Raw genomic sequence first — 72,089 nt, forward strand, 5'->3', positions numbered from 1 at the left:
ATATATATCCGATTAAAATTTTCAAATATATATATATTCTCATCATAATTTATTGAAATTATCAAAATCAATATATATTCCTAATATTATGTTTGAAATTATAAAAAACAATATATTTAATCTGAAAACATGAAATTATCTATAAATTCATGCATATATATATATATATTTATGATTCCTCTGAGAATCTAAATATCCCTAAATCGATGAGAAATCTTATTAGATCATTCAAATATCTCTTCGCATCAATCTTCATTCATGATAACATCATACAATCTTAATTAATATATAACTGTTCCTTTTTACAGAAACTTACCAAGAGAAACTTAAATATCCATATATAGGAACTTAACCGATAGAATCTAAATATCCATATATACATATATAAGAACTTAACCGATGAGAGAATCTTAATATTCATAAATTTATGATAAATCTTTATATCTTTATACCAAATTTATTTGAAATTATCACAAATTAATATATAATTATATATTCCTAAACATGTTTTTAATATGAATTGCATGCATATAAATTGCATGCATATATATCTACACCGATATAATTTTCTCACATAATTAAATTAGGATGACTCTGATACCAATTGTTAGAATTATCCTAATTAGATACTAATTTAATGTGTGAGAAATTAAAATATGAATGCGGCGGAAGGCGTACCTTAATTAATCGCATGAATCATTAAATGGATGGAATAATCTTCTCTTTCCTTATACTTTCTTTATGTGGAATGGTTCTTCCATTTGATGAGTAAGTCAATAGGTTTCTCTCTATGTTGATGGGGACGCAAAGGAGAAATTGACATTACTTCAAATGGGGACCATTACCGTTACATATAACCAACATTAAGTTAGTTATTATAGTTAGGTAATTTCTAATTTAGCCCCTTCATAAAATTAGAAATCACACTTAGGTATCCTCACTTTATATTCATGACAAATACAACCATAAGTCATAAACTTAATTTCACATTAGATCACGTTATTTTGGCTTATATTAAATATGACATATGCACAAATATTTATTATACAAGTGACCCTAAAAATTCCAACATATGACTAGTATTCAGTGAGTTATGCCAAAATTTATTGTTAGTTGTTGGGAAGTTTGGATAGAGACGGTGAGTTCGGTTGGGCTGACTCGTTGGACCACTATTCCACTTATCTTTTGGTGGACCATTTGGCTTGAAAGGAACTAGAGAACGTTTAGTAATCGTAGTAGACCAATGCGTCTAATTCGTAATTCTATTATTATGACAATCGGGGAGGTTTCTTTGGGAAAACCAGTTGATGCGGTCGGGGAACTCATTGATCTTATTGAAGATCTCTGTGCTCGTTAAAGTTTGTTCTTTTGTCATACCCTTTGGTCATTTGTGAACATATTTATGTCACATTGTTTGTTTGTTTTAATTTTTATTTTTTATCTTTCTTTCTTTTCTTGTTATGCTTTTGTCGTTGTGCTTAAACGACTCTCGTTTATATAATTTGTATGGACCTTTTTCAAAAAAAAAAAAAATTAAACCTGAGGGACAGCAAATCTAACAGAATTGTATGACTCGGGGGTATGTCTTGCTTTTGCTATGATCAACCTCAATTTCTTGAGAGTAGGAGACATGATACTTTAAACAAAAAAAATACATTAATTTGAGCAGGAATGACCCTAGAAAAATTTAATACCGGGTGCAAGGTTTCCAACACAGAAAAGTTATTCGGACAAAGAGATTGGTTTAAAGTATTGTGAGGAATTTGCAGCAAGGGAATTGGAATGTCTTCGGGTATATAAGGAGAAATGACATAAAAAGTCGAAGAATATGAAGTTTGTTGTTGACAATGATGGACCAAATCTTGAGACTAAACATGTCGGTTATGCCTTCGATTCAATACTGGGTTAGGTCACTAGTACTCGATGTTTTTAGTTTGAAAAAAATAATGACTTTCATCAACTTCCAATCTTAACAAACTGTGAGATTACTTATTAGTTATTACCTTTTAAACTATCAACTTCCGACTGATATTTTTGTTTAGCTATTATTATTATTATTATTATTATTATTATTATTATTATTATTATTATTATTATTAATCACAATAATAATAAATAAATAAGTACAAGAGAGAAATCCTCAATTATTCATGTTCAGTTGGGCTCCTTCATTTCTTTTATATATAGATATTGATTTATATTTTCTTATCACCTTTTTTTAATTGTTATTTGTGTCCATTATAAAATAAGTGAATAAACAATTTCAAGCAAAAACAAAACCACATTAATAACGAGACAAAATTCTAATTCAAATTGTATCATATATATATATATATATAATGATGCTTAATTTTTAAAGTGTTTGGATTGCCGGGTCGAGAGCTATAGTTAATTTGGATATATATGTGAGAGTAAAATGGATATATGGGTCAGATTTTTGGTTGACCGTCCATAAACTTAAAACGGTTAAAAATAAAATTAAAAATGATATAAGTATGTTTCGAACTCGCAACTTAACAAAAAAAGTACAACTTTTTAACCAACCAGGCTAATAACACTTTATATTTTAAATTTAACAACGCGGGATATTTTAACAATATATTTTTATCTGTGTGCATCACACGGGGATCTTCCTAGTTAAAAGTAAAAATAATAACAAAATGTACACTTTAAAATAAGTCCGTACTCTTTTGATTTGTTCTTTAAGTTTTATAAAAATATTCTTTAAAAAGATTTAACTTCAGTGTTTGGTTACACCTAGAAAATGACATTTATGTTATACCCCAAATGACCGTCTAAAAATACAGTTTATACTCTACTATCGGTGTTTTATTTAAGACATGACATGAAAATTTGTAAATTCAAATGATAATTTATAACATATGTATACTTTTTTTTGATAAAGCATAATTCTAGTCAATGACTAAAGGAATGTTCAATCTAATCACATTCATTCATCTAGATCAATCATAGTACATAGTGCATAGCTAGAATATGTAAAACAAAATATCAAGTTATACATGTTGTGAGGGAAGGGTAAAAACTGACTGAAATTTGAAATCATTCAAAAAAAAAATAATATTAGCACATAAAATAGTCAAGTAAAATATAAGAATGGTATAGCATTTTTTTATCATTTTCTTTTGAAGTTATTGAACTACTCATTAAATATATAAAAATAGAAAAATATTCAAAACAACTCTAGAAAAAATTTCAAGCTTCTTAGAAAAATATTTTCTATTTTTCATAATTTAGAAAATCATTTGAAGTATTTAAAATAGAAAATAGATTGGAAAATTAAATGGCACAAACAAACAAGACCTAGGATTTGGTTTGGGGTTATGATTGGTCGAGATCAACGGTTCTGGAGGTTCGAATGAGGATTGAGGTAAGATAGCAGATTCGGGTGGTCTCAAAGAGAATCGGGAGGCGTGGCTCGGTGACCTCGGTCTGAAACTGGGAAGGGGAGAATTATGCAAGAAAGAGATCAAGTGTTCAAATCATCGATCTTTCCACTTTATTCTCCTTTATGTTCTTCAGCCGCGCAAGACCCTCTCCCAGGTCACCATCTTAAGACCCCGTCCCGTGCGTTCACTTTCTTCATTTATTTTCGGGCTCAAATCTGCTGTTACAGATTTGGTGCTCCACCCTACATCACCTTCACAAAAATTAGTTAGTTTATAGAATAAGTCAAAACTAATGAAGAGAGAGAATGAAAAGTCAACATATTTTGTGAAGGTGATGCAGGATGGAACATCAAACTTGGAACAGCAGATCTGAGGTGTTTATTTTCTCCATGCCCATGGTCTTTCTTCTCTATGTCGGTCTTTTAGCCACTAACTTCCTTTTTTCGGTCATCTTCATCAAATTCTCTATCAAGCCATATCATTAACTGATCCTTCCTTTGCATTCGTCCAGTAGCGGAAACCAACACAAACCAAATGTTGTGTATTTTGAAACGAAAAATATTTTTATATTGTAATCAATCGATGTGAGAGGGGTAAATGCACAGGTTATCCAAATCTAAAATAAGAGATCTCAACTTTAAACTCAAAGTTGATGTATACAAACGGAGAAAGCTAACTTTATTCCGACCCAAGTAAGTCTATATATAAGACAACAAGAAATTAGAATGATAAATGTAAAGAGATCACTAATGCCTCTTTCTCTTCTTTTTCCTCTATTTCTTTTCTTCTTAGGAGAATGTCCTCTCTCCTCTCTCTAACAATGATAGAATGAATAACATCATAGGATTTGCTTGTTTAATTAAGTGCCTAATTGAGCTGGACCACAAGGCCAACATCAAATTCCCCAAGTTCATTTTACAACATTAACTTAAAAATATATACATTATTCAATTCTTGATATCATGTAGAGCTTGTTCGATTCGTTCTAGGCCCGTCAATGGACGTGGGGGACCATCGTCGGGATATGACCGAAAAACCCAAGAACTCGTCGGAAAAAGGATAATTAGTGTTTCAAAACGTAAAATGACATTTTGAAAGCGCTTGACTCTTCCCTAACACACATAGAACTCAAAAAATCAACGTGTACTAATTGTAGACCCCTCTTAACCCTTTAATTTTTCTGAAATCTAATATTCCCATTTTTATCCAAATTTTTATAAAATATATGTATATCGATTACAGTTGAATATGATTACTCCTAATCGATTACAAATTGAGTATGAATCATTTTTAAATCATTACTCTATGGAAAGAGTCCGATAACGATGATCTAGATTTTAGAGCTTTAGATTTTTATATCAAAGTCAAGTAAATTTTTTTTAGGCTTAATTATCCGATTTCAATTAAGTAGTTAGTTCTATTTTGACGTTAAGAATCTACTCACGCAAGAGATAAGTCGATAGGAACTTGTATGTACAAAAATCAATATGGGTCCAGAAATTGTATTACAATCATAATTGAGGACTTACAAATGAAATTAAAAGATTTCCTAAGATTCTTGGATACTTTTGGATACACACGAAATGGATTTAGAATTCTTTCCAAAAAAAATCAAAAAATCTGAAACATGGAGTTTGGCCTTCAATGGCAAAAATTGTTATAGGTTGTTTTTCTCTTTATTCTTCTCATAACTCTCTCCTCGAGGTCTCTAATCGTTTCTAAAATGACCCAAGACAAATCTACACCCAAATATTTGAAATTTGTAATTCTCCAAAATTTACTCGTTTCTTTCTTGTTCTTTGAAATTAAACATTCTCTGGGTTTAATCACCCTTTTAGACCATCGAGAGACTGTCAAATTCCAAGATCTTGTTTTCTTGTAGAGTTTGAGAAGAGCAAGAAAATCTTGAAAAAAGAAAGATAGATGGTAGAAACTTGGTAAATCCTAGTGGTTCACCTCCCGTATATTTAAAATAAAATGATTGTATACATATTACATTTTAGTCCTTTATTTGTCTTTATTTAACTAAATAGAAGACTTAACTTATAAACTTAAAATTAATAATATTAAACTGTATTTAGACTTACAAATCCTAAACTCTATAGAAACTCTATCATTAATGGGCATACCCATTTATACATAATATATATATATATATATATATATATATATATATATATATATATATATATATATATATATATATATATATATATATATATATATATATATATATATATATATATATATATACCCTTGCAAGACGAAGATTTTGTAAATTCATCTTGAAAAGTAAAAACTAAAATCTTACTGGATCAAGAGTTTTAGTAAAGAAATCAGCAGTCTGATATTGTGTGTATATATGTTTAGGGATTACAGAACATTTCTTGAATTAATCTCGCACAAGATGAAAATCGATTTTCATGTGCTTTGTTCTTTCATGAAACATTGGATTTTGGTGATGTGTATAGCAGATTGATTATTACACCACAAATGTATTGGAAAGGAAATATTTTCTCCAAGGTCTTTAACAATGTAATGTATCCATTTCAATTCACAAATTGAAGTACCCAAACTCTTGTATTCAGCTTCTGCACTTGATCTTGAAATAGTAGTCTATTTTTTTGTTTTCCAAGATATCAAAGAATCTCCCAACTTAACACAAAAATCAGTTAATGGTTTTCTGCTGTTTGAACAGTTTCCCAATCAACACCTGTAAAACACTCAATGTTTTTATTATTTCTAAAAGCATAAAATAATCCCAATGAATGAGTTATTTTTAAGTACTTCACTACTCTTAGTGCAACTTTCTATTGATGTAAATTTGGTTATTCATATATTGGGAAAATTGTTGTATAACAAATGATATGATATGTCTGACCTAATAAAATTTAGATATATCAACCTTCCAACTAGCCTTTTATATCATTCAGGATCATTCATTGTTTTGTATCATTCTTCTAATAATTTTATATCTTTAGCATAGGTGTTTTTTCTAGTTTTGCTACTATCATTCCAGTTCCTCTTAGAATATCTAGGATATATTTTCTTTGATTAATGAATAAACATTTATCAATTTTGCCTATTTCTAAACCCAGAAAATATTTAGCTTCATCTAAATCTTTTATTGAAAACTTTGATCTATAAAAGATTTTACCTTTTGAATTTCATTAATGTTATTTCCACGAATAAGAATATCATCAACATAGATCAATATTATTATAATAAATGTGCATGTTCTAAACATAAAAATACAATAATCATTTGTAGATTGTTTGAATCCATATTCAATCAATTTATGTGTAAATTCATCATTCCATCGTCTTGAGCCTTGTTTAAGTCCATATAGACTTTTCACTAATTTGCAAACTTTTCCTGGTTTAATAGAATCAAGTCTTTTAGGTACATTCATATAGACATCTTCTTCTATAAATCCATGTAAAAATATATTATTGACATCTACTTGATGTAGATGCCAACAATTTGCACTAGCAAGACTTAAAACTATTCTTATAGTTACTAGTTTAGCTACAGGTGCAAAATTTTCTATAAAATCTAAACCTTCTTTTTGATGATAGCCTTTAACAACTAACCTGACCTTAAGTTTATCAATACTTTCATCTTGTTTTAATTTTGTTTTCAATATCCATTTGCATCCAATTGTTTTTGCATTTTAGGAAGATCAACAATTATCCATGTACCATTTTTATTTAAGGAATTTAATTCAGAAATCATTGCTTCTCTCTAGCCAAGATTTGAATTATCCACTTTTAAATATTTTGGTTCATAATTTCAGTAATATTCATAAGGAATTCTTTATCTTTTATATTACAGATATTAGATATAAAAGGATAAGTTTTTGGTACATAATGAGATTTTGAAATGTTCATTATGTAATCTTTGCTCCAATAGGGTTTTTTTATTCAATCACATTTCCTCGTATGATTTTGATTGTCAACTTCCATTTTTGGTTCAGTTAGATCAGATGTATGAATATCTATTTTAATTTCTGATTCATCAATAATATCCTAATCATTTTCTGAATTTTCATTATTTTTCTCATTCCTAGATTTTTCAGGATTGAGTTTTTCTGTTTGATTTTTGTTTTGAGACAAACTTATTTGAGTTTCTAAAAACTTTGAATTATTTCCCATATTAAAAAAATCCAGATAAGATGAAGTTTTTCAATCTTATTATCTTCTTTTCAAATTTGATAAGGAAATATATTTTTATAGAAAATGACATCTCTAAATATGATAGTTTTATCATTTTCAATATCATAAACTTTGAAGGCTTTTTGTTCATTTGGATGACCTAAATACATTTTATACCTCTAGGGTCAAATTTGGTTTTGTTAAGGTGATTGTTTGAAACATAACGTAAACACCCAAAAGTTTTAATTTCATCAAGAATTGGTTTATTTTTCTTCAAAATCTCATATGGACATTTTCAATTGAAATTTTGGGTTGGCAACCTATTAATTAAATAAGTTGCCATTAAAATAGAAAAACTTCATAATTTCAGTGACAAACAAGCTTGAAACATCAAAGTACCACTTCTAATAAGTGTCTATGTGTTAGATAAAATCAGACCGGTTCAAATAAACCTAACTTAAATAAACTTTCCATGCAGGAACAAGGAACCGGACCGGATAAACAAAAGAATCGGCTAAGAAAACTAGCCGGTCAAGCTACTAAACCGACCAAGAATACTCGGAACATGACCGCACAAAGAAAGGATCGGCCAAAGCTTAAAACCGGAATCATCAAACAGCCGATCAGCCACAAGGCAAAGGAATAACCGGAAGAAGTTCGGTTATATCACTCATACCGGAAGCGATCAGGCTAAGTCAAGCGGCCGACCAGTACAAGAAGACAATTCGGGTATCTCTTGAGAATGATACCAAAGGAACAGACTGAACACTTCCATATCCATGCAAGTCTGAGGAAAGACTGTAGGCTGCAGAACACAGTACTACCGGATCTTTCCACTTCGGGATAAGTCAGAAAGAAGATCTTCCAAGTACAGACAATTGTTCAACAGACAGTGCCTACATCAAGTAAAAGACAAACTCGGCAGGTTTGTCTTACATACCGGAAGAACAGACCGCCAGGTCTGAGACAGAATGCCAGGTCTGAGGTTGACCATCAGGTCTGAGGAAACGACCGCAGGTCTGAATCTCTGAAACACTGAATCACTGCACCTCTGCTCAGCCAATCAGATTCAAGGCAGTGAAATATGACCGTTGGCATATTTCACCTATAAAAAGGGGGCAGTTGAAGAAGAGTAAATGCGGGACACACAGTGGGACAAGTGAAACGCTAAGAGCATTTACTACAAGTGATAAGATTGTGTTATTCTAAGAAATCCTAAGTGCTAAAGTGTGTTTTACAATTTCGGTGTAAATTGTAAGAGTGTTATCGAGCAGGAAATAAGTCTCGATCAGTTTGTACTTGTATTCCTTAGTGAATATCCTTCTCGCGGTTTCGAGAGGAAGGGGTGACGTAGGAGCTTTATCTCCGAACATCCATAAAATCAGTCTTGTTATTTACTGTCTGCCGGTTTCATTACCTAACCTATACGTACCGCGATAACCGACTTAACCTTATCCAAGCCGAGTTTCCAGATTACCGAAGCCGACCCACCATTTTCAAACCTCCATCATCCGAAACCGGCCTTGTCCATCAAACAAGTGTGCTGCTTCAACCTGAAAGCAAACCTCTTCTGCGCTTGAACCTAGTTCAAGGGTTTGTGACAGGTTGTGTAGTATTGAAACCCCGGTGTTAATCTCTAACCGGATTAACCACCACCCTTCGAGTGAGAACCGCTAACCGGTCCATCCCCCGGTCCTCCAGCGACTACCTAGATCCTAACAATTGGTATCAGAGTAGTTAGTTTCAATACTCAAGTAAGCATGTATCAAGATAGGCCTCTAATGCTAGAAGGTGATGACTTTGCCAACTGGAAGGCACGAATGCACCTGCACTTAGTCACCTTGGATGATGAAATGGAGTCCATTCTGACCGAAGGACCGATATTCATTGATAAGGACAGAAAGGAATGGACGGCTGAAGATAGGAGAAGAAACAACCTGGATAATCATGCTAGAAACCGGATCTCCAACAGTGTGGACAAAAACACATATTGCAAGATCAGAGACTGCAAAACCGCGAAGGAGACATGGAACACGGTTATCCAGATCTTTGAGGGAAATAAAAGAACAAGGGAGAACAAAATAATGGTGGCCACACAGAAGTTTGAAAGCATCAAAATGAAACCAGGAGAAACTATGAAGGAATACAGTGACCGGTTCACTGGTGTGTTGGATGAATTAGCAACTCTGGGCAAAAGTATGAGAATAAAGAGGTCAATATGAAAGCTTTGAGATCTCTTCCAAGTACTTGGGACATAAAAACAATGGTAATGAGGGAATCAAAGAGCCTACGTAAGATGAAACTACACGATGTATTCGAAGATCTTAAGGCATATGAGTTCGAAATGAGATCTAGGACTGAAGAAGAAGTCTCGGCCTCAACATCAACCAGAGCACTAATCACATCTACAGAACCAGTTGCACCGGCACCTGTTCCTGCACCTGTACCGATCAGAACCGCCGAACAGTTCACTGAGGATGCCATGGCAATGCTTGCACAGAAGTTCGGAAGGTTCATGAAAAGAAGCCAACCGACAAACAACTACTATGGTGATAAATCCAATGTAAGATGCTATAACTGTAACTGTTTGGGACATTTTAAGTGGGAATGCAGGAAACTGAGGAGGGATACCCAGAAACCGGACTATCAAAATGACAGAAACAATTATCAAACCGGTGAAGGAAGTGAGGTACCGAAAGCACTGATAGCCGACGATGGAGGAAGTCTATGGGCTCACAGTGATAGTGAGGATGAACTCACATGTCTCATGGCAAATGAAGAACAGGTATTTGACTCTCCTTGTGAGGAATTTACTAAAGATGAATTATACAATGCATTGAATGACATGGTAGAAGAATATAGGAACCTACTAGCCATGCTACCTAAGCACCTCAACATTAGAACCGATCCCATAATACCCATTCCGACAGAACCAGAGGTACTCATTATAACCGAACCGGAGGTCGTACAACCTGATGATACCCATACTTTAGAAACCGAGTTAGATTCTAAGACCGAACAATCTAGTGAACCGGCTAGAGAATTAACCGAGGAAGAAAATGCCCGACTTCAATACAAGATGGCCGCATATAAGAAATCCAGTGATATAGTAAAGAAAATGTGTAGTCATTATAGGCATCCTCGTTGCAAGCGTGGCCTAGGATACACAGAGGATAGCCCCAAAGACCGAAAACCCATAGAGAAAGCGAGGCTTACAAGAGGAAACCTTCCCTTTATAAAATTTCTTAAAAACTCCTGGACCGCTGAAGAAGAGGAGACCGCATACTATAGGGAAGAAAAGCTAAAATACGACTATGTTGGTCCAACCGAATCATGGCTTGACCCTGTGAAAAGAAAAGCTGAAATCCTCAAATATATGAAAGCCTTTCCTGAACCACGTAGGTCAAACCATAGATCACCGAACCGAAGACCATCACCATTTAAGACATTTGTAGAAAAATCGAGATACACGAGACCGAGTGCCAAAAGGACAGTTAAAACCCTAGCAAAGAAAACCGTTCGGTTCATTAAGGTTTGGATACCTAAGGGACTAATCGCATGTGGACCCAAGTAAATGTGGGTACCAAATAGTTGTAAATATGTACATTTTGTAGGATCCAAAGAAACGGCCAGGAAACTCTGAATGGTTCTTGGACAGCGGCTGCTCCAGGCACATGACCGGAAACAGCAATATTCTAACCGACATCAGAGCAGTAACCAGTGCTTTAATCACTTTCGGTGACAACTCAAAAGGTAAAACTGTGGGCAAGGGTAAGATTGTCTATGGTAACCTAACTATTGATAATGTACTTTTAGTTGAAAACCTACGTTTTAACCTACTTAGCATTAGTCAGATGTGTGATGCTGGATACACGGTAGAATTTCTTAAACACGCATGTTTAGTTAAAAACTCTCAAGGTATTGTACTGCTAACCGGAAATAGGATAGGTAACATTTACAAAGTAGACTGGAAAACTAGAGTAGAATATCCTATATGCATGATAGCTAAGACTGATCAAACCTGGCTATGGCATAAGAGACTAAACCATCTAAACATGAAAACTTTAAACTACATTCGTGGTAAAAAGCTAGTTGAAGGTATTCCTGATATAGTATTTAACCAGGATAAGGTTTGCTCAGCATGTCAAATGGGTAAACAGACTAGGTCATCCTTTAAGAGTAAAGGAAATATCCAATCTAGCCGATGTTTAGATCTTCTTCACATGGATTTATTTGGACCGATTCAGGTCATTAGCCTAGGAGGTATGCTCTACACCATGGTAGTTATTGATGATTACTCTAGATTTACATGGGTAATATTCTTACCATCTAAACGTGAAACCGTATCAAACCTGATTACACTTCTTAAGCGCCTGCAAAATGAAAAATCAACTCGCATTAATAACATTCGAAGTGATCGAGGTACCGAATTTACCAATAGTACATTAACTGCATATCTTGATGAATCCGGCATTAAACACGAGTTGTCTAGTGCTAGGACTCCTCAACAAAATGGTCTGGCCGAGAGAAGAAACCGGACTCTCAAGGAAGCCGCACGGTCCAAGATAGCCGATTCCGGCATTGCTCAGAAATTTTGGGCTGAGGCTATCAACATTGCATGTTATACACAAAACCGGTCTTTAATAAACAAGTTTCACAACAAAACACCGTATGAGGTTTATTTTAACAGGGTTCCCAAACTCAAGTACCTTAGGATTTTCGGTTGTAAGTGTTATATACACATAAATGGTAAAACCCAACTCACTGTTTTTGATGCAAAAACCGATACCGGCATCATGCTAGGATACTCAGCAGTAAGTAAAGCATATAGAGTATATAACAATAGAACTGCAACCATGGAGGAAACAATTCACGTTGTTTTCGATGAATCGGTTGAAAGCAATACTGCTTCATGCTTTGATCTACACAACAGATTGGAAAATAACGATATTCACTCTAACAGTGAAGATGAGACTCCAGTCTTCAAGCAGTTTGTCCATGACCAAATGGGTAACATTGAAATCCAGCCGGATCAAGCTGTTCCACAACAGGAAGCTGACACTTCGGTCCAATCCGAGGAAGTCGGTCGGTCTGACAATCCTGCTCAGCCTACCGACATGTCTGGCCCTGATCAGATAAACGGTAATTTGGTAGACATCCCTGAACTGAATCTCAGAAGAAACAGTAAACATCCTCCTGAGCAAATTATAGGTGACCCTTCAGAACCTGTTCGAACTAGGGGTCAACTTCTGGAAGGATACTTTAATTCCGCTTTCATATCCCAGATTGAACCGAAAAGAATAGATGAAGCATTGTCAAATCCGGATTGGATCTTGGGAATGCAAGAAGAGCTAAACCAGTTCGAGAGTAGTAAAGTCTGGTACCTAGTCCCTAGACCGAAAGATCAATCGGTCATAGGAACAAGATGGGTATTTAGAAACAAACTCAATGAGGACGGTTTGGTCACGAGGAACAAAGCCAGATTAGTGGCTCAAGGTTACAAACAGGAAGAAGGCATTGATTTTGAAGAATCATTTGCTCCTGTAGCTAGGATGGAAGCTATTAGAATTTTTCTAGCCTTTTCCGCTTTCAAAAACTTTAAGGTTTTTCAAATGGATGTTAAAAGTGCATTTCTGAACGGTGACCTACGTGAAGAGGTGTATGTTGAACAACCACCCGGTTTCAAAAACGCTGCATTTCCAAATCATGTATATATCGGCTAAATAAAGCTTTATACGGTCTAAAGCAAGCACCTAGAGTCTGGTATGACACACTAACCGCATTTCTATTACAACATGATTTCACCATCGGTTCGGTGGATAAAACATTGTTTAAATTTGAAAAGAAGGAACATATCCTACTTGTTCAAATCTATGTAGATGATATCATTTTTGGCTCAACCGATCCTAAGTTATGTGATAAGTTTTCAAAAATGATGACTGACAAGTTTGAAATGAGTATGATGGGAGAATTAAGTTTCTTCCTAGGTCTTCAGGTTAAACAACTCAAAGAAGGAACATTCATTAGCCAACCTAAATACACCAAGGAGCTACTGAAGAAATTCGGGATGGACACCTGCTCCTCGGCGGCTACTCCAATGAGCTCATCGATTAAATTAGACAGGGATGATGAGGGCCAATCGGTAGACCAGATTGTATACCGGGGAATGATCGGTTCCCTTCTATACTTAACAGCGAGTAGACCGGACATCCTGTTTGCAGTTGGTGTTTGTGGGAGATTCCAAGCAAATCCAAAACAATCTCACTACACAGCCGCAAAAAGGATACTGAAATATCTAAAGGGCACACCTGATGTTGGTTTGTGGTACCCAAAGGACTCGTCCTTTAATCTAACGAGTTACTCAGACGCAGATTATGCAGGATGTAAGATTGACAGAAAGAGTACCAGTGGAACATGTCAGTTCCTAGGTGACCGGCTTGTGTCATGGCATAGCAAGAAGCAGACATCGGTGGCCACATCAACCGCGGAGGCTGAATACTTGGCGGCCGGAAGTTGCTGTTCACAACTCCTCTGGATACAACAACAGCTAAAGGACTTTAGTATCATAGCCGAAGAGTCCCCGATCTTCTGTGACAATACAAGTGCCATTGCGATCACCTACAACCCGATTCTCCACTCCAGGACCAAGCATATCGACATAAGGCACCACTTCATCAGGGAACATGTCACGTTGAAGCATATCCGGCTGGAATACGTATCGACCGATCAACAAGTAGCCGATATCTTCACTAAGCCTCTACAGGAAGCTAAGTTCTCTCAATTCAGACTTACTCTCGGCTTAACCGACATTAGCCAGATCCTTCCTAAGGATGCTTAAAGGGAAACCGGTTCGATCAGATAAAACCGGTAGTTCCTCCTAAACTGTCGGACTTCAAATTTTCGAGTTACCTATGGAAGAACCGCCCAGTTCATCAGACAGAGTAAATCGACCGGCTACTTGGTGCATGCATCAAATAACCGCATCGGGATGAACAACTGATGACTGACCGGTTCGGAAGCAGGTCATCTTAGATTATTTGAAATTCAAATAGAAGTGGAATAATTATCAGTGTTTATAGATGTCTGTTCTGAAACATTACCTTTTCAAAGTAAAATGGTCGCGCCTAAAAAGACGTGAAGATCTTTTGATATCTTTCACAGTCCAGGCCTATGACCAACATCCTAAACTGCAAACCTGCCTATTTCATGCAATACTTCTTATCCTACAGTTAATAGATATCGTCTCATTTAATGCCTGGACAATAGGATAATCCCTAAACTAGTATTTAAGTGAAGTAACCATTCACCACAACACTCACAAGACAAAAGATTATCCTCTCACTAAGACAAAAATGTCTCAGTTTCCCAACATCCTTCAGGTTGATTTTCAATCCCGTTCAAACACAGAGCACTATGAGATTTACAAGATAATCAAATCTCTAGAGGAAACCGGTCTTCAGAACTTCCTAGACGACAAACACACCATCTATCCTGAATCCATTCTGGAGTTCTTCTATTACGCCAGGGTGTTTAGAGGCACCCCCCACTTTGAAACCCACATTCAATCTAAAGTGGGAGGTATTGTCTTTGATTTCACCGAAAGGGACTTTGCGTGGTGCTTTAGCCTGCCAAAGCACGGGATAACGGATCTAGAAGTTCCAGCCGACATAAAAGCCGAGATCTCCATCGCCTTTGCACGATCTGACGAACCGGTTGAAGACCACGGAACAAAATCACGCATGAGAGCTGAATATCAGCTCCTAAATGATGTGATCGGTAAGAGCGTCTTCGGAAAGGATGTCACAAATACCTACTGTACCTCGAACTTCAACATGATGGCGGCTATAATCACCGGCACACCAGTAAACTGGTCCAGGGTGCTGTTTGATATCCTCATCTGGATGGTTGGTATTCGATCAGTCGGTTTCATCCCCCAACTAAGTTGTCTTCTTGTGGAGCTTGGTGTTCCAACCTGTCCCGGAGAAGGTTTGAACCAAGCCCATGTGCTGACTAAAGAAGTAACCGACTCCTTTTATGAGCGGTTCGAGAGAGCTTGGAAGAGGAGAAACCGCCGAAATGGTGTCGTCAACTCTTATGCACATTGAGTCACTCCTTCCTGCACCTGGTCATTTTGCTGCACGTACCAGGTGTACTCTTATCCAACATCATCATATTCACTTCGGCTTTTATCATGTTTTCCTTCGATGTTATCTTTGTTCCCTATTCGGCACTATATGTGCCTTTCGGTATTATCTATGTTATTTTCGGTCTCCTTTGATTAATCTCGGTTATGTGCTTGCAATTAATGAAAAAGGGAACCTTAATTAATGAGTTAACCCCCAACCACTTGAACATTTAATATCCAACTAACCTGGTTACCTCTCAACTAACACCTACCTCGGGCTCCGTAATCTGCCTCTTCCCCATGCTCCTTGGAAACATAAAGATTCTTTTGCTTAATAAAACAAAACTAACAATCAAAGCTTATGTTTTCCCTCCAAAACCGATCCTATATAAGGAGCCATCCTCTAATCAACCTACCACATACGAAGGCATAAGAACACTTCTAAAATACTTTGAATTTCATCTATCCTAATACCGTAATCATGCCGAGCCGAACTTTGGGAAACTTTTTAAGCATTGACTTCAACTCTTGCATGGGAGAGAGGGACGGAAATCCTGAACAGGAGCTCATGTTTCACTCTCTTACTGAAACCGGTCTTCAACCTTTTCTTGAAGAAGCCGGTCCAATTCTCCTAGAGGATGTCAAGGCCTTCTTTCGAAGCGCCTGCATCAGGGGAAAGTATATCGTCTCTACCGTCAGAGACCACACATTCTGGATCGATGAAGCTGAATTTGCTTCACTATTCGACCTACCCACTGAAGGATTCTCTGACTTTCCAACCATAGAGGATCTAGCGGGATTTGAACTCGCCCAATACCTGTCGGCCACCCTGTCTCCGGTGGAACACTATGGGCCAAAAACCCAGCTTGCTAGTCACGGTCAACTACTTCTCCAAATCGTGACCCGTTCGATCCTGTGTCAATCGCCGAATCAACGGTATTCTAGAAATACCTACAACATTATGACCCACATCCTTTACGAATCGGCCATCAACTGGTCCACGGTCATATTCGAGAACCTCAAGAATATGGTGCTGACCAAGAGAAGTCTCGGTTATGCACCGCATATCAGCAAGCTGATTCTTGGGTACCGGCCAGAGTTTGGACCAGGGACACCGGCCTCCTCCTCGAACATCCTCGACAAGGATTCGGCAATAGACCGAATTTCTAGAATGTCTTTTCCATAGGCTGTACTTTCCATTATTTATGTATGCCTATCTCAATACCGAATTTTCTGTCGGTTTTCTTTCTGCAATATTTCTTGAATTCAATCTCATTTCAGTATAAATGACCGTGTCCTTCTTAATTCTTTGAACATTTATCTAAGTAACCGGTTAACATCTTCAAACTATAACCGCGTTCTTATCCGGTCATATAAATTTGCTTAAAATTGCAAACACTCTAATCACTCAAAATAACCGGTTAGACTTAGAAACCGCACCATCAATCTCGGTTTCAAAAAGGGGAGTACGTCATCAATGGCATAAGCACAAGTTTTGGAGGGAAATCTCCCGCCCAAAACTGCCGCCCACCCTTTGGTTTACCGCCCATGGTTTGGCGCCCACGGTTTGCCGCTTCTTTTAATTTGGAGGGAAAATTCCCGCCCAATATTGATGGGACGGTTGGGCTTCCAAACCGCATCTATAAAAGGGACTCTCAGTCATTTTATTTCATTCTCACGTGAATCTGCTTTCTCTCTCTAAGCTATCTAACTCTCTGAAACGGTTATCTCTCAAACTCTTTCAAATTCTAAGATGGGGCGTGCTTCGGCTTTGTTTAGACACCTATCTCAGGTGGATTTCGAGGAAATCCGGCTGAAAGGTACGTCCGAGGCAAAGGAGGTTCTTGACCGGGTAGTCAAAACCGGTCTGGAATATTTCCTTGGCAGTCCTCATGTTATATACAAAGATGCGGTCGAAGAATTCTTCAAAACCGCAACCATCTCCAACGACAAAATCACCGCGACTGTATGCGGTTCTGAAATAGAGCTCACCGAGGCATCAGTGGCAGAGAGCCTACGCCTTCCGACAACCGGCCAGGATGCAACGGCAGACATAGAGCAGAAAACCTTTGAGCCGGCTTGCCAGATTCTATCGGCAACTAAAGAGCCAATCAAAGTATCCGGCAGCAAACAAATGTTGAAGCCGGAGTATATCCCAATATGTGACATCTTCGCAAGGGCAATTCTGGCGAGGGGAGGAAACTACAGCAACCTCACAAAGGACAAAATCAGGATGCTGATCGGCTTGATAGAGGGAAGAAAGGTCAACTGGGCAAAAGCGGTGTTCAGCAACCTAATGGATATGGTGAAACCGGATTCAAACCGGTCGTGGGGATACGCCGTTCCTCTCGGTAAGATCTTCCTTCACTACAATCTCGACATCGGTCCCGGCGTCGTTGTCGCAGATCGATGCCTCATCAGATCGAAGCAATTCCTAGAAAGGAAACAGCCGGCCCCCGGTTCCACAGGTGGCCGAAAGAAGAAAGCCGACAAGAAAGCGGCCCCAGCCAAAGCAAAGGCTGAAAGTAAAGGAAAGGAGAAAGTAACTTTCTCGGAACCGCCGCAGCAAACCGAGGATGAGGAGTCGGCTTCCTTCTCTGAGAGAACCGACACAGAGAAGACCGAGGACGAAAGATCGGTCAATGAAGACGAGTATTCGGCCCAGAGCCCCAATGATGCCGGACCTAATACCAACCCTGAGACCACCGAAGGTGGTGAAGAGGGTGATGAAGAGGACGGTGATGAGGGCGGTGACAAAAAGAAGGAGGAGGCCGAAGAAGCAGAGGCCGATAGGATATCTCGGAAACTCCTTCAGGGCGTCAAAAAGCGAGCCAAGTCAATTGAAGAATTATACCTGGAATAGCACGAGCACCGGTACGGCACACCGTATAGGGAAATCCTACCGGGCCACACAGACGTGGAGTGCATCCAAAGATTGGAGGAGGTGGAAGACTTGATCATGAACCTTACAAACTCCAACACACTTCAAGAGGTACAACACCGAACCTGCTTCTTAAAACCGAAGGTCCAACTACGGAAGCTAACAACACGCATCTGGAAAATTACGGAGGAGCTCAAAACGATGGGACCGGAAGACACCTTAGCACCGCGGGTGTTAGAAAGGCTTGAAAAAGCCAAAGGGGAACTCACTCAAGAAATTGAACGGCTAGAGGCAATATGCAGCCGAATGAAAATACCGGTCTATACTGCTCCCCAGATCGAAACGACTCCGGAACACTGCCCAACACCTCCAAAGGAGAATGCGGCATCAAAGGAATCCAATGAAAGAGCCGATCCCAATCTCACCGGGCAATCCCCTCCTCCACAACCGGAAGTCACCGCATCGGACTTCACAAAGGAATGGGTTGAGGGCCGTATCCAAAGGCTTGAAGGCTCAACCACAGAACGGATTGATAACCGCATTCAAGAATTTGAAGACTCCGCGGTTCAGCCATTCAAGGACATAGTCCAAAGAATCGTTGGCTCGGCACTCAAGTTCGCCGACAACACAGTGTATCTCTTGAATTCCAATCGGGACCGAATCTCAGAAGTCGACGAAGATCTACAGGAAGAGGTGACTCTACGCGGTAAATATGTTAAGCGAACCGCAATTCTGGAGGATTCGACCTCCGAGTTAAAGAAAGACTTCGACCGGCTTGAAAGAGAGACCGATCAACGATTGACATCGATGGGTGATGACCTGGTTGGCACAACACTCGACCGGGTCTCCGAACTCGAGAAGAAAAATGTGGGTCTCGAGGCCGAACTGAAGGCGCTTTCCGAACAGGTTGCCGAACTGCTGAGGGTTAAGGTGAACGCGGATGCCGCGGCTGTAGCGGCTGATGCTCAAGTGGCTAAGAGGGTCCAGGATGCGCTGGATGCCGAAGCAGGCAAAGAGAAAGAGGCACCGCGTTCTTCTCAACTTACCGAAGAGGAAGAGGAAGCCGCGCGGATTAAAAGAGCAGAGGCCATATTCCCAGGATTTGCTAAGAAAGCAGCCACTCAAGCTGCGGAGGATGCTGCGCGGTTGGAAAGGGAAACACGGAGGCTGGAAGGCTTCGCAGCTGAAAACAAGAAGAAAAAGGCGGCCGCCTCCGCTTCACCGCCGAAAAAGCGAAAGAGGGAGGCCCCTAAGAAAGTTCAAATAGCCGACCTGCTCAACGAGGTTACTGAAACGGTCATCACGAGTACATCGCAGCAGGCCGACCAAGTCGAAGAGGAAGTTGAAGAACAATTGCAGTCCCGGTCTACAAGACAACGACCCTCCGAACCGACCAGTCGACAGCAACCGAAGAAGAAAAAGAGCATATATGACTTCTCGGACTCGGAATAGGGGCTCTCTTTCTTTACTTATCTTAGTGTTTTTACATATTATGTTATTTTCGGTTATCTATACTATATATAAAGCTATTTTTGAAACCGGCCATCTCTTGCATCTCTACTTAGTTTTGATAATTTTAAATAAAATAATCAAAAAGGGAGAAATTGATAAGATAAAAGATAAAGACTCTTCCAAAATTTTTCTCAAAAATCCGGACAAACAAACAACCGGCCTACGGTTGCAAACTTACATGATTTTGATAATTTTAAATAAAATAATCAAAAAGGGAGAAATTGTTAGATAAAATCAGACCGGTTCAAATAAACCTAACTTAAATAAACTTTCCATGCAGGAACAAGGAACCGGACCGGATAAACAAAAGAATCGGCTAAGAAAACTAGCCGGTCAAGCTACTAAACCGACCAAGAATACTCGGAACATGACCGCATAAAGAAAGGATCGGCCAAAGCTTAAAACCGGAATCATCAAACAGCCGATCAGCCACAAGGCAAAGGAATAACCGGAAGAAGTTCGGTTATATCACTCATACCGGAAGCGATCAGGCTAAGTCAAGCGACCGACCAGTACAAGAAGACAATTCGGGTATCTGTTGAGAATGATACCAAAGGAACAGACTGAACACTTCCATATCCATGCAAGTCTGAGGAAAGACTGTAGGCTGCAGAAGACAGTACTACCGGATCTTTCCACTTCGAGATAAGTCAGAAAGAAGATCTTCCAAGTACAGACAACTGTCCAACAGACAGTGTCTACATCAAGTAAAAGACAAACCCGGCAGGTTTGTCTTACATACCGGAAGAACAGACCGCCAGGTCTGAGACAGAATGCCAGGTTTGAGGTTGACCATCAGGTCTGAGGAAACGACCGCAGGTCTGAATCTCTAAAACACTGAATCACTGCACCTCTGCTCAGCCAATCAGATTCAAGGCAGTGAAATATGACCGTTGACATATTTCACCTATAAAAAGGGGGCAGTTGAAGAAGAGTAAATGCGGGACACACAGTGGGACAAGTGAAACGCTAAGAGCATTTACTACAAGTGATAAGATTGTGTTATTCTAAGAAAGCCTAAGTGCTAAAATGTGTTTTACAATTTCGGTGTAAATTGTAAGAGTGTTATCGAGCAGGAAATAAGTCTCGATCAGTTTGTACTTGTATTCCTTAGTGAATATCCTTCTCGCGGTTTCGAGAGGAAGGGGTGACGTAGGAGCTTTATCTCCGAACATCCATAAAATCTGTCTTGTTATTTACTGTCTGCCGGTTTCATTACCTAACTTATCCGTACCGCGATAACCGACTTAACCTTATCCAAGCCGAGTTTCCAAATTACCGAAGCCGACCCACCATTTTCAAACCTCCATCATCCGAAACCGGCCTTGTCCATCAAACAAGTGTGCTGCTTCAACCTGAAAGCAAACCTCTTCCGCGCTTGAACCTAGTTCAAGGGTTTGTGACAGGTTGTGTAGTATTGAAACCCCGGTGTTAATCTCTAACCGGATTAACCACCACCCTTCGAGTGAGAACCGCTAACCGGTCCAACCCCCGGTCCTCCAGCGACTACCTAGATCCTAACATTATGTTTTCTATCAACCACCCCATTTTATTGAGGGATGTAATAATAACTTTTTTGATGAATAATACCTAGTGATTTAAAAATATTATTACAGTTAGTATTTATGAATTTTGTCCTATTGTCTGTTCTAAATTTTTTGATATTTGTATCAAATTGTGCTTTTATTTGTTTATAAAACTCATTTAAAATACAATAACACTTGACTTTTATTTTCCACTAGAAAAATCCATGTGCATCTGTTATGGTCATCAACTAATGTTAGCATGTAATGAAAGTCGATATATGAGACTTCTATGTAAGGACCCCATGCATCGGCATGTATCAAGTCAAAACATTTTTTGCTTGTGGTCAGGCCCGGCCCGGAGGGGTAGGCAGCCTAGGCCACGACCTAGGGCCTAGGACCAAAAATGGGCCCATTTTTTTATATATGCTAGGTATTAGTAAGGATTTTTAGTTTCTTATTCTTTATTTTTTTTATTATGTTAGATTTTTTGGCCCATGGCTCTATAGCCCAAATAGAGAAACAAACTAACACTATCAAAACAAAAAATAGAAAACTCTACTGTCTGTCTTACTGTCTGTCTCTCTCAGTCTCTGTATCCTACATTGACAACGAAACTCACAACGAAACCGACAACAAAATAATTTCGACGGTGGCTCTGTTTCGCTGGGTTGAGCCTTGAGGTGAGGTTTAACCATTAAAAGTGAAAATTCAACATCAGGGTTTGATTGTTATTTATTTTTATGCTTTGTTTTGAGATTGTGTATTTGTGTGGTTAAGCCGTAAAGATCTTTGAAAATAGTTTACTTGTTTGATGGCGCCGAAAAAATATTTATCTAGATATGAAAAACGAAAAAGGAAAGAATTAGAAGAACAATTTGTTAAATCTCAAAGTGGTGCGCTTGACAAGTTTGTTAAAAGAACAAAAGCTTCTGAAAATTTAGACTCCACTGAAGCGATAAATGCTGAAGAAATTAATATAGTTAATGTAGATGAGAATGTGGAGGAAATAAATATCATTCCCGAAAACGATAGTCAAATGAACAACCATTCTATCTCTGAAAGAAGTTTTTCTAAGTTAAAATTATTGAAAAAATATCTAAGATCTTTGATGTCTCAAGATAGATTGAATGGACTTGTTATTTTATGTATTGAAAAAGATTTTTTGAAATATATTGATTACGATACAATTATCAATGATTTTGCATCTAAAAATGCAAGAAGAAGTCAGTTTCGTTGACAATTTATGTTGCATCTTTGTAGATATTGGAAGGTTATTGAAGATCAACGGTGAAACACAAGTGAAGTTTATGCGTAGGGCCCCAATTTCGTGCTTTCGCCTAAGGCCTAAAAAATCTCAGGAACGGCACTACTTGTGGTGATATTGTTTTGAAATGGCAACCTATGAATTTTAGATTTTTTACAAGCATCACATGGCTGTGAATTAGAAACAACATTCGGAAAAAAATCTTCTTGCTTACAACATCAGAAGGATGACCCATTTTATTATGAACTGTTTTAGAACATACTTAAACATTACAAACAGACTCAACATTCAAAATACTATTATCATCTAATGGAGAATCTAAGAAATACAAGTCATTATGAAGTGATCCAGATGCTAGACTTCTATTCGAATTAAGGTCCTGCACTGTACATTTTCTTTTATCAAAAACACATTCCATATTTTTATGTTTTAAAACTTGTGACATGGAAATCAAATTATATTGGAATTCTAGAACAAAAAATACTTTTTCAAGAATTAATTCTTTTGTTAATTTTTACTTTCCATGCAAAATTAATAAGTACATTTGTTCCATTTGGTAGGTTTAGTGAAATATGTTTGGTTACGCTTTCAAATCAAAATCTATTTTTCATGACAAACATGGTTACTCGCACCAGTGTCAATGATCCAAACTTGTTTTCTAACATAATTTTTTATTGTATTCATTATATTATGTTTAGTTCTAAAAACATTATTTGTTTGAAAAGTATTAGTGCAATACATATCTGCATTGTGTTCTTTTGAAGAAGATGTTTCATTCTTGTTACATTCTGCAATTGTCTCATCACTACATTTAGTGATTGTATTACTTCCATGAACACAACTTGATTATCCACTCTTCCAGGTTTTCTGCAATTGTCTCATCACTACATTTAGTGATTGTATTACTTCCATGAACACAACTTGATTATCCACTCTTCCAGGTTTGACCAATTCTAGATCAAATGGAGCTTCTACAATGTTCCCCGATTTCTTTCCTTTGTAATCTTTGTTTCCTCGAAACCAATCTTGAAATCTAATAATCTGGAAACACCCCCTCCTTTACCGCTCATTCTGTAGTGTGTACATTGTAAATCATGTTTATAAGTGTTTCCTTGATAACCTTTCTAATCTCATGTGTTCTTTCCTTAGTTGTTAAATTGTGATTTTCCATAGTTCTCGTATTGTGTTTTGTAGGACATAATAGAATGTCATTCAGATTCTTGCACAACTTCACTGATTTGTCTTTGTCTTTGGATAGAAAGTAGTGCCAAATAGGCTCTGTCAATATCAGGGGTAAATCCGAGACCAAATTTTGTTCCTCACAAAATCATATGAATCATTTAACCCAGTCAAGAATTGACTAAGACATTTCATGACATCTTGTTCTTCAAATTGATTAGAAAGAATGCAATAATCATTGATTCTAACATTGCTTTTACAACGGGGTAATGGATTGATACAACAAAACTCATCCTAGAGTCTATACATCTTCGAGTGATATTTCTATATACTTGTGTTCCCTTGTTTCATAGTATTAATCTCTTTCTGTAACTAAAAAGAGTTATGTTCATTCTTGACCTGATACCTTTTCTTTAACCATCCCTAGAGTTCTAAAGTGGTCTCCGTATGAATGAATTCCTCCTTGATTTCCTTCGCTAATGAGTTTAATATCCATGATTTCACTAATGAATTTGCCTTCGTCCATCGTTTACAATCGTTGTCGTTATTAGGATAAGGAATTGCATTATCCACGAACCCTAATTTTGATTGCGTTGTTAAGGCGATCTGAATTCTACGACTCCAGCTGATATAATTTTTTCCCATGAACGGAGTCATAACAATTGAAACACCTGTGTTGTCATTATCCCTCACATGGAGTGGATCGTCTGCAAGCTTCATGATGTTATGTGTCTTTACCTTTCTATTGTTTCTTCCACCTGTAGGTAGAACTTCTGTCTTCTAATTCTTCTAATCTTCTTTTGATTCGTCGTTTAACTCTAATACCATGTCAAATTCCAAGATCTTGTTTTCTTGGAGAGTTTGAGAAGAGCAAGAGAATCTTGAAAAAAGAAAGATAAATTGTAGAAACTTGGTAAATCATACGGCACACCTCCCGTATATTAAAAATAAAAAAAATAAAATGATTGTATACATATTACATTTTAGTCCTTCATTTATCTTCTATTAACTAAATAGAAGACTTAATTTATAAACTTAAAAGTAATAATATTAAATTGCATTTAGACTTACAAATCCTAAGCTCTATACAAACTCTATCATTAATGGAAATATCTATGGATACATAATATGTACATATATATTTTTTCATAAAGGCGCTCCCGGTTAACTCCCAAGCATGTAGCTCTTTTCGAAGAGCATTTTGGTCGAGCAATTCAAAAGATAGTATTTTGACATTTGAGTTCTTCTGACTTTCAATTGGATGTCTGCAGGCGTACATGGAAGAAGATGATCATCGGTCGCTGGTCGCTTCAGACGCAAAAGGGTCGTGTGTCTACATTATGTTGGCGATTTTGGCGCTTCGTCCGAGATTGGAGGTCCGTTGGCCTATGTAAGTCCTTCCGTGCCTTAATAGTTAGTTTCTCGTTAGACTCGTTGAGCCCCTTCTGTGCCTGGGTTCGCTTGGACACGTCTGGGTCCGCATGGGTCCGGTTCAGCAAGGGCTTTTTTTCCTACAAACATTAAGACACAAAATAAACATTATATATAATATAGTCTATTTAATTTATTTATTTATACATTCTTAGATTTATTAAAAATATCTGGAATTCAATCATTTTGAAACTCGGCGGATACGACATAATCTAATTATTTATTTTAATATCATGAAATAAGCCTGTTTATAAATTTTTAAAAGATAAGTTTGTTGGTGCGAGATCCATTTTAAAATTACAAATTGAGAGTAAAAGATGATTATCTATATAAACAATAAATGAAAAGAACAATACTGTTAGAGATCATCGGACACAAATTCATTCAAGGAAGCTCTGGAGATTTCCGGTGATTTTCTGATGAAATTTTCTGACGACGAATTCTTGAAATTCTTCTTCAAGAACGTGCACATCATTCTACTCAACAATAATAATAAATCAGAAACTCAATTGCATCACCAGAAAAGCAAGAAACGTCGTTCGTCGATTGAAACACGATTGGCACAATCAACATGGTTGGCACAACACAATCGATGACACGATCAGCACGGTTGGCACAACACAATCGACGGCACGATCGATATGAACGTTACGATCAATACGATCGGCACGAACCACACGATTCGTGAAGTAAGTGTCGATACCCTAAATCTCCTAGAATTTTGTTGGTAGCTTTTCTAGATGCTTATTTCTTGATTGCGAGCGCTGGTGTGTTCTCTAATATTTGGTGATCTTGAAAGATTGTCTTTCAAAATGATTTTGTCACTAAATCGTTAGAGTTTCTGAATTTCCCTATTTTTGCATTTACTCTGCTTTATTAATTTGTTCTGCTCTTCAACTATGGGAAAAAAGAGTAATAAAGCAAAAGAAGTCAAATAGTTTGTTATGGAAGGTCTCAAAGAGATTGCTGAAGAATTCATTCAAGAAAAACAGGACAAAAGAAAAGGAAAATCAAATGTTGTGAAAAATTCTGAAGACAATAATGCAGGAAAGCAGGGGAAGAAGGTTTTTAAAAAAAATAATGTAGGAAATAAAGGAAAGAAGGAAGAAGTCTGGAAGGTTGGCAACGAAGAAAGAGTCAATCTGTTTGGCCTCAAAAACCAGATCACCAAATTTCTAATGCATTCTAAAAAATGAGAGATTGTTCTTAATAAGGAGAAAGTTCAGAATATAATAATTCAACTCAATATTCATTATCTTCGGGACTTGAATTTGCTGAAGAAGGAAGAATATGAAGAGATAGTAAACTGGTTAGTGTCTATAATGAGGGAGCTGATGAAGGCCCATAAATCGAAGACCTATACTATCATGAGCAACTCTACCTAGAAAGTAAATGAGGTATGGAATAAAAATGCAGAAAAGAAAGTTGAAGACCATTCCTATAAAGAGAAAATCTTTTTGGGGATGTTACAAAAAAAAGTAGAGGTACTTAATTCTCCTTTTGAATTTAAACTTCCTAATGAAGTAGAAGAAAAGTGCATAAAGGAATGGGAAAATGTGGTGGTAGGGAATTATATTGGAAAAACAATGTATCATTCTCAATCACTAAAGAAGCTTTAATGAAACAGTGGAAGGAAAATGGGATGGAGAAGATCTCTGTAAATATTCATGATCTTTATTTTTTTCAATTCAAGAATGGGTTGAATTTGGATGAAATTCTAGAACATGGGCATACATATATTGGATTCAACTGCATGAAATTGGAAAGATGGTCTGAAGATTTGAACCTGTTAAGTAAACCTAAGGAGACAACACAAATATGGTTCAAGTTTTAGAATATCCCTACACACATGTATAAAGTAAAAGTCATTAGTCATTTTTGCAAGGTTATTGAGAAAACCATTATACATGGACCCAATAACAGAAGGAGGAGAGCATCTATCCTTTGCTAGAATTAGCATATAGGTGAATCCTCGTAGTACATTGTCGAATAATATGATAGTGGTCGACATGAAAGGAAAATCTAATGTCATGGGAATCACTTATGAGTGGAGACCGAACAGGTGTGCATTCTGCAATACTTTTCAACATGCTAGTACGAAATGTGCTCAAGCTATGGAAGATGAGCAAAAGATACTGAAAGGCCAAGAAGCAAAAAATTAGGAAAAAGAAACAATAGAGTCTAAAAGCAAAGAGCAAAATGTGGAGGAAGAGAAAGAAGCAGAAACCAATGAGGACTCTGAAAATGAAGAAAGTAATGAAATTGAAGAAAATATATTAAGGGGGTTTTTATTGAAAAAAAGAATAAAGGTAGCAATGAAATAGAGAATGAAGAAGATGAAGGAGTTGATTCTCAAACAAATCAAGCTATAATACAGGAAACTAGAGAAAATGATACTCAGAATAATAAAGTTGAAGTAGATGTTACCAAGGTTGTTGCAGAGGATACCATAGATGAAGCTGAGGGAAACAAAGACATGAATTCTGAGATTGATCTAGAAATTAAAGTTTAGAACAACAAAGTGAATAGCCCAAAATCCTGAAAAATAATTATTTCTATCAAATCAGAACGGGTTCATATAAAAAAAGAAATCAAAATGAGAATATGCAGTATTCATCAACCTCTTCAGTTCATTCCCCTTTTATTGCAAGTTGAAAGGGAAGAGGAAGGAAAATGAAGACAATTTATTGATACAACAGGTTGGTATGAAAATAAAAATCCTGATTGGGATAATTAGAATTTGATATAGTGTATAATCTTTGTTTGTATGTTTGATTGCTATTAATCATTTTCTTTAGGGTTGTTTGATTGTCATTCTCTAATCATAGCTAAGGTTTGTCTAGCTTTGATCTTTGACCCTTCCACTTTTGGGATTTTAATGAAATGGTTTTAACCGTTTTTCAAAAAAAAATGAAAATAACAATAGAACCAAACAAACACAAATATATTTATATAATAATAATAACATTTGTTTTGATTATGAGTTCAATTTGTAAGAAGGAAATGAGATAGAATAAGTTCGAATCTTTCAAATGCTTGTCTTATTAATAATATTACTTCTGATGTTGATTCCCTTTGTACATTGAAAATTATCGGTCTTGTTCTTGAATCCGACTCGGATCGCGCTATGCTTGTTATACTGTATCCACCTTTAATGATATCCAAAAATACAAAGGACCCAATTTATCTGATTCTTCAATGCTACTGTTACCATTCTTCTTACAAATTGGGGATGCCATGGAGATCTTAGGAAGGAAGATTATAGCCAAAGTTTTTGTTGTTGATAGCACCGTCAAATTCATCTGCATAATAATAATCTCAGTAACCTAAATGACCGACTGATTGTTCTCTTTACTCGAGAGGATAAGGAATAAGCTGATCTAGCTTACGATAATGATGTACCCATCTCAGATCTAGAAAATGGAAGTGATTTGAACAGTGATGACGAATGTGAGGATCCATCAGAGAGTGAATCTGACATCGATGAATGATAGTAAAAGTGAGGAGTAAGAAGGTGAGAGGTTTGAGAAGAGGAGAAAAGTGTTAAAAGATAAATAAGAGAATCATGTTAATCTTTTCGGAAGAAGATGAAGAAGAAATACTAATACCCGGTCTAATCGGTGGTTCATCCGTGGACCTATCAAACCGGAATTCGTCAAAACAACCGATTTGATCACCGGAATGGTTTTCAAAACATTGATCAGAACTACTATCATGATTTTTTTACCACCAATTAATTAAAAATAAAAAATTAAGTTGATTATTTATGTCAAAAATAAAATATTACTAATATTTATCCCGTGCAAATTGTCACGGGCTCAGTCTTTTCACTGACAATCCGTGCGGCACTAGTTACGATCTTCTCAAGAACGAGTAACTAGTCAGCCTTACTCGACGCAACACTCAACGTTTAACAGAATTGACACAAGAATTCTAGAGAAAGAGTAACTCTTATAAAGAATAGTATTATATTACTCGAATACTTGGTGATTTACAATGTAATACCTCACAGGTATTTATAGGACTAATTCTAGCTGTTACATTGATTGTACACTAATTTAGGGATTCCTTATAATTATCAATCAAGGACATTCCTTTTATATGTCAATTATTGATGCACTAATCAAGGAATTCCTTTTAACTCTCAATTAGATGCGCTAATCAAGGACCTTCCTTCCAACTTCCTTCCAGTCTAGAATTTTCCTTGGGTTGGGCTTAAGAGGGCTTAAGCCTCCTCCTATTCTTGGGCCATGAAGATTGGGCCGTGACATTCTCCTTAAGCCTCCTCTTTCTAGGCCAGGAAGATTGGGCTGTGACATTCTCCCCCACTCAATCTGGCGACGTCCTCGTCGCTTCCTCCTTGTAGGCCTGGATGATGTCTCCACATGAGATAAAAGTTTTGAGCGACGTGCTGGCTTTCTAACCCGTTTTTTCTCTAAGAAAGGGCCTTCGTATTGCCTCACAAGCCCCTTATGAACTTTGGAAAATTGTCTCTCTTTATGGAGGAGAAGTTTTACTATCACTCGGTTTCCTCCGAACTCCAAGTGTCTTCTCTTCTTTTCCTCCCATTTCTTCATTCTTTTGGCGGTCTTGGTTATTTCGCACTTCTCTTTCTTGAATGGAAACTCCTTTGGTTGCCTCTTCAATTCCTCCAATTTGGGAGGTTTAATGCGATAAAGAACCGTCGCCGATGGTTTAATACATTTGACTAACTCTTCTCTGATATCCACCTCTCTCTTATGGTGGAGTTTCTCTGATACTCCAGCGGGCATTACATCGTGACCTTTCTCTAGGACAGTTGTAACTTCTGGATATATCTTCTATTTAGACGCAATTTTTTCATCTTCTTTCACAGCGACAAAAGATGATGGGTAGGTGTCCTCCGCACCTTTTGAGAGTTGCATGGCAGATAGGTGCCTAGTTTCTCTCTTTCCCTCTCTTGTTAAAGGTATTGTGCGAGAATTACCTTGTTCTAGAATGTACATCATATTGGCTGAAGGGAGTAGGATGGCATTTACCTTGTCTAGGAACTCTATGCCGAGAACCATTTTCTAGTCATCCATGTCGATAATGGAGAAATCCAGAAGGCCGGTCCACTCCCCCAAGTTGATCTTTACATTACGAGTAACTCCATAAGTCGCACTTGGTGCCGAGTTGACTGCTTTAAGCCACCCTTTCTCTTTAGTGTACTTAATCCCCAGTCTTCCCGCCTCCTTTACCTCTAGAAAATTGTTGTTGGCTCCCGTATCCAACAAAGCTTTAACCATGTGGTTTCTTACTCTAGTTTCCACAAATAGTCGTCATTTCTTCCCGGACTTTGACTTATCAAACTTTGCTGCAACGACACTAAGTAGGTTTAACGATCTCAATCGAGCTTCATCGTGAAGGCGTTCTTGCTCCTCCATCAATGCTGATAGTTTGTTCTTCATTGGGCACTCTCTTGCTTTGTGCGGCTCTTCACAAAAGAAACACTTTATCCGGGGTTTCTCTCCACGTTTCTCGTCCCGATCTCCTTTACCATTGGATTTGATAAACTTAATTGGGTCTTCATTGTTATGGAGATGGTCTCCACCATTTTCCCCATTGTCATTCCTCTCATAGGTCGACTTTGGTTTCTCTTGCCTTCTCATCTCGATAAGAGATTCAGCCACGACAATTGCGGAGCTTAGATCTTGGACACTACGTCGTTCCAATTCCAACTTCGCCCACATTTGGAGACCATCAGTGAAGGCAAACAAGGCTTCGTCGTCTGAGTAGTTAGGGATCTCAAGGAGAGTAGCGATGAACTCCTTGACATACTCCTTGATACTCCCTCTTTGTGAGAGCAGCTGCAACTTGGCCCTTGCTTCTCGAATAGCGTTTTCAGGATAGAACTGTCTCTTGAGTTCCTCCTTGAATTCACCCCAGGTATTGATAGAACACGTACCTTTTTCAATGTCGCTACTCCTTCGCCTCCACCACAGCATCGCAGTGTCTTCCAGGTATGTCGTGGCAGTATCTATCTTTCTCGCCTCTTCTACTAGGCCAAGTGCTTTGAAATACTGGTCCAGACTCCATAGGAAGTTGTCGATTTCTTTCGTATTCCTCTCGCCTAAATACGCTTTAGGCCTTGGAATGTCTATCCTTATCGGATTGGGGACTCCTACAGGCGCGCATCCGCACTCTTGCGCAACCGCCTTCTTGAGTAACGCCACATCCTCTTCGGTATCTTGTAACTTAGAGTCATTACCTCAAGTTTCTCAGTCAAGGTCCTGATTTCACCAAGGAGGGTCTTCTCCACGATCTGAGCTTGCTCTTGACATTTTGACAAGCCTTCGTTCAGGGCACCTTGCATTCCTCCTCGGAGCTCGTCTCTCTCCTTCTCAAGCTCGGCAATGCGTTCCTCTAGGTCCCCGTCATTATCTTGTCTGTACGCCACAGTGAGTTCTACCTTCTCCAACCTTGCGATGATGTCAACGATAACGTCTCTTGATCTTTCTCTTTCTTTGGTAGCTTTGGTTCCTCCCGCCTGAACTTTGCGAGAGTTCCTACCATCTTCTCCGGTCCCGTGGGGAAGATTCTCTACTTCGTCCACGACCTTTGAATTTTCTTTTGATCTCTTCGTCATTTCAGCTCTGATACCAATTGTCACGGGCTCAGTCTTTTCACTGACGATCCGTGCGGCACTAGTTACGATCTTCTCAAGAACGAGTAACTAGTCAGCCTTACTCGACGCAACACTCGACGTTTAACAGAATTGACACAAGAATTCTAGAGAGAGTAACTCTTACAAAGAATAGTATTATATTACTCGAATACTTGGTGATTTACAATATAATACCTCACACGTATTTATAGGACTAATTCTAGTTGTTACATTGATTATGCACTAATTTAGGGATTCCTTATAATTATCAATCAAGGACATTCCTAATCAAGGACATTCCTTTTATATGTCAATTAGTGATGCACTAATCAAGGAATTCCTTTTAACTCTCAATTAGATGCGCTAATCAAGGACCTTCCTTCCAGCTTCCTTCCAGTCTAGAATTTTCCTTGGGTTGGGCTTTAGAGGGCTTAAGCCTCCTCCTCTTCTTGGGCCAGGAAGATTGGGCCGTGACATTCTCCTTAAGCCTCCTCTTCCTGGGCCAGGAAGATTGGGCTGTGACAAAATGCACGGGTAATAATATAAAAAATCGTGAAAAAAATATTACGGTAAAAATGTGATAACATCTTTAATTTTATTTTTAATCATTTTAAGTTTATGGGCGTGTCAACTCACCATCCGACTCAAATATCCATTTACTCTCACATTGCAGAATGATCTTTAAAACAATTGATACAATTTGATTCCTCAACTCATTTAGTTTGACCTCTAGAGTCCATTTCTTTCTCATACTACGAGTGAAAGGGAAAATGTAAAGACTACCATTAAAGTAGAATAGACGAGACTTACTATATTCATATTAATTGTGTCCACTATCTCTATAAATATGACGAAATTCTTTCATTATTGCTCCCTAATAATAGTGAAATCTATATTGCGGAGTCAAAAGAGAATTATGACTGATTAAAAATTATTGATGAACCACAGCTCTCGACCCGGCAATCCGGACACTTTAAAAATTAAGCATCGTTATATATAGAGAGATTAGTTAGTTAAAAAGTTAAACTTATATTGATAAATCAAATTTGGTGTTTAATTTAAAATATAAAGTGTTAATAGCCTAGTTGGTTAAAAGTTGTACTTGTTTTATTATGTTGCAAGTTCGAACTAAACCTATAGTATTTTTAATTTTATTTGTAACCCCAAGTATCTATTTTACTCTCATATATATATATATAAATTTATCACGCTCTCGACCCGACAATCCCGAACACTTTAAAAATTAAAAACATCTTATTTTATAGTAAAAGAAATTCGCGGGTTATTGGCAACCGATTCACAGTTAATGACCGACACCAATCGGAGAGTCTGAGACTCGCCCAGAGAGGAGATAGTGTTCCAACGTATTACATCTAGGTTTAAATCCACTCTATTCACATCAAATTTTGCCCTCTCCGATTGTTATCTACTAAAACCCCAGCGAACTTCTTCAGTCCTTTTGTCTTCCAAAGCCGGAGTTGGAGACATAATTCTGTATATAACCAAAGGCTTTTCAACATTGAGGTTAAATTATGGCGTTAAATTTCGATTCCTTGGTAGAGGCAACTTCAGGAGCAATTGGAGCGCTTGTCAGTACAACTGTTTTGTACCCTTTAGATACCTGCAAGACAAAGTACCAGGCCGAGGTTCTAGGAGCTCATGGAAATCCAAAATACAGGTTCTTTATCATCTTCATCTCATAGTCTTTTTTATCTCTTTTCGTGTCAATTGAAGTCAATTATCCTCTTTCTCGATTTCCTTTCTTCTGATTTAATATTTGAATGCCTCTATTAGGAATTTGAATCATGATTGAGCCTCAATGGTGATACAATATTCACAGTCAACTTTTCTACTTAAAGACAACTTGATGATTTTCAATGACTTACAGTGTTCAAGTTCAGTTGTTCTGTGATCTTGGATGTTCTAGATACTTGAGAAATTTCCAGATCATCTGCAACATGTCATTCTAATTTTCTGTTCTTTATTTTAGCATCACAACCTTCACAGCAGACATGATAAAAATGATGTTCTTTATTCATGTGGTGCTGTTGAATATGTATTGTTTTTCTAATCAATGGCTGTTTCAGAAAGTTGGGTTTTAATTTATGCGTGTTTACTTTCAAACTGTAAGATGATCCATCATCCATCTAGTAGTTTCATGCTGACAGCCCCGACTCCTGTTTTTCACTTCTGTTTTTTTATATGGCTGCAAATACAGGAATGTTTCAGATGTGTTTTTGGAAGCAGTATCGAAAAAACAACTTCTGTCGTTGTACCAGGGTCTTGGTACGAAGAACCTTCAATCGGTTGTTTTTCAGTTTATCTACTTCTATGGATATAGCTACTTTAAGAAACTCTACCTTAGGACAAGTGGAAAAAAGTCTATTGGGACAAAAGCTAATCTTTTACTTGCTGCTGCTGCTGGAGCTTGTACTGTAGTTGTAACTCAGGTAAGGACTTTTTCTGGCTGAATAATTATAGGCAAATCAAATAACCCTAATATGTGAATCCTCTATTGGCTAATCACATATTCTTTCCCCATCTGGTTAGCTGAATAAGATGCAGTTCTTTTATCTCTTGGAATTGCGTAAGGTGGAAGTTTTCTTATTTGGTTGAGTGAAATACTTTACATAAGTGTGTTTGAGGAATACATGAATCGAGAGTTGTTATTTCGAAACACCTGGATACAAAAATTCTAGATCCAGAATCGTATCTGGAGGAGATTATGTTTGAGGAATACATGAATCGTGAGTTGTTATTTCAAAACACCTGCATAAAAAAATTCTAGATCCAGAATCGTATCACGACGAGATTATGTTTGTGAACTAAACTTAGTCATAGACAGATTCAAAATGTTATTGAGTTTTTTTCATGTGGATCCAGATTCGAATAGATAAACACAAATTATAAGTGTTTCCAAATGACTAGTGACAGATGTTTTATTATCACCCATCCTTTCCCGTATCTCAGCCTCTAGACACAGCTTCTTCAAGGATGCAAACAAGTGAATTTGGAAAATCGAAAGAACTTTTGGAAACCCTTGCAGAAGGGACTTGGAGTGAGGCGTTTGATGGTCTTGGCATATCGCTTCTTCTCACGACAAACCCTTCCATCCAGGTAAATGATTGTGCTGACTTGGATTCTTAAGAACTATAAGTATTGTTCTTAAGAATATCTTTGGATTTGTCATGTTAAATCTAATTATTAACACAATGAGTCTATCTAAAATCAAATTTTGAAGTTCTGTTATGCTTCACACTATTATTTGACATAAAACTCTTGTGGAAAAGGTAAAAATCAAGCTGAGTTTCTTTAATATCCCAGCTTCCTACAGTTTCTCCTAACCCTAACCAAACAATATATATAATTTCATTTTGCAGTACACTGTATTTGATCAGCTGAAACTGAGACATCTGAAGGGGAGGCAGCAAAGAAAGAAAAGCGAGGGAGATAAGTCTTCAGAAGCTTTATCTGCTCTTAGTGCTTTCGTTCTTGGTGCAGTGTCAAAATGTGTTGCCACCTGCTTAACTTACCCTGCTATCAGGTAAATCCATCTTTTATTTTTCTGTTCCTCAACTTCTATTTCCAATCATTAAGGAAGAGTTATGATATTTGACATTTTTGTTTGTGTTTGAACTTTAATAGAAGTTATTGTAAAAGTTCTTGACAGATAGAATCTCTAATTTAATTTTAATTTATAATTTCACACAAAACATATTTTCTGAAAACTTTGGGTTAGAACCGATTCAACTCAAACTTTTTAATGGGTTAACCCAAATAATCAATTTTTTCAAACATCAAAAAAAGCTCTTGGTTGCAAAGAAATGTGTTGGAGGTGGTTGAAATGCTGAAACAATATATTGATGAAGACTTTATTCTTTTTATAATGCCTGCAACAATAAAAGGTAGAAAAATGATCGGTGAACTGTGTGCAGATGCAAGGCGACTATTCAAGCAGCTGAATCAGATGATGACGATGGAGATAAAGAAACCAGACCTCGAACCAGAAGGAAGACGTTGCCAGGAGCTATCAGTATTATTTGGAAGAGAGAAGGCCTGTTCGGTTTCTTCAAGGGACTGCAACCGCAGATATTGAAGACTGTACTAAGCTCAGCCTTGCTTTTGATGGTTAAGGAAAAGATCACAAAAACCTCATGGGTTGTTATGCTTGCCATTAGGAGCTACTTGTTATTAGGGAGAAGGGGCAGGCTAAATAATGCCTGAAATTGTATGTCTCTTACATTAAAAGAGGTATGGGAATAATAATGGATTCAATAATAATTCATTCAGATTAGATAGTGTCAATATCAGTATTATTCTTTTTGATAACACAGGAAATATATGAAAAAGAAAGAAACCACTAGGGGATATCAAAGACAAAAACTACAGCATTTAACAATTTAATGTTTTATGTGTTAGGAATTTAGAATATATAGATGACTTTCATTAATGGAAATGAGGTTACAAAATAATGGGTATGTCCCAAAATAAAATTAGAGTGGTTGATTTGTCTCACATTTAAAAAACTTAACAAAATAAAATAAAATGTTTTTTTTGTTGAATGTTTTGAATTGAATTCAAACGAGGCATAACAATGATATTTTAATGTTTGAATTATATTTGATTAACGAAAAGATCAAATTAATTGTGAAGATGTATAGTCTTTTCTTTAAATTCGTAATTCTATATATGTTTAATTTTTTAGAAATTTCAATATCACATATTTTACATTTTTTAAATACTCTCTCAAATTCTCTATATTTTACTATACTTTTCAATAAATTAATTCTCACTTTTTATCTATCCAATTTCTTTAATTAGAGTTTTTTTCTCATTTTATCTATCTTTAATTGGAGTTCTCTCATTTTATCTATCCAACTTTTTTAAAGTTTGTTTTTTAGTTCATATAGCTTTAATTAGAGTTGTTTTCTCATTTTATCTATCTTTAATTGGAGTTCTTTCATTTTATCTATCCAACTTCTTTAAAGTTTGTTTTTTAGTTCATATAGCAATTCAAGTATGTTGGTCAAATTCGTTGCTTAGTGATTTTAGTGCTGAATCATTACTAAATTCGTTGTACAATAGGAAACAGACATCACAATGAAATTATTTTAAGGGAGATGTGTTTAACACATGACTCGAATCAACTTTTTTTCACATGTAACCAAGCATCAAACTACTAAGGAATCTCTTTTACATATGTATTATTGTTCTATATTTCAATAATTTATTTTTTCCTAATTTTGTAAGAAAATTTAGGTGTCAACTCTTTACTCACAAACTGGTTTTTAAACAATTTTCATATTTGATTTAATTTTATTTCAAAATTTTTGAAGAGATATTTATATTTTATATTTATTTATTAAAAGTAAAAAAAAAAATCACTTTTTTGGGCAGACGTTTTTAAACGCGTATAGTTTTAAAGGACTCTATTGGAGACGTTTGATGCTTAACAAAAAAAAAATATATTTTGGTCATCAATTTTTAGAAAAATATATTTTAGACTTACAAGGGTATTAAAGATCCATATTTTTGTCTTTTTCGATATGCATGACCTTATTTATGTAGTATATAGGGTGTGTAATTCCTGAAAAACCCCTTTATATCGAATTCTGTGAAGTTCGAGGTTTGAGAATTCAACCTCGGTTTGTGTGTCAGTATATTTTTTAAAATAAAACAATATTTTTAAAAAATTTCATTGATTCTTGACAACTTTTAAAATTAATTAAACATAATTAATTTCGAGATTCAATTTTAAATAATTCGGAGATTTATGATAATCAAATCACAATTTGACAATTTGACTATTTAGAAAATCCTTTAGTTTAAATTAATTAAACATAATTAATTTAAAAGATTATTTATTTTGAAACAAAGTTTCAAATTGATTTTTGAAAATCAATAAAAATTGGTAAATGTGTACAAACCTATTGACCAAAGTTTCTTTTAGTTCGTTATTTGATGATACTCGGGAAAAAGCTTTCGCGTTTCATCCTCCGTACTCGTTTTTAAAATGGTATATATTTATAAAGTTAGATTTTGAAAATCGGTTGTATAACGTTTGAGTTTATACCGATTATTCTTCCGATCTTAAACATGCGTAAGATTTGTGCATTATTTAAAATATTAAAACAACAATATTTAAATGCTGGTAGATGTTACTGATGATCGCTTAAGTAGGAAATACCTGAAGAATATTAATCATTTTAAAAACAATATGGTTTAGAAATCGAAATATTTTTTTTGGAAATATTCAAAAAATATTTTTAATTATATATATAACAAATTAAAAATATTTATCTCCTATTTTTTTTAATGTATAATAATTAAATAATATTGCACATTTATTTATTTAATTTTATATATAAATATTTATATCATACTTTTTCTAAATAATTTTTTTGTTTTATTTATATATATATATATATATATATATATATATATATATATATATATATATATATATTATTTAATTTCTTTTTTTAATTTAATTTTTTTAATTTCTCTATTTTATATATATATATATATATAATATATATATATATATATATATATATATTAGAAGATAAAAATTAATTAGAAAAGAAAAATTATCTTAATTATTTATCTTAATTAAAAAATAATTTTTACTTTTTCTCTTTTAATTAAAAATATTTCTCTCCTAATCTATTTTTTATCTTAATTATATATATATATACTTATTTATATATATATATATATATATATATATATATATATATATATATATATTTTTATATATATATATATATACTTATTTATTTATATATATACTTATTTATATATATATATATATATACTTATTTATATATATATATATATATATACTTTTTTTATATATATATATATACTTTATATATATATATATATATATATAAATAAATAAGTATATATATAAATATATAAATAAGTATATATATAAATATATAAATAAGTATATATATAAATATATATATATATACTTATTTATATATATATATATACTTATTTATATATATATATATATATATATGAGAAATGATTAGGTGAGGGATGACTTGTCATAATCTTAATTGCTGAAAAAATTAAATAATTTTTTTTTTTTTTTTCCTCCCATTTTTACATTTTCCAATATGTCAAGTCATTCTCTCACAAATCCCTCTCTATCACTCCTATAAAGAGAAAGAGAGATAGAGGGAGGAGTGATAGAGAGAATTTGGGAGAGAAAATAACGTGTCACTGCATTACTATAAAAAAATAAAATAAAAGGTAAGTAAAAATATAAAATTTTGTTAATTTTTTTTTAGCTTTGCACCATAATTTCCATTCCCAAATTCTCACTCATAATAATTTCTCTAAAATATATATACAGTTAAACATCTTTAAAATAATATTCAATAAAATAATAACCATGCTTAAATAGTAATATATTCTTTTTAAAAATATTAAATAAATAAAATTAGAGAGTAATATATATATATATATATATTTATTTATTTATTGTATATGAGTTACAAAATTATTATTTTTAAATATGAATCTAGTTAATTGTTTTTTTTTCACCAAAATCAAAATTAATCTTATTCTTGACTTTAAGTAAATTATAAATAACTTCTGATTATATGTTTTGCTGGTATTTTAACAAGTTATTGTTCAAAGTGTCGATGGCTTGAAATGCTTCATTTGATAACACATTTGGGATGACACTGCTATCGTTCGGTTTAGAATCAGTCCTTTCATTAGTGTTCTTTACCGGCTCAATGATTTATGATTTCTTCCTCCCGTAGGTGATTCCATAACCGCATCATTCTCACTTAGATAATTTAGATCAAATGCATTATTTGATGACACGTTTGAAATGACATTGCTATCGTTCGGTTCAGAATCAGTCCCTTCATTAGTGTTCATTACCGACTCAATCGACTCAATGATTTATAATTTATAATTTATAATTTATGATTTCTTCATCTCTTTGTAACCGCAACATTCCCATTTAGATAATTTAGATCAAATGCATTGCTATTGCTATTGCTATTGCTGGCAGATGATTGATTCTTATTCTTAGACATAATGTACTATAATACTGTACACAGAGACTGTATAAATATTAAGTAAAGTAATATTTTTTCCATACTAAGAGTATTATTTTAAAAAGTTTAAAGAGTTAATTGAAAAAGAGAAATTAAGTAAAAGAAAATAATATATATATATATATATTAAGAGAGAAAAATTAAATAAAATGGATAAATTAAAAAATAAAAATTACTTGGATTATTGGGAAAGGAGAAAAAAAGAAATTAATATATATATATATATATATATTTGGAAAAAATAATTAATTAAGATAGATAAATATATATATTAAAAATAATTAAAATTTTTATCATAAATTTTCTCAATACATTATATAAATTTATTAAAAAAATAATTTAATTTTTTTCCCTTATATATATATATAATTCTAAATAAAATATTTCTCTACAAATTAAATTTTCAATATATAATAATTATATAATGTAACATATTTATTTATTTAATTTTATACATAAATATTTATATCATATTTTTTAAAATTAATTTTTTATTTAAAGTTACTAAAAATTTATATATATATATATATATATGATTTAATGCGTTAAGTTTTTATTTATATATAAATTGAATAAGAGGAGAATATATTTATAAAAAATTAATGATTATATAGATTATGTTTTACACTTATCATTTTTTTCTTAATTAATTTTTTTTTTAAATTTATCTATCATATATAAAATATAGTATTTAATTCAATATCTTTATATAATTACTGAGAATATATATATATATATATATATATATATATATATATATTAGAAGAGAAAAAATAATTAAAAAAATAGATATATTAATTATTCATTTTAATTTTTCTCAATATATTATATAAATTTATTATTTTTTTCTCTTATATATATATATATTATTTAATTACAAATATTTCTCTCTTAATTTATTTTTTAATATATAATAATTATATAATTTTATTTATTTTAAAAAAATAATTAAGAAAGAAAAAAAATATATATATATGAGAAATGATTTGAAGTAGTACACCTACACTATTTTAAATTATTATATATATAGATTAAGAGATTATAAAATAATTACTTTATAATTTTTTCTTCTTTATTAGTAGAAAAAATTAAAGGGATTAAGAGATTACAAGATAATGGTAGTGGTTTCAAGCATGATTTCTAGTATATCCGAGTAACTACACTTTTTGTGGATCTATATTGAAAAAAAAAAAACTTATTTATAATTTCTATCAATTTTGACTTATTAAAGTAAAACTGGTCAAAATGAACTTTTATTATGGCATCTTTCAAATTTAGTAATTGATATTGTAGTCTTTATTATTAGTTTTTTATTTCGTTTATCTCATATGTGATTTTTTTGTGGTGATTTTTTTTTTATGTTTTTTAACTAAGTGTTTAATTACACAAGCTGCATAATTTATCATTGAATTGAAAAAAAATAAGTTTATTTGATAATTATTTACATTTAGCTCAAATTAAATTAGTTAATATACATGTTTTACTCTTACTTAATATCATCTATAAAAACATTATATTAGCCAAATGTAAGATTGAATACCTTGATATACTATAAATTAATATCAAATGAATATAAGATCTAGACAAATAACTAAAAAATAATGAAAAGAAATCAATTTAAATATAAAAAAAAATTCATTGACATGCTTAATTAATCAATTTTTCTAAAATTATGTTTGTATTTAGTTTTATTGAATGAGAATTTTTGGTGTATATTATTGAATATCTAAAATATTGTTGAACCAGCTAGATATGGTTTTAAATTTTATTTTATAATATTTGAATGTTATTTTTTATTAATGACTTTATAATAGTATATTTGTAAGCTTAATTAGTTTTTAAAACTATTTTCTTTGATAAATTAAAAATAAAATTACTAATATCCCATGAATAACAAGTAGGTGAAACCTATCGATAACAGTTAGAATGACTAAATAATTTATTAAAATACTCATTTTAAAAATTATTATTTTGTAAATACTAATTTTAACAAACCTATCCAAAGTTTTATAAAGCATATCCATCCATCATTCTTACGTTTACTATGTTAGATTAGAATAATACTTTCTGCCCCGCACCGTTCAACTTATGGATAACATTAAAATTGATTATTTTAACTATTTTACTTATTTATTCTATTCGAAGTCAATACTATAAGAACGAATTTAAGTTATTAATAAACGAAACAATAAAATTAATAGAGTCAGACAAAAAATTATTCAAATAATCAAATAGTTCACTAATTCAATGTCTATTATTAATAGGCTATGTTTGGTTGACGGTACAAGTAGGTACAATATTGTTGGGATAGTATAAACTATACCAATAGTGTTTTAATACGGTATTTTTTATATTTTTACTATTGGTATAAATTTATACCCCTATATAATTTGTAACTCATATTTGGTATAAAATAGTAACTAGTCCCTTTAGGTAAACACTATTTTTATTTAATTTAATTTTTAATTTCTCATTATACTCTTTATTAATACTATATTATTATATAATATATATATAATATATTTTATTTAATTTTAATAATAATATTATTATTATATATAATCATTTTTAATATTGCTATTTTTTAAATAATTCAATTTTTAATTAAAAAATATTTATTTATTTTTATAACGATAATTTTATTAATTATTATTTTATATATTTACTTATATTATAAATAATATTTTTATTTTATTACAATTATTAATAATATTTAAATTAAATAAACATAATAATTTATCATTTATATTATAATTAATTTTTTTATATGTTAATTAAATTTATATCAATTATTAAATAATAGTACAATAATTTATAATAATAATAAATATTATTTATAAATATAAATAAATATAAAATAATAATAATGATAATTAACATTTTAAATTAATATTTATATAACTTATATTACATTTTTATACTATATATCAAACACAAAATTATAAACATATACAACTTATACCATTTCTTATAATTCATGCCAAATATCAATAACCTATATAATTTATATTACCTATATTTTTTATACTTCGTTACAATTTATACCTCTATACAACTTATACCTTATATAATTTGTACCACTAACCAAACGCTACCTTAATATATTAATTAATATTAGAAATAATTATTTATTTTTTTTATAAATATTCTATCTTAATTTTATATGTTTGTTGAGTAAGAAAATTAATTTTAAATTGTTATTATATTGACATTTTTATACATAATTTTATTTAATTAGTTAGAGATAATAAAATTAATTAAATAATTTCATTTGATAAGAATAAAGTAGAGATGATATTTATGTCACTGTAACGAATATTAATAAACATAACTAAATATATTATATTTATTTATTTTTTATATTTTAAAATAATTTATAGTAATTGGGCGAGTTTGTGCGGGAAATGCATTTATCATCACCGTTTCATTTTTATTTTAGAGATTTTTTTAATATCATCCACACCCTGTTTGGTTTCGAAGAATCCTCACGGGCCATCGTTTATAAAATATTTAAAAAAATTATAAACGAATCTTTTAAATATAATATATATTGTAATATATTAAAATTTTATATAATTATAAAGAATAAACTGATAACTTTTATAAAATATAATTAAAAAATAAATTTTCAAAAAATGTAATAAATAAAAAAATATATTTGAAATTTTATATATTTAATTGTGTTTATAGTGTTAGGAACATAATCGGAGTGAGGACACATATACCATTAGGGATGGCAATAGGACGGTTCGGGACGGGGAATGCATTACCATTCCTGCCGGTTTTAATTTTGAGGATTATTTTAATATCATCCCATCCCGTTCGTTTTTTTTTTGTTACGGGAAATCTCGCGGAGCACTGTTAATAAATATTTTTTAAATAAATAAAAATTATACAATAAAATTATATAAACAAATTTTTTAATATAATATATATTATAATATATTAAAATTTTATAATATTATAAAGAAAAACTCTACTACTCTTATCAAATATAGTGAATAAATAAATATATTGATGAATAAATAAATAAATTGACGATTTAATATATTTAATTATGTTTATGGTGTTCGGGGTAGAATCGGGGTGAAATCGGAGCGGGGGACACACATATCATCCCCGTCCCATCCCCGGTTTCGGAAAAAAAACCGTCCTAAACAAGACAATTCGGTTCGTTTTTTGCGGGGCGGTTTCAAATTGCCATCCTTATATACCATTCCACTTTATTCCGGTTCGGCTTCGGAAAAAAACCGCCCAAACGGGACAATTCAGTAAGTTACAACGGAACGATTTCAAATGGTCGACATGTCAACAAATTATATTATAAAATCAAATTTAAATTTATCTAAAATCCAATACCATCCACTATTAAAGTTTAACACCCAAAAAATCAAAAAGTGAAAGAAAAAAAGACAAAAGAAAAAGCCAAAATAAATATAATGTATTTATTGGCAGAAGACTTGGGAAGTTGATCGAGTCTATGTAACGTCTGTATCGGATCCGATTTTCCCACCATCTCTCTTCTCCCCCTTCCTTTATCTAGGGTTCTTTGCTTCAGCTTACATTGTCCGTATTATCTGCACAATTTATTCTTCTCTCTCTCTCTCTACTGGTGCCGATTCTCCAGCTTTCCTCAGTGTTCATGGCGGACAAGTTCCCGATCACCACTTTAGCCCCATCATCTCTAGCTGCAACTGCTGATGAATCCTTCGACGAAGACGCATGCAGTATCTGTCTTGAGTCTTTCGTATCCCATGATCCTGCAACTGTATGTTGTCTACTTCCCTTGAGGATTGATAATCTGAATATATATGACTACAATGCTCTATGAATTTGTAGCATTGAAGAAGTTTAGTATAATTCAGTTTAATCCTCTGACCTAAGCTCAATAACGACGTTCGGGATATCAAATTGTGCATCTTAGTGTTTTTTTCTTCTCGTCAACTAATGAAGACTCATCGGTCCTTTTCTTGATATTTTGAGCTTGATTTTAAGGTTCTAAATATAGCAAATACTGTTATTTGCTGAAGCCGTCAAATGATGTATTGCTCTTCACATCCTTGTCAGCTTCAAACCATGTGGTTCACTCAAGTTACAATTGTTTTTTCACTATTTGAATTACAAAAAAACAAATTTCCATTCACAATCTTACCTATTGCTGAAAATCAGTTTTTGTTAAATTATTGTTCCTTTTACTTAATAAACTGCTGTTAAATTGTTCTGATTTCCTTCTTGTGTCTGTTTTGGTGATGTCTAATTATACTTTCACTATATGTGATCATTGAAATAGAGTTTTTCCGCAGGTCACCGCATGCAAACATGAATACCATCTCCAGTGTATTCTTGATTGGTATGTACACACAAAATGTTTTGTTCATTTGCATCATGAGAAAATAAAGCTTATCAGATCCAATTAACATTCATGCATATATGTTATTAATTTGTGGGTTTCCCATTTGATTGATGATTTTTTTGTTTTTTTCCAGGTCACAAAGAAGCAAAGAATGTCCTATATGCTGTCAAGACCTTGTGTTAAAGGACCCTGGCTGGTGAGATTTCTTTCATGGAAAGAAATGATAAATACAAAGGCTAGTTTTGGGATCTATGGCTGATCAGCATATGATGGATATATATTTTCAAAACAATTTTCACTAACCCTGAACTCCATTTTGCCCGTTTTATGGAACTACTTTATATTAGTCGGATTTTGTGTCTCTTCAATCTCATACTAATCACTATCTACCACAAACATCTGTACAAAAACCTCCTGATTAGGATTTTTCTTACTACAAGTTTATGAAAATATTTTTCATGCTACAACCAAATTTCAATTTCTTATCATTAGAACTTCCTTGACCAAATAGGTCCTAACTTGTAAAGTTTAGGCATGTAAGTGTCAACTGCTTTGTCATAGAATCTGATGCTATATTCTCCTTTCTTTGTGTGGTGCTGTTAGCCAAGAGCTTTTAATTGCAGTAGAAAATGAGAGGCATTTGAGGAAAAAGAACAGTACCAGACTAGTCCTGGAGGATTATGAAATTGACCATGTTAGTATCCTACAGCCTAAAGATTGAAGTTACGCTTGGAATTTGATATGTTTCCCTTCTGATTGTTCAATGTCTCCAGGGAACCTCTTTTGCAGATGACACTGATTTTGATGAACAGGTTATCCAGCATTTCATGGCTGCTGCAAGAAGAACTCGGTATTCTAACAGAAGGGGGAGGCAGAGATCTTCTGGTGTTGGTCCTTCACAGGTTTCTTCTGATCATTTTGCCAGTCTTTTTGATCAACGGCATATACATGCAAGTGGGCAGGACTATCAGGACTCCGGTATACATATATTGGGGCCTCGAGGGGTGAATCCTGTAATTTGTGATGAACCAACTGCTAGAAATTATCAAGGTCTCGTTAGTGCAGTACCTCACCCTATGAACAGAGAAGATAGCAACATAAGTCCCAGGTACTTCAAGAATAGTTTGTTGCATTTATCTTCCTGCCCAAACAATGATTCCTTGTAAACGCGTAGACTGGGTTTGAGATCATAAATGTGTGTTGTTTGGGAACTAATAACTATTTGACATTTTGGAATTCTGAGTATTAAAAGATAACTGAGTTGTTGTGGCTAGAGAAACTAAGGTTAAAATCATGTCAGGTGGTTGTTTTCTGGATTTTCTTCCCTTCAAATAATCTGATTTTTGGAAAAAGAAACCTTTGGGTTTTTGATATTATAAAAAATAAAGGATATTTTAGTGTTTTTGTTGATAAGTTGGATTGGTAAAGGTATTAATGATGGGATAATTTAGTTTACCTCCCACTTTGGGCTATTGTACACATGAACCCAAAGCAACAGTTGCTGATACATCTATCAGTTAGAAGGGCCTTTGTTTAATTCTTATGTTCAGACTTTAAATATCTAGCAGAATTTCAAGGAGATAAGCTCATTTGTACTCTTCATCTTTAAAACTTCGTTTCCACCATTTTTTACACAAAACTTATTCCATCTTTGCCAAGTTTTACCTTACCCTTGCACAATTCATATTTTCATCCATTTTTTTTGCGTGGATAGTTTAGCTCGTAGTGTAAATGATACTATTTTTTTTGTTTTTATCTTCCTTTCCTCTTTCTTCTTACTTCTCCTTTCCTTATTTTGTCCAGTCTCTGACTAACTCTATCCTCTATTAGAAACAGATAAGTTAACAGTGTATTGATGAGCAACTTGACAATGTTTAGTGTATAAAAGGATGAAAAACGCAAAAACCCCAAAAGTTAAAGGGAAAAACTAGGTTTATCTCCTATTTTCAATGTCATCTATATAATGAATGAAACAGACATTATATAATTTGAAATGTTCATCAACTTTTCTGTCATATTATTTACTATACTTTTGTCAGTGATTCTATACAAGGTATTTTACTAGAATCATACAACAAATTCTCATGTTTTAGTTGAAATATAACGTCGGATTTCATTTTTAGAGGTATCGGAGGCTTGCCGCAACCTAATGTTTCTGATAACTTCAACTCATCTGAGGTGCATGCTATTTCGGAGTCTATCAAATCAAGATTTTCCGCTGCTTCAGCCAAGTAAGTAGTTTTGGCCACATTCGTCATTTTCTTTAATTCATCCATCCACTTTAATGTCTATTTTTTTTTTGGTTTGCAACAGATACAAAGAGTCGATTTCAAAAGGTACACGTGGCTTAAAGGAGAAGATTCTTGCTCATAATATATCAGTTAAGGAACTGGGTAGAGGTGTTCAGCGTGAGGTGAATGCTGGTATTTCTGGTGTTGCAAGGATGATTGAGCGGCTTGATCTTAAAAGAACTGGAAATGGAAATGATTTCTCTTCTTCATCTACAACTTTCAAAGATAGAAGAAGTTCAAATATTTCCCATGATGCGGCTAGAAGGACACCTGAGAGGCCATCAATGGTTCATTGTTTCAGTGGAAACACGAAGAAATCCCAAAATGATTCAACGTCAGTTTAAATAATTCCTTTTCTCCTCGATTCAGCCTTCTTGCAGCATCAGCAACATCTAAGGTATTTGCGGGATAATTAAACCATCTGCTATGATAAAACTTTAGCTCAGACTAATTCATGAAAGTCTCTCCCATTTACAGGGCGGAAGAGAGAAAGATGAACCTGCATCTTTTAAGATATCGAAGGCGACGGGGATGATATGATGATTGAGCAGCGGTCTGTCTTTTTTCTGTTTTCATTAAAAATTGGCTTGTTTTATCGGTTACTGCTTTCTATAGATTTTACTCAAATATTTTAGCATAAAACGTCATGAAGAAATTACTTATGATAATAATATGAATATTTCCTGCTTTAGAATGTTTGGTGAAGGAGGGAGTGAGAATTTAGAAAGTTAGAAAAATGTGATCAAATTTGGATTTAGTAGTATCTTTGATAGTTACTATTTCTTTTTTAAATGTTGTTACAATTTATATTTGTGCCCTATAAAATATAATTTGTTTATTATTTTTTTCTCAATAAGAGAACCTTATTTTGGTTATTGGGTCTTGTTAGCTTGGCCAAGCAGTCCTATATAGTTTTCTTGAAGGCTTGCTAGCTTGGATATCTTTGATCCGATGGCTGTAGTTGTAAGCATTCTAGTTCTTTGCAAAATTCTGCTGACCCCAAAGTGGTTGATGACTCAATAGATCTTTTAGTACGAGATTGTTTGTCCGAGCTATTGACTTATGTAAAGAAAACCTTAAAAAAAATGAGTAGCAATAACATCTGCACTCCATGGATGAATATCTTCTTGAATATTTGATCAAGACGAAGTCTTCCAATGTTATGGTTTCCGGTTAGACTCGCCAATCAAATAGTACATTCGTGTGATTATTGAAGAACTATTCTTCCTTCTTTTTGATCCACTCTCGGGTTTGGTCTCATTTAAGATATTATTTTTCATCTCAATTTTTATTTTCATCATAACAATACAAGATTGTTGAGATTGTTCAATGCCAAAATCATCTTAGTTAACTTATTACCTTATGTTTGACTTAAGGTGCCTAACATCTTTTTATGTGATATTGTGTCTAGAACTACATAATCTACTTTGTCCAATTCTTTTATCAAGAACCATTATGTCTTTCTGATTCACTCTCTGGGATTTTTGTCTCAATTTAAGATAGTAATCTCCATCTCAACTTTTATGTTTCATTCCTGTATGAGATTGTCAAGTGCAAAAATCGTCATTTGTTTGAGGTAACTTATTACCTCATGTTTGACTTTAACGTCCTTAACTTTTATTTTCCGTGATCTATCTCCATTTTTACATTCATCCATCCAATGTAAAAATAGTTATCGGTCTGCACTACATATTTCATTAATACAGCGATTTCTCAATTTCATTTCAAATATTGATTTGATTTACACTCTAAATTCATTTTCATGTCATTCATATACTAAGGCAATCTCCCCAAGTCCATAGGCTCACTAGCTTACCTAAGAGCTTGACTCTTGATCCAGAGAGAATATCATCCTTAGGATAACATTGAAACCACCGTACTCACTGTTGAACCAAACTTGGTAAAAGACAAAAATCAAGACAACTTTGGTTATTGATTTGAATATCTCATTGGCAGGGATGGACCAGATTTTAAACTGGGGTGGGCTTGAAAAAAATTTAGGGTAGACTTAAAATAATAACGAGAAAATTTAAAAAAAAACAAGTATATAAAAGTAAAATTTTACCATTATTTTAATAATTAGATAAAAAAATAACGAATTATATTAATTTTTTTTAAGAGATTAAGGGTAATGTCATATTTCTACCGTAATTTTTTTTTCTTTTTTTTCGGCCCCTACATAGATTCGTCCCTGCTCATTGGTAAAAAGATTTCACAGTATTGACCTATTTGCTGTCAACCGGAAAATGACCGATCATGTCTTCTTCAGTTGTGCTAAAATGGGGAACCGATCGGATACACTACGTGGATAATCTGCGACTGACAGACATTGCTTAATATCAATCGTTTTTTTCTATGTCTTCGAGCAACTTTAATAATAATGTTTCATGTTTGAAGAATGAAAGTGGTGAAATTACTCATGAACCCTATTGAGAAGAGATTATTTAATTTTATAAAGATCTTAGTTCCAAAAAAAGCATTCCAGCAATGCATATTTTGTATTGGTGAAGATATAATTGATAGAAAAATTAATGGGGAAATTCGAAAAGTCTTTGGTCCCGACAAATTTGACGTTATGTCCTTTTTAAAGAAAAATGGAAACAAGTAAGAAAGAGGAATTCGTTCGTAATTATAAATTTTAAAAAAATAAAAATGGAATGTCTTAGATTCTCTACTGATTCAAATGGACTTGAAAATTATTTTACTATGTTAATTGAGAATGTATTCGTGAATTTCTTAATATTATTGGCTTTCTTTCTAGGTTTATTAACTGAATTATTCAATGACACATTTAAGAACTTTATTATTTAAGAACTTTATTGTTAGTGTGAATGGCACAATGTAAAGTTTTCAAAGGGAATGAAGTGTGAAGCAAGGGATCATATCTCTCATTGTCTCTTTCTTTTTATTATGGAAGTTTTAGTTGTATCGTCTTAAAATTGTTAGAATCTTGACGAAGATGTTCAGATTACGCCTTTCAGAATATTATGGTAATCCGGTTTATGGAATGGTTTAAGAAGTTTTCTTATAATAGGGAATTCAAATTGGACATGGGGAGGATAATATTTGAAGTTTTTCAAATTTCCTCTAAAGATTTCCATTACCATAAGGTTTGTTTTTTAGTTAGCGGATTGAGATGTTGAATTTGACATTGTAGCTAGATGAGTTGACAGAATTCTAAAGAATGAAACTAGAGTTTTCATTATGTTTTTGAGTGAGAAAACAATTTCTCAGTAACCTAAGTTGATCCGAAAGAGGTTGCTATGGGTTATTTATTTATATTCTTCTTGTACATTTGTTATACCTTGTTGATATCTAGTGAAGGTGTTACTCGTCTTAGACTCTTAGTAGTGGATGTAGGCCATTTTAGGTTGAACCATTATAAAATCTTGTGTCTTTTTATTTATTCTTTGAATACTTCTCTTCTACCTACTTGAGTGTTTCCATTTCATTGTTTCTTGTTTGCGGATGATGTGTGAATTGTTTTAACTTTGACTAAGTGTTTGTGAACTAAATTTGTGCTAAGTACTTTAGTAAATCTTCAAAAAGTTATTAGATAAAAAAGTGTTGAGGTTTTCTTGTGGAAATACTCAAATTTGTGCTACATACTTTAGTATATCTTAAAAAAAAAGTGATTGAGGTTTTCTTGTGGAAAGATTGGAACTCACAATTTTATTTTAGTTTTGATTTTGTCACGTTGAAACTTTGGTAAATATAGAGGATCAAGATGAGGACTACAACTATGGGTGAGCATAATTTGGGTTTATCCAAACCCAACTCTAACCCAAACCCAAAATATTAATTTGGGTTGGGTTGGGTTGGGTTGAGTTTAATTTGGGTTGGGTTAGAGTTACCTAAATTATATAAATTTAATTTAATTATCTATTATTAATTCAATATAAACTAATCATATTCCAATTTTAAGTCGAACATGTTTTTGACATTTTTAACACGTTTTTCACACGTTTAACACGTTTTTAACATTTTTAACACGTTTTCACACTTATAACACGTTTTTTACACTTATAACACGTTTTTTTTACACATTTAACACATTTTCATGTTTTTGGCACGTTTAACACGTTTTTGACATATTTAACACATTTTTACACTAATAACACGTTTTCACACGTTTAACACATTTTCACGTTTTTATCACGTTTAACACGTTTTTGACGTGTTTAATACGTTTAACACGTTTTTGACAAGTTTAACACGTTTTTCACATTTTTGGCATGTTTAACACGTTATTGACATATAACATGTTAACACGTTGTTGATAAGTTTAACACAATTTTCACATTTTTGTCACGTTTAACACGATTTTGACATTTTAATATGTTTAACACATTTTTGATATGTTTAACACGTTTTTCACACGTTTAACACATTTTTTACATGTTTAACATGTTTTTCAAGTTTTTGGCATGTTTAACACGTTTTAACATATTTGACACGTTTTTCACACGTTAACACGTTTTCACATTTTTGGCACGTTTAACACGTTTTTCACATTTTTGGCACGTTTAACACGTTTTTGACATGTTGAACACAGTTAACACGTTTTTGGCTTATTTAACACATTTTTAGTACATTTAACATGTTTTGGTACGTTTAACACATTTTCACATTTTGGCACATTTTCCCACGTTTTTGGCACGTCTAACACATTTTTGCACATTTAACATATTTTTGACATGTTTAACATGTTTTTTGCACGTTAACACGTTTTGACAAGTTTTAACACGTTTTTGACATGTTTAATATATTTTTTTTGCATGTTTAACATATTTTTATTTATTTTTGGCACGTGTTAGGATCTAGGGTCGCGGCTGGGGGACCGGGGTTGGGCCGATTATCGCGTCTCACTCAAAGGGTGGTGATTAATCCGGTTAGAGATTAACACCAGGGTTTCAATACTACACAAACTGTCATAAACCCTTGAACCAGGTTCAAGCGCGAAAGTGATTTGTTTCAGGTTGAAGCAGCGCACTCACGAGATAGGCAGAACCGGTTTTGGATAAGATAGGTTTGGAGATTGCTGGGTCGGTTTTGTAACTTAGTAAGTCGGTTTAGATAGTGTTGAATCAGTTATAGCGGTATAAGTAGGTTAGAACAGATCGGTTAGAATATAGAACCGACAAAGTAAATAACAAGACAGGTTTTTATGGATGTTCGGAGATAAGACTCCTACGTCACCCCTTCCTCTCGAAACCGCGAGAAGGATATTCACTAAGGAATACACAAACACAATCCGATCGAGACTTATTTCCTGCTCGATAACACCCGTACAATTTTAACCGAAATTGTAAATACACACTTGATCTCTTGATCTTAGAGAGATGAAACACAGTTTTTGACTTAGGTTGTAGAAGATTCTCAAAACTTGTGACCCGCATTTATTCCTCTTCAGCTCCTCCTTTTATAGGTGAAATGTGCCAACGGTCACATTTCATTTCCTTGAATTTGATTGGTTGAGCAGAGGTTCAGTGATTCAGACCTGGCGGTCAACTTTTTAGACCTGGCGGTCAACTTTTCAGACCTGGCGGTCTAGTCTTCCAGTGTGTAGGTCAAACCGGCTAGGTTTGTCTTTTACTTAATATTGCAACTGTCGGTTGGACAGTTGCCTGTACCTGGAAGATTGCCTTTCTAATTTATCCTGGAGTGGAAAGATCTTGTAGGACGATCTTCTGCAACCTGCAGACTGTCCTCAGACTTGTATGAATATGGCAATAGTAAAGTCTGTCCTTTTGATGTTATCTTCTGCAGATACCCAAAGTATCTGTTTGCACTGATTTGTAAGTTAACTTAGTTTGATATTCTTGACTTCTTTCTCTAAGTAGTCTTCTCATCGGTTTTCCGGTTGGATACTGTATTTCGGTTTAGGATGTCTACCGGTTGTTCATGGCTTCAGGTTAACCGGATAACTTCCGGTTTTGGATACATCCTTTGCTTTTTCTTCTGGCCGGTTTGATATTCAACCTGATAACTTCAGGTTTGTTCATTTGCTTCTTCTGGCCGGTTTGATATTCAACATGATAACTTCAGGTTTGTTCATTTGCTTCTTCTGGCCGGTTTGATATTCAACCTGATAACTTTAGGTTTGTTCATTTGCTTCTTCTGGCCGATTTGATATTCAACCTGATAATTTCAGGTTTGTTCATTTGCTTCTTCTGGCCGGTTTGATATTCAACCTGATAACTTCAGGTTTGTTCATTTGCTTCTTCTGACCGGTTTGATATTCAACCTAATAACTTCAGGTTTGTTCATTTGCTTCTTCTGGTCGGTTTGATATTCTGACCGGTTAGATTTCTTGACCGTTCTTTCGGTTTACAACTCAATCGGTCTTGAACTTGAACTTGTCCGGATTTCTGCACATAAGTTGAAACTGTCCGGATTTCTGCACATAGGTTGAACCTGTCCGGATTTCTGCACATAGGTTGAGCCTGTCCAGATTTCTGCACATAGGTTGAGCCTGTCCGGATTTCTGCACATAGGTTGAGCCTGTCCGGATTTTTGCACATAGGTTGAACCTGTCCGGATTTTGAACCTTTTGACCGAACCGGTTGACCGAACGCTTTGACCGAGCCGGTATACATTGTCGAGCCGATCTTGTCTATAAGTAAATTTCGGATTTTGCTCAGCTTCCCTGAAATAGCAAAACTTTAAATATTATTTGCTGTCGGTGAGATTTGATCCCTGGTCACCTGTGTGACAGACATGGGTGTTTACCACTACGCTACACCACCTTCTTGTTATATTTAAACCAATTAGTATACTTGATATGACTTAACGGTTTATTTTCTAACAACACGTTTAACACGTTTTTCATATTTTGGCACATTAAATGTGTGAAAAACGTATTAAACGTGTCAAATATATGAGAAACATGTTAAAATGTGCCAAAATGTGGAAAACGTGGAAAACATGTGAAACATGTCAAAACGTGTTAAACGTACCAAAAACGTGAAAAATATGTGAAAATGTGTTAAACATGTTAAAAACGTGTTAAACGTGTCAAGAACGTGTTAAACGTGCCAAAAACGTATCAAAATGGGTTATATGTGTCATAATCGTGAAAAATGTGTCAAATGTGTTAAACGTGTTAAACATGCCAAAAATATGAAAAATGTGTTCAACGTGTTAAAGATGTGTTAATGTGCCAAAAACGTGTTAAATATGTCAAAATGTGTGAAAAACGTATTAAACGTGTTGAAAAACGTGTTAAACGTGTAAAAAACATATTAAACGTGCCAAAAATGTGAAAAACATGTCAAAATGTGTTAAATGTGTCATAGTCGTGAAAAACGTGTCAAACATGTCAAAAACATATTAAACGTGTTAAAAACGAGTTAAACATGTCAAAAATATGAAAAACGTGTTCAATGTGTCAAAAATGTGTTAAACGTGCCAAAAATGCATTCAACGTGTCAAGAACGTGTTAAACGTGTGAGAAACGCATTAAACGTGAAAAACGTGTTAAATGTGCCAAAAATGTGAAAATGTGAAAAACGTGTTAAATAGTCAAAAACGTGTTAAACAGTCAAAAACGTGTTAAACGGATAAAAATATGTTAAATAAGTCAAATACATGTTAAATGAAAAAATAAAAAAATAATTTGGGTTACCCAACCCATATCCAACCCTTATTAGTAAATAATATGGGTTGGATTACGAGTTGGGTAAATTTAATTTGAGTTGAATATGGGTTAGGTAATACGGGTTGGGTTTACCCATTTGCTAACCCCTAACTACAACAAGGAGTTAAGTTTTATTGGGAGTAAATAGAATGTAAATCAAGTACACTGAAGAGAGGAAACTTGATATCTAGAGAAAGCTCCTTCTATAATCATTTTGAGCTCAAGTAGAGCTTGGACTACATGATAGTGAGGGAGGTGTTAAGGAAACATCAAATGCAGCTCTAGGAAAAACTTAAGTATTTTTATGTGACCAAGTTTTTGGTGAAGAGGCTACATTGTAATAGAATTATGTATAAATCTTGAACATAAAAGGATAAAAAATTATATTGAGATGAGAAGTGAAGAATCAAAAGAATGATATAAAACCCTAACTGCTAGAGTGAATACAACGAGGATGAGAGAGAACATCTAACAAGAATTTTTAACTAAATTATTTCATAACTATTCTTAACAACCAATATTATATTTATACTACTCTATCAATAACTGCCACTTCCACCATAGTGTAATAACCATAATATTCTTTCCCCCTGTATCATTACCCTCTCCATCATTTTGTTTGTCCGCGAATGATAATAGTCGAAGGTTCCGTTGAAACTCTAAAACATCTGGTGGCTCTTCGATCCATATGAATAGCCGAAATTGTTTCTTTAGGCTATCGGGTGGTCCTCAAACCATAGGAAGTATTTGCAACTCATCAACGACTTATGACCAAAAGTTCTTCGAATATAATTTTTATCATTTAGTTGTTCTTCAAACCACAAAAAGTATCCAAAATTTTGTCTTAAATCATTAAATGATTGAAACAGAGGATCGTTGGCCAAGATTCGGTCTTCGAGACTCTCAAATGATCAATTGTCAAAGAAAATTGAGCTATGTCTCGGTCAACTTGATCACAATCGTATGTATCAATGTATGCCCTTAACATTGTTCTCTAATTGCATAATCACTTTTTGCATTGTGGTCAACATTTCTTCCATTTGGTCGAGTCGCTTATCATTTCGATCCAATTTTTTTATCATTTTCTAGAGCTTTAAACACAACTCTTTTAGCTCGTTTTTCATTTCGAGTTCCACCATTTCTAACAAATTTTGCTTGGCAAACTTGTCTTTCAAAAAAGACATTCTCTCAACAAGAGCACATATCTGTTTCTGTTTCAAATAGCTTAAGTCTGTCTCTTCCCTAGCAACAATAATTCTTTCTACTACTGCCACTTTCAGTCATGGTAGAATTTTCAATAGCAGTGCAACAGATTCACAACAGAAGCACACATATTCGATGCCTATAACATTTCCAGCCGAACCAATTCCAACTTTATCTGACTTTCACGCAATAATCAGAAATCTCAAAGTTCAGGCAACAAATTCTCAAAATAATATTGTGTTGTAACTTTGCCCTTAACAGCCTTAATAGTCGTAGATACACAATAGAAACACAACAATATAATCACATAACACACAAATGGTACCCTATCTAACAACAATTTATATGCTCATATTTTGTTCTGAAATCAATCATTACTTTCGACAAAGTTAATTACAAACCTGGTGACATTAACTTCACAATGAATCAATTCTTACGGATGAAGATTTCTAGCCTTTATGATCGACAGAAAGGCACGTCGTTGATATTTCGATTGGTACTAGATTTCTACAACGAACTCAGGCCAGTCCGAAGCTGATTGAGCTTCAGAATAGTTAGAACCAGTTTGAAGAAGGTAAGTTCAACCGCTTGGTTAGTTCTTCGCGATCGCCGCAATATCGTCAAATAATCGTAACGCCGCGATTAATAAGATAAAATTTTTCTTCAAAGACAAAATTTTTCTCAAAATTTTCCAAATTTTTTCTAAAACTTTTTCTAAGTCTTTTTCAAAACCGGCCAAACAAACTTTTAAAACAACCGGCCTACTTCTTACTTCTTACATGATTTTGAATATTTTAAATAAAATAATCAAAAAGGGAGAAATTGTTAGATAAATTAGACCGGTTAAAAATAAAACTTAACAAAACAAATTTTCTGTGCAGGAACGGTCAAGAACCAGGAACGGTCAAGAATGTGACCGGTCAAGAATCCAACCGACCAAAGAATCTAACCGGTTAGAAGAAGAAGCAAAGGATGTATCCAAAATCGGAAATTATCCGGTTAACCTGAAGCTATGAACAACCGGTAGACATCCTAAACCGAAATGTAGTATCCAACCGGAAAACCGATGAAGAGACTACTTAGAGAAAGAAGTCAGGATTATCAAACTAAGTACAATCTACAAATTGGTGAAAACAGACACTTCAGGTATATGCAGAAGATGACATCAAAGGATCAGACTGTGACATTGCCATATCCATACAAGTCTGATGATACTCTGAAGGCTGCAGAAGATTGCCTGAAGAAACAGTTACCATTTTGGTACAAGTCAAAGGTGCAGTCTTCCAGATACAGGCAACCGGCCAACCGACAGTTGCCATATTAAGTAAAAGACAAATGAAGTCGGTCTGCTCCATGCCTTGGAAGCTTAAACCGCAATTAATGTCTCCGCTCAACCAATCAGATTCATGGATTACCCTGAAGGTATCCGTTGAAGAAATGTGATCGTTGGCACATTTCACCTATAAAAGGAGCTAAAGAGGAGTAAATGAAGTTCACCTGTTCTACCAGCTACAAGTTCTAAGAGTTAATAATTACAAGTTTATCTCTCTACAAGATTCAAAGTTTAAGTGTGCATTTGAAGTGAGATTACAATTTCGGTGAGAATTGTACGAGTGTTTATCGAGCAACAAATAAGTCTCGATCGTGTATTGTGTTTGTGTATTCCTTAATGAATATCCTTCTCGCGGTTTCGAGAAGAAGGGGTGACGTAGGAGTTTTATCTCCGAACATCCATAAAAACCTATGTCTTGTTCTTACTTTCTGCCGGTTCTACATTCTAACCGACTTAATATCCTAACCGACTCATACTAACTGACTTACATCGTTCTAACCGATTCACTAAACCTTAAACCGACCTCCTAATTTCCAAACCGATATTATCCAGATTCTATCTTTATTCATCTTGTGTGTGTGTTGCTTCAACCTGAAACAAACCACTTCCGCACTTGAACTCGGTTTAAGGGTTTGTGACAGTTTGTGTAGTATTGAAACCCGGTGTTAATCTCTAACCGGATTAAATACCAACCGTTGAGTGTTGTCAGAAAGTGTTAACCGGCCAAACCCCGGTCCGCCATCCGCGATCTAGATCCTAACAATTGGTATCAGAGTAGTTAGTTTCAATACTCAAGCAACCCGAAGCAAGCATGACTTTCGAGAAGCCTCCAATGCTAGAAGTTGATGATTTCGCCAACTGGAAGATATGCATGCACTTGCACCTAATCACTATGGATGATGAGATGCCATTCATCCTGTCTAAAGGACCGATAAAGATTGATAAAGATAGAAAAGATTGGACAGCTGAGGATAGGAGGAGAAACAATCTAGATAATCACGCCAGAAGCCATATCTTCAAAGGTTTGGACAGAAATACTTTCTGTAAGGTCAGAGATTGCAAATCCTCAAAGGAAGTATGGGAAACGGTGATTCAACTTCATGAGGGAAATGAAAGAACCAAGGAAAACAAGATAATGGTGGCTACCCAGAAGTTTGAAAACATTAAGATGAAGCCAGGAGAAACCATGAGGGAGTACAGTGACCGGTTTACAAATGTGATAAATGAGTTATCAACTCTTGGAAAGAAGTATGATAACAAGGAAATAATCATCAAAGCTTTAAGATCTCTTCCGAGTGCATGGGACATAGAGACGATGGTGATGAGAGAATCAAACTGTCTACACAAGATGAAGCTACACGATGTATTCGAAGATCTTAAGGCATATGAGTTTGAAATGAGATCTAGGATCGAACATGAAACATCAGCCTCAACCGCTACTAAGGCATTAGTCACATCCATGGAACCGGTAGCGGCTGCACCGATCAAAACTGCTGAACAATTCACTGAGGATGCTATGGCAATGCTTGCACAGAAGTTTGGCAGATTCATGAAGAAAAGCCAACCGACAAACAACAACTATAACTACGGTGATAAATCTAATATTAGATGTTATAATTGCAATTGTTTGGGACATTTCAGATGAGAATGCAGAAAACTAAGACGGGATGACCGGAAACCGGATGATCAGAACCAAAGAAACAACTACTCATAAACCGGTGAAGGAAGGGAAGTTCAGAAAGCACTGATAGCCGATGATGGAGGAAGTTTATGGGATCACAATGACAGCGATGATGAACTCACTTGTCTTATGGCAAACGAGGAACAGGTATTTGATTCTTCTTGTGAAGAATTTACTAAAGATGAGTTATTTAATGTACTAAATGACATGGTAGTAGAGTACAAGAATCTATTAACCTTAATACCAACCCGACTCAACTTTAGAACCGAACCCATAGCACCAACCCGGTCCGAACCTGAAACCGATAATATTCAACCTGATGAAATCTTAGAAACCGAGGCAGCACCTGAACTATCCTCTGAGACTGAACAGCTCAAGGAGTCAGTTCAAGAGTTGACCGAAGAGGAAGATGCACGAACCCGGTATCGAATAGCCGCATGGAAAAGATCCAGTGAAATGGTGAACCAGTTGTCTAAATATAAAAGACATCCCAAATGCAAATTTGGTCTTGGATACAAAGACAACAGATCCGCCAACCGGAACTGTTCCAACGAGATGAAACTCACAAAAGACAATCTTCTCTTTGTAAGATTTGTCAAGAGCTCTTCAACCGACGATGAGGAACAAAGTGACTCAAAACCGAAAGAAGAAATAACCTATATAAGTCCAACAGACTTCGAAAAATGGCTTCATCCGGAGAGAAGGAAAGCCAACCGGACAAAAGGTAAACAAACCGACCCACGACCACATAGAATAAACCAAAAGCCACTACAAAATAAGGCACTCTTAGGAAAACAGAAAGATATCAAACCGAGCACAGGAAAAAGAGTTAGAACCATAACCGGGAAAGTTGTCCGACTTATTAATGTCTGGATACCCAAGGGACTAATCAATTGTGGACCCAAATAAATGTGGGTACCAAATTGTTGTAAATATGTATATTTTGCAGGATATGAAGAAACGGCTAGGAAATTCTGAGTGGTATCTGGACAGCGGTTGCTTCAGACACATGACTGGAAACAACAACCTTCTAACCGACATCAAAATAGAAACCGGTGCAATGATTGTCTTTGGTGACAACTCAAGAGGTAGAACTGTGGGCAAGGGTAAGATTGTTCATGGTAATTTAACAATTGACAATGTACTTCTAGTTGAAAATCTACATTTTAACCTGCTAAGTATTAGTCAGATGTGTGATGCTGGATATACTATAGAATTTCTTAGGCATGCATGCTTAGTTAAAAACTCTCAGGGTAACACACTATTAACCGGAAATAGGTTAGGAAATATATACAAGGTAGACTGGAAAAATGAAGTGGAACATCCTGTTTGCATGGTAGCTAAAACCGATCAAACTTGGCTATGGCATAAAAGGCTAAACAATCTAAACCTCAAAACCTTAAACTATATCTGCAGTAAAAAGCTAGTTGAAGGAATTCCTGATATAGTATTTAATAAGGATAAGGTGTGTTCAGCATGTCAAATGGGTAAACAAACTAAATCAACCTTTAAGAGTAAAGGACACATTCAGTCTAACCGATGCTTAGATCTTCTTCACATGGATTTATTTGGACCGATTAAGGTCACCAGCCTAGGTGGTATGCTTTACACTATGGTTGTTATTGATGACTATTCTAGATATACATGAGTCACATTTTTGGCATCTAAACGTGAAACCGCATCAAATTTAATTACACTGCTTAAGCGTTTACAAAATGAAAAATCAACACGTATAAACAACATTAAGAGTGATAGAGGAACCGAATTTATAAATAGTACTCTAAATGCATTTCTTGATGAATCCGGCATTAGACACGAGTTGTCTAGTTCTAGAACTCCTCAACAGAACGGCCTGGCTGAATGAAGAAACTGAACTCTGAAGGAAGCCGCAAGGTCTATGATAGCCGACTCATGTGTTGCTCAAAAATTTTGGGCTGAAGCTATCAGTACTGCATGTTATACACAAAACCGGTCTTTGATTAACAAATTTCACAATAAAACACCGTACGGAGTATATTTTGATAGAATTCCTAACATTAAGTATCTTAAAATTTTCGGTTGTAAATGTTACATTCACATTAATGGCAAAAACTATTTATCTGCTTTTGATGCAAAATCCGATATTGGGATAATGCTAGGATACTCAGCGGTTAGTATAGCATATAGAGTATATAATACTAGAACTTTAACCGTGGAAGAATCTTTTCATGTTGTATTCGATGAATCGGTTGAAAGTAACACTGCATCATCCTTTGATCTACACAACAAATTGGAAAATAATAATATCCATTCTGATAGTGAAGATGAGATTCCGGTTTTCAGACGGTTTGTCCATGACCAAATGGGTGTTGTTGAAACCCAGCCGGATCAAGCTGCCACACAGTAGGAAGCTGACACCTCGGTTCAAACAGAGGAAATCGGTCGGTCTGACACTATTGATCAGCCTACCGATATGTCTAGCCTTGATCAAATAAACGTTAATTTAGTAGACAATCCTGAACCAAATCTCAAAAGGAACACAAATCATCCTCCTGAGCTTATTATAGGTGACCCTTCAAAACCTGTCCAAACTAGGCGACAAAAACTGGAGGAATACTTTAATTCCGCTTTCATTTCCCAGATTGAGCCGAAAATGGTGGATGAAGCATTGTCGGATCCGGATTGGATCTTGGCAATGCAAGAAGAGTTAAACCAGTTTGAGAGTAATAAAGTCTGGTATCTAGTTCCCAGACCGAAAGATCAACCGGTCATAGGAACAAGATGGGTATTTAGAAATAAACTCAATGAAGACGGTTTGGTTACGAGGAATAAATCTAGATTAGTGGCACAAGGATACAAACAGGAAGAAGGCATTGATTTTGAAGAATCATTTGCTCCTGTAGCTAGAATTGAAGCCATTAGAATTTTTCTAGCCTTTACTGTTTTCAAAATTTTTAAAGTTTTCCAAATGGATGTTAAAAGTGTATTTTTAAATGGTGACCTACGTGAAGAAGTATACGTTGAACAACCACCCGGTTTTAAAAATGCTGACTTGCCTAATCATGTATATCGTCTAAATAAAGCACTGTACGGTTTAAAACAAGCTCTTAGAGCCTGGTACGATACACTAACCGTATTTCTGATACATCATGATTTCACCATAGGTTCAGTGGATAAAACCCTATTTAAATTTGAGAAAAAGGAACACATTCTACTTGTTCAAATATATGTAGATGATATTATTTTCGGATCAACCGATCCTAAGTTGTGCGATAAATTCTCAACCCTGATGACTAACAAATTTGAAATGAGTATGATGGGAGAATTAAGCTTCTTCCTAGGTCTTCGGGTTAAACAACTTGAAGGAGGAACTTTCATCAGTCAGCCCAAATATACAAAGGAACTTCTAAAGAAATTTGGGATTGACACATGCTCCTCTGTCGCTACTCCAATGAGCTCATCAATCAAGCTGGATAAAGATGACGACGGTCAGGGAGTAGACCTGACCGCCTATCGTGGAATCATCGGTTCACTTCTATACCTGACAGCAAGTAGACCGGACATACTATTTGTGGTCGGAGTGTGTGGAAGATTTCAGGTTAATCCCAAATAATCTCACTATACAACCGCTAAGAGAATCCTGAAATATCTAAAGTGAACCCCTGAAGTCGGTCTGTGGTATCCAAAGGACTCATCTTTTAACCTCACAAGCTATTCTGACACAGACTATGCAGGATGTAAAATTGATAGAAAAAGTACCAGCGGAACATGCCAATTCTTAGGTGATCGGCTTGTTTCATGGCATAACAAGAAGCAAATGTTGGTTGCTACGTCAACCACAGAAGCTGAATATCTGACAGCCGGAAGTTGTTGTTCACAACTCCTATGGATTCAACAGCAACTAAAGGACTTTGGCGTCATCGCCGAAGAGTCTCCTATTTTCTGTGATAACACAAGTGCTATAGCAATCACATACAATCCGGTTTTACACTCTAGAACCAAGTACATCGACATAAGGCATCATTTCATCCGGGAACATGTCATGCAGAAGCATATCCGGCTGGAATATATAGCAATAGATCAACAAGTAGCCGATATCTTCACAAAGCCTCTGCAGGAAGCTAAGTTTTCTTTCTTCAGAAACATCCTTAGTTTAACCGATATTAATCAACTCATTTCTTAAGCCTTTAACTTTTACAGGGAAAAATCGGTTCGGACAGACAAAACTGACAGTTCTTCCTAAAATGTCGGAAACCGAATTTACCATCGTATTTATTGAAGAACCGCTTTGTCTATCAGTTACAGTAAACCGACCAGTTACTTAGTACCTACACTAATTAACTGCATCGGGACCAATGGATGAAAACCAACCGGTTTGAATATAATATATTCTGGAATATTTGGCTTCCTAACAAAAATGGAACAATTGTCTGTGTTTGGACGTATCTGTTCTGAAAAGAAAACTTTTCAAAACAAAGTAGTCATACCTTAAAAGACGTGAAGATATAATATCTCTCACCGTCCAGGCCTATGACTCACATCCTTAGGCTGTAAACATACCTAATTCATGCAAGATGTTTTATCTTATGGTTAATAAACCACATTACCTACTACCCTCTGGATAATACTATTCACTTATATCACCCTCCAACTAATATATAAGTTAGATGAACATCAAGCAAATATTCACAATATCAACCTATCACCTCACTAAGACAAAAATGTCTCAGTTCCAAAACATTCTTCAAGTTGATTTTGACTCAACACATGGGACACAACACTACGAGATCTTCAAAATGATTAAGTCTTTGAAAAGTATCGGTCTGCGGTCTTTCCTAGATGACAAACATGTTATCTTTCTTGAAACCGTGACCGAATTCTTCCATAATGCTAGAGTCTTTCGTGGTACTCCATTCTTCGACACTCTTATCCAGTCAAAGATAAGAGGGACAATTTTTGACTTCTCCGAGCGAGACTTCGCTCGGTGCTTCGATCTTCCTAAGGAAGGTCTTACCGACTTATCCGCTTCGGCTGAACAAAAAGCCGAAATATCTCTGGAATTTTCTCGCTCCAACTCTCCGGTCGATGATCACGGAGCACGATCATCGTTGAGGGCTGAATATCAGCTCCTCAACGACATCATCGGTAAGGCCATCTTGGGAAAGGATGTCACCAACACCTACTGCACCACAATCTTCAACATCATGACCGCCATAACAACTGATACTCCAATCAATTGGTCTAGGCTGATGTTTGACATCCTGATCTGGATGATCAATACCCGTCATACCGGTTTCATTCCCCAAATCAGCTCTTTACTTATCGAACTCGGGGTTCCGCTCTGTCCAAGCGAAGGGCTGAACCAATCCCAGGTCTTGACCAGGGATTCCGCTGATTCTTTCTATGAGCGGTTTGAGAAAGCTTAGAAGAAGAAGAATAGAAACCTCACCTCCTCTGGCCATTAAAGAATCACTCCTTCGGACAACCGGTCATTTTGCTTCACGCACCAGTTGTATTTTTATCTTACTCGATTATGTTTCCTTTCGGTCTAATTTATGTTTCCTCTCGGTTCAATGTAATCCACTTTTCCTTTATTAAATTTTAGTACTTTTGAATTCTAACTACATGGGAAACTACACAAACTTAGTTGGTTTCCAACTAGATTCTCAACATCGGTATCCATAATCGGTCAAAAGGTATCACTTCCCAAGACATTTTGAAAACATAAATATTCTAAAGCATTAATGAGACAAAATTGAATCCTAACATTAAATGCTTTCATGCTACCTCTCATTTCAAATCTATTTAACAAACCTCTCCCTCTCTACCTCTCTTGGCAAATTCTGAAAAATGTCTCACTCCATCCTCAGAAACTATTTGTGCATCGATTTTGATTCGGTGCTATCCATGGAGGACGCTGAAATAAGAGAAATACTTTTTGAATCTCTAGTCGACACCGGATTCCGTGATTTCCTAGAGGACTCGGGACCTTTCTTTATTCCAGAAGTATTGGAGTTCTTCTCCAATGCACATATGTTTAACGGTGCCATTGTCTCCACCGTGAGAACTAGTGTCATCGTTCTCCCGGAAAACTGACTTGCTGGGATGTTTAACCTCCCAACCGAAGGGTTTTCGGACTTCCCACCACGGGCGGGAAGTTCAGCTGATGATTATGCTGAACTATTCTCCGGCTCTGATATACCGGTTCCAGACCACGGCCTTAAGGCCAATCTTGCTCCCCACATTCAACTCTGCATAAGATCGTAAACTGGTCGATCATCTGCCAGTCCCCCAATCAAAACTACTCCAGAAGAACTTTTGACATGATGACATATATCGTCAGCTCAACACCCATCAATTGGGCATCTGTCATCTTTAACAACTTGAAGACCATGGTCGAAACGAAGAAACGGTTCGGCTATGCTCCTCACTTGAGCCGGGTCATTCGGGCTTGCGTCCCAAATCTTGAATCTCTCAAATGTCCTCAACGATGAAGTGGTGGAAGACAAACTCTCATGAATCATTTAGGTTCTAAGTCGGTTAATTTTAACCTTGTACTTGCACTTCAAACCGATCTTCATGTCGGTTCTATCATTATCATGTCTTTCTTCTTTAATCGAATATCAATTTAAATTAAAAAGTTCAAAATCGGTTAAATTCTTCACTGGTTAAATCGCTTACCGCTTCATTAATTACCGGTTAAAACCGCTTACAGCCTTAATTAATTCCCGCCAAAAGACTTCCCGCCAAAAGATTGCCGCCCAAAGACTTACCCCCAACTCGTTTTGGAGGGAAATTTGGCGCCTTTTCTTGATGTGACGGCTCGCGTCGGTTCGCATTCCAGGCCGCTGCCTATAAATACCCTCATTCACAATTTTATTTCCTTCTTCCGCGAATCTGCTTTCTCTCTCTAACAATCCTTCATCCTCAAAACTTCAATCTTTCCAACTTCCGGTCTTTCTAAGCAAAATGGGTCGTGATCTGTACTCTTCACTCACATTTTCCAAGTGGACTTCGAAGAAATTCGAACCAACGGTTCGACGGAGGATAAACAAGTGCTGAATCTCATATCTGCCTCGGGTCTTGAACATTTTCTAAATGGACCGTTCGTCCTGTATCAAGACGCGGTCACAGAGTTTTTCCAAACCGCTGTACTCAATGAAGAAATTATATCCGCAACGGTTGGTGGAAAACCGTTCAAAGTTACAAAAAAATCGGTTGCTAAAGCTTTCCGCCTACCGACATAAGGGAGTGACTTCACCATGGACACGGACGAGGACGAACTCCTTGCGGTTCGTTGTGATGTATCGGATACTGACCAACCGATAGTGGTGTCCGGTAAGAAAACAGACCTAAAACCAGAATACAGTCCACTTTGCGAGATTCTCTCAAAGTTGGTCCAAGGAAGAGGAGGCAACTACGATAGCCTAACACGTTCGAAAATTGAGATGATGGTTGGCTTGTTCAGAGGCATTAAAATCAACTGGGTCAAGGTTGTTTTCTCCAATCTGTGTGAGATGGTGGATCCGAACTCAAAACAATCTCAAGGTTATGTCGTTCCACTCGGCAAGCTGATGCGCAACTCAAATATCGAAACCGGCCTGGGTGTTCTTATACCTTCCAGCAAGATAATAAGATCTACTCATTTCTTGGGCACAACGACTCGACCGAACAAGACGAAGGCCCCAACCGCTAAATCCACTCGTCCTAGGAAATCGCAGCCTAGAAAGAAAAAGGCTCCGGCAGGTGAACAATCCGGAAGCAAGGCGGTTCCCCACACATCCGGATCGGCTAATATTCAAGCCGACATCCCTAATCCGGAGGACTCTGCAACTAGCTCTAGCCGCACCACCTCCAACGACACCGAGCAACATCGGTCAGACAAAGGAAAGGGAAAGGCCGTCAATGAGGAAACTCCGGCCACAAACCTTAATGATGAAACCGGTTCAGCCAGACGACCGGAGGTATTTGAATCCGTAGACGACGACGTTCAACAATTGGGAGAAGGACTTGTCTCCCAAATAATAGAGCAACTTTTCGAGCAGGCTCATGTTGTGAGCAATGTTTACTATCAATGGGCTCTCGAACGGCAGGAAGTCGGTTATGAAGACATGTTACCGGAATGTCCCGCCCATCAAAAATGGGAAAAACTGGTGGAAATGGAAAGGTCGGTGTTTGACCTTACGAAGACAAAGAGCGTTGTCACCGCTCTTAAAAGAGGAAGGATGGTTGAACTGCACGCCCAGTTGAAAGAACTCACCGGCCACATCCGTCACCTTCGTGAACAGAATGTCCCTGAAGAGGACAAAAACCAGCTCGATGTGATAGTGCTGGAAATGCTAACGGCTAAGGAACAAGAGCTAACCGATGAGATGACACGGTTGGAATCAGAACCTAGTCATCAAGAAGCCTCACACTTTTCAAGATCTCATCCTGAAGATGATGAAAGATCCAAATCCGACGGCAGTCCGAATTCGGATGAGGCCGAGAATGCCCCTCCTCCACCGAAATCCACGGTCAACAGAATTGAAACCGAAACGGGTAATCGGCTCACCGATCGGCCAGGGTCTACACAAACCGGCAAAGCACCGGTGCCTGCACTAACCGAGGACAACGTCAAGGATTTAATCGAGGAATTTTGTCAAGATGCCATCATCCTGTGGCAAACTAAGATGAAGGAAAGAGCGAAGAAATCAAAGTAGTTGATTGAGTCTACCGGTGAAAAACTGAATTCTGCGATCCAACGGCTCACAACCGTTGAAGAGAACTACGGCCTAAACGACCAACAGATCAGCTCCACGACACATAGAACTACAACTCTAGAGGACAGTTTTGCTCAAACCGACCAGCAGCTCGGTTCCATGAATCAAAGGCTAACGACTCTTGAAGAGGGTCACAATCATACCGCCCAACAACTTACGTCAACGGATCAAAGGTTGGCATCTTTTGAAGAGAGTCTGCTTCAATCCGGTATCCAGGCCAGTTCGATACTTCAGAGAATGGAAGCGCTTGAGGAAAAGCATGCCCAGACCGAAGCTGAGCTACAAGCGGTCTCCGAACAGCTGACAGAAATAATTACGGCCAAGCTAGCGGCCGACGAAGCGCTGGAGAAAGCGAATGAGATCGCGGCTCAAAAGATCCAAGAGGCTGAGAATGAAAGTGTGCGGATACAAAAGGAAAGGGAACATGCGGATGCAGCCCTGGCCCAACATGTTCAAGTAGTAGAAAATGCCGCACAGAAACAAGCGGTACAAGCGAATGAGGACGCGACTCGGCTAATTCAACAACATTTCATAGAAGACGATATAACCGAAGCAAATAAGCAATCAAAAACGGCTGCTCCCTCAACCGGACCAGCCACCAGAAAAAGAAAGGCAACCAAGAAGATAACGGCTAAACGGACTCAACAGTTATTGTTCGACATTACTGAACCGATTACTGCTCCTCCATTTAACCCGGTCTCACCAAATATCGTAGAGATTGACAACGAGGATATACCGCTTTTAAAGAGAGCGCGGGGCATTAATGCGCTTCCACTTAGATCGGTTCCCTCATAGGATTCACCATTCACCAGCACCTCGGGCGGTCAAGGATCCTCCTCCGGATTTGGCATCGATCCTTGCAATTCGGGAAAGGGAGCGATGGCTGAATACCTTGAGAGATATATGCCTAAGAACAAGAGGAATAGGGAATAAACTTTTATTTACCCGCTCTTTATGTCAAGTTTACAATATTTCTTATATATATATATAAAGTATTTTTGGAAACCGGCCTACAATTTACTTCTTACATGGTTTTGAATATTGTAAATAAAATAATCAAAAATGGAGAAATTGATAAGATAAAATTTTTCTTCAAAAACAAATTTTTTCTCAAATTTTTCCAAAATTTTTCTAAAAATTTTTCTAAGTCTTTTTCAAAACCGGCCAAACAAACTTTTAAAAAAACCGGCCTACTTCTTACTTCTTACATGATTTTGAATATTTTAAATAAAATAATAAAAAAGGGAGAAATTGTTAGATAAATTAGACCGGTTAAAAATAAAAACTTAACAAAACAAATTTCCTGTGCAGGAACGGTCAAGAACCAGGAACGGTCAAGAATCTGACCGGTCAAGAATCCAACCGACCAAAGAATCTAACCGGTTAGAAGAAGAAGCAAAGGATGTATCCAAAATCGGAAATTATCCAGTTAACCTGAAGCTATGAACAACCGGTAGACATCATAAACCGAAATGTAGTATCCAACCGGAAAACCGATGAAGAGACTACTTAGAGAAAGAAGTTAGGATTATCAAACTAAGTACAATCTAAAAATTGGTGAAAACAGACACTTCGGGTATATGCAGAAGATGACATCAAAGGATCAGACTGTGACATTGCCATATCCATACAAGTCTGATGATACTCTAAAAGCTGCAAAAGATTGCCTGAAGAAACATTTACCATTTTGGTACAAGTCAAAGGTGCAGTCTTCCAGATACAGGCAATCGGCCAACCGACAGTTACCATATTAAGTAAAAGACAAATGAAGCCGATTTGCTCCATGCCTTGGAAGCTTAAACCTAATTAATACCTTGCTCAACCAATCAGATTCATGAATTACCCTAAATGTATCCGTTGAAGAAATGTGATCGCTGGCACATTTCACCTATAAAAGGAGCTGAAGAGGAGTAAATGAAGTTCACCTGTTCTACCAGCTACAAGTTCTAAGAGTTAATAATTACAAGTTTATCTCTCTACAAGATTCAAAGTTTAAGTGTGCATTTGAAGTGAGATTACAATTTCGGTGAGAATTGTACGAGTGTTTATCGAGCAGCAAATAAGTCTCGATCGTGTATTGTGTTTGTGTATTCCTTAGTGAATACCCTTCTCGCGGTTTCGAGAAGAAGGGGTGACGTATGAGTTTTATCTCCGAACATCCATAAAAACCTGTGTCTTGTTCTTTATTTTCTGCCGGTTCTACATTCTAACCGACTCAATATCCTAACCGACTCATACTAACCGACTTATATCCTTCTAACCAATTCACTAAACCTTAAACCGACCTCCTAATTTCCAAACCGATATTATCCAGATTCTATCTTTATTCATCCTGTGTGTGTGTTGCTTCAACCTGAAACAAACCACTTCCGCACTTGAACTCGGTTCAAGGGTTTGTGACAGTTTGTGTAGTATTGAAACCCAGTGTTAATCTCTAACCAGATTAAACACCAACCGTTGAGTGTTGTCAGAAAGTGTTAACCGGCCAAACCCCGGTCCTCCATCTGCGATCTAGATCCTAACAAACCAGTTTGAAGAAGGTAAGTTCAACCGCTTGGTTAGTTCTTCGCGATCGCCGCAATATCGTCAAATGATCGTAACGCCGCGATTTTGTTAATTATTCATGGTTGCGCGAGCTAACTGTTCCGTCTTCTTCGCTGTTGAGTCTCTTCTTATGTTATTTACTCAACGATACTCACACAATAATGAATCGAAGAAGATAATCTTAGATCGATTCAATAATTATCAATAATCGGAATCCTGATTCTGTAGCAATTATTAGTCAATTCGTTCTTTCCAAATTCTGATAGGCTAACAAACCTCACAATCGCTTCCACTCTTATCGGAATATGCACATTTGATTATCCTTTCAGTTCAAATTTGGATGAACTCAACAGTATTAATCCAAGAACGATGATTTGATATCAATGTTATACCTTGTAATAGAATTAAGTAAAAATCTTGAACATAAAAGTTAAAAGAATTTTATTGAGGTGCAGAGTGAAGAATCAAAGGAAAGAGATAAAATCCTAACTTCTAGGGTAAATACAATGAGAATGAAAGAGAAACTCTACCAAAAAATTTCAACTAAATTATTTCATAATTATTCTTAACAACCAATATTATATATTTATACTACTTTATCAATAATTGTTACTTTCACCATAGTGTAATAGCCCTAATATTCTTTCCCCTTGTATCACTATTATACAAGAGGAGGCTCTTTCAAAACAACATACAAGTTGAAAAAACAATGAAATAATTCAATTTTATTAATGTTACCTTAGATTTGGAGGACGTAGAGGTGAATGTAAAAATTGAAGATCTTGCACTTATTGTTCCAGTCTCTTCTAAACTCCTATACTTATTTTGTGGATACAATATTCTATACTTAAAATAATATTTGAGAAGGTCCATAATATACTATCGTCAAAGAAAAAAAAGAAAGAGGAAGGAGTAAAAAAATGAAGAAAAAAAATGAGACAGTCGAAGAAAGGAAAAATATGAAAACTCATATAAACCAAACACGAAGCTAACTGAGACAATCCTTAAAAGTCCTCAAATCGTTTAATGAGTGTTATCTGTTGGTCCCACCCCTTGAGAGCCGGATGCCAGTCGATATGGAGCTGGGAGCCTATACTTTCCTGGGACCTAGAT

The 72,089-nt window shown here is 35.3% G+C and overlaps 3 protein-coding genes across 3 annotated transcripts; all 3 read left to right on the forward strand.

The window, feature by feature from the left end:
* Positions 1-17,439: 17,439 nt before the first annotated feature.
* Positions 17,440-18,549, forward strand: LOC124943500. The gene is made up of 2 exons (XM_047483998.1): positions 17,440-17,848; positions 18,155-18,549. Exons 1-2 carry the CDS (start codon positions 17,440-17,442, stop codon positions 18,547-18,549), a joined length of 804 nt encoding a protein of 267 aa, XP_047339954.1.
* A 14,864-nt stretch (positions 18,550-33,413) lies between these two features.
* On the forward strand, positions 33,414-36,398 carry LOC124941756 (peroxisomal adenine nucleotide carrier 1-like). The gene is made up of 5 exons (XM_047482109.1): positions 33,414-33,782; positions 34,323-34,554; positions 35,075-35,221; positions 35,485-35,648; positions 36,040-36,398. The coding sequence occupies exons 1-5, from the start codon at positions 33,637-33,639 to the stop codon at positions 36,326-36,328; spliced, it is 978 nt and encodes a 325-aa protein (XP_047338065.1). The 5' UTR covers positions 33,414-33,636; the 3' UTR covers positions 36,329-36,398.
* Positions 36,399-44,671: 8,273 nt separating this feature from the next.
* On the forward strand, positions 44,672-48,656 carry LOC124941754 (E3 ubiquitin-protein ligase RHF1A-like). Its single transcript, XM_047482107.1, has 8 exons — positions 44,672-44,959; positions 45,495-45,541; positions 45,678-45,740; positions 46,148-46,238; positions 46,318-46,652; positions 47,668-47,775; positions 47,858-48,232; positions 48,313-48,656. Exons 1-7 carry the CDS (start codon positions 44,834-44,836, stop codon positions 48,177-48,179), a joined length of 1,092 nt encoding a protein of 363 aa, XP_047338063.1. The 5' UTR covers positions 44,672-44,833; the 3' UTR covers positions 48,180-48,232; positions 48,313-48,656.
* The last annotated feature ends 23,433 nt before the right edge of the window (positions 48,657-72,089 follow it).

Source organism: Impatiens glandulifera, chromosome 6 (assembly GCF_907164915.1).
Source record: "Impatiens glandulifera chromosome 6, dImpGla2.1, whole genome shotgun sequence".
Classification (NCBI taxonomy): Eukaryota; Viridiplantae; Streptophyta; class Magnoliopsida; order Ericales; family Balsaminaceae; genus Impatiens; species Impatiens glandulifera.

What these genes read in the sequence shown, in the direction of transcription:
- LOC124941756 (XM_047482109.1), top strand. Translation starts at nt 33,637, where the DNA reads ATGGCGTTAAATTTCGATTCCTTGGTAGAGGCAACTTCAGGAGCAATT. An exon ending in CATGGAAATCCAAAATACAG is followed by an intron (nt 33,783 to 34,322) that starts GTTCTTTATCAT and finishes CTGCAAATACAG; the next exon opens with GAATGTTTCAGATGTGTTTT. An exon ending in CGACAAACCCTTCCATCCAG is followed by an intron (nt 35,222 to 35,484) that starts GTAAATGATTGT and finishes TTCATTTTGCAG; the next exon opens with TACACTGTATTTGATCAGCT.
- LOC124941754 (XM_047482107.1), top strand. Translation starts at nt 44,834, where the DNA reads ATGGCGGACAAGTTCCCGATCACCACTTTAGCCCCATCATCTCTAGCT. An exon ending in AGGATTATGAAATTGACCAT is followed by an intron (nt 46,239 to 46,317) that starts GTTAGTATCCTA and finishes CAATGTCTCCAG; the next exon opens with GGAACCTCTTTTGCAGATGA. An exon ending in TTTTCCGCTGCTTCAGCCAA is followed by an intron (nt 47,776 to 47,857) that starts GTAAGTAGTTTT and finishes GGTTTGCAACAG; the next exon opens with ATACAAAGAGTCGATTTCAA.
- LOC124943500 (XM_047483998.1), top strand. Translation starts at nt 17,440, where the DNA reads ATGGGGCGTGCTTCGGCTTTGTTTAGACACCTATCTCAGGTGGATTTC. An exon ending in GCCGGAGTATATCCCAATAT is followed by an intron (nt 17,849 to 18,154) that starts GTGACATCTTCG and finishes CCGGTTCCACAG; the next exon opens with GTGGCCGAAAGAAGAAAGCC.